The following is a 72,089-nucleotide window of genomic DNA, read 5'->3' on the forward strand; positions in this document are numbered from 1 at the left end:
TTGCCAGTTTATCCTGCACACTTGTATATGAGGGGGATTGATAGCCTCCAGTCAGTTCCACCTGGGAGTTCAAGGAGATCGGAGTGCTGTGCTGAATGCATTGAGTAACACCACGGATGCTGTCATGGAAGTGACTTGCAACTCCTTTGCTGTTTTGTGTTGATTTAAAAAAAAATGAGACGAGAGAAATGTTATAATATTGACATTATATTTGCATCAACAATGAAAAAATACATTTAAACATTGAGATACATTTAAAGATAAATCACAGTTTAGCCTAAACTGTTTCTTTCTATAGAGATCTGAGTACCAACACTCCAACAGCAGTGTGATAAAATAACCATCTATGAGCAAGGAGATTTTTGATGAATACGCAGTATTAAATCAGATTAATTAATATCTCCCCATTATGTATTTCTTAGAACTGAACCTGCCAATCAGGAAGCGTCTTCATTAAGATCCCAGACGAACTTCAGAGGCAGGTCTTTCATTCTCTGCCGGTACACCTCTTCAAAGTGATTGCTTTGAGCAACTGTCAAAGTGTTCTTCCAGTCTCCAACAGTGCCTGCATTTAAATTGAATAACATATTAGAACCATTCTTTATAAATGGAATCATTTCACAACTTACTTTCTCCCCAGTTTAGAATGGCCCAAAAAGTTCTCTCACACCACAGCAATTCTCCACACAGCTCAGGAGAGCTGAAGGTTCAGTGCGAGTCCTCTGATCCCACGACCAAGCCATTTCCTCTTTTACACACAGGAACTCAAGAGGATGTCAGAGTGCTACCAGTAACCAGTAGGACAAAGGCCAGCCCTGCAGGTGTCTGCTCTGAGCTCACTGAGCTCCTGGCCAGTAGGGACCGTTGAAGCGTGATGAGGAGAAACAGTCCCTGCCGGTTTTGCCTCCCTAACCAAAGGTACTGCCAGAGCCAAAGTGACACTCCCCTGTGAATACTGATATGCCAATGGTTTATAAATGTTTAGAAAAGATTATCCCCATTGTCATATGCTGTATGCTGTAAACTGATTGTAAAACGGCTGATGCACTGACATCACAGACATTATTAGTCCATTATTTCTGTCATCATAACATACTGACTGGCTCTGTTTTCACTCAACTAAAAACATGCATGCTGTTCTGTATGCATTAGTAATACAGTTGCTCATATCTAGCGCTTGTGTCTCACAGCAGGTGTCTTTTTAATTAGTGCAGTGTGTGGCGTCAATGCAATTGCTTGTTATTTAAAAAGGCAATACTGCAGTTTTACCCTTGCGAAGAAATTTTCCATTGTCTTTGAGAATGGCTTTCTCGGGCAGGAATTCATAATTTGCTTTCGGGTCATTTTTCATGTTTTTGAAAGTAGCTTTTTCCACAATCCTGTCGATGGCCGAATCCTGGAGGCGCTTTCCAAGGAAATGACACATCTTTAGTACAGCTCCCCTGAGATCCTGATAGGGAAAATAAAGGCTGTGTTCAATGTCATTATGCATAGTTGCAATGTACTTACTGTGTAAATCTGTGTGCACGCTATAACCATAACCATAACCCTGAGAAGAAAGTGCGTTTAAGTGATGGAGGTCTTTATAGGAAACATGACCCACTTCAGTGCAATGTCTTTATAAAGATGAAGAATATTCAGTCCAGTTACCTGGATCATTTCTTCATATGTTAAGAAGAGAAAATTTAACTGCTCCCTGTGGGTGTACCATCCTCTGACGTGGTCAAACCAAGAGCCTGCTACCACTGTGAGAAAGAGAATAAGGATCCGAGCAACTAATAAAACAGTTAAGAAAATAAATATTAGGAAAACGTAGATGAGGTAAGTGAGCCCTTTAATGAATACAGTTCTCCATATTATTGTTAAACTGTATCATGAATTAGTGAAGGGTTCTTGAATACGCAGTTTAATATTAATGCATCCTCCATAACAATATAACTGAAAAGAAAGTCAGCAAGCATTTAATAATTGTCTGTGTTTGTATGCTGTAGTTTGTGGGGATTCTTGTACTGTTTGAGAGATTTGTTTTGATTCCATTCCTTGATTATTAGGTGTGAAGATACATGCAAGTACAATGTGAAATACAGTATATCATTCATAAGTAATATAAACAGTGACGGCTGGTTTCTCAGACCCTGCTTACCACCAACCTGGACCGACCCAATGTAACCTTGGGTGAGGTAGTCCCAGATTAGTATGAATCAGGATTTACTGTTTCACTTGAGAAGGTACAGAGAAGGGCAACTAGGCTGATCTCAGGACGGAATGGCATGCACTATGAGGACAGGTTAAAATATTGACATCTCTCCAACTTAGAAAAGCTCTTTTCAAAATGACTTCTCTAGTGCACTGGGGTTTGAGATCTGTCCTCTAAATCAATGCAGGAAGAGCGCTAGGGCTCTGGACTCTTGGCTGGAGGGTTGTGGGTTCAATCCCAGGGAAGCGGACACTGCTGCAGTACACTTTACCTAGACTGATCCAGTAAAAACCCAACTGTATAAATGGGTAATTGTATGTAAAATAATAAAAAAAGTGATATCTGTATAATGTGAAATAATGTATAATGTGAAATAATGTGATATCTTGTAACAATTGCAAGTCGCCCTGGATAAGGGCGTCTGCTAAGAAATTAATAATAATAATAATAATAATAAATGAGATTGCTGTATTTGACTGTAACCCTTGCCCCCTCTTTACTCAGCCATCAGGCAACAATAATGGGTTTGTTCATACCTGTGCTCCCACACTGCACCTTCTTTTAAAAGAGGTTGATTTAGAGATTATTACACCTAAGTTACAGGACATTACAGTATAACATCAACCTGAAAAAAAAGAAAGATTACTTGATTACCTTGTTGTGGCAGTGTGACCCTGCCTTGTGCGTATTGTTTGTTTATATGTTGCATGTAGTGTGTTAAATGTTGGTGTATAGTCATTGGTACACGGGATATAAATGGGTCTGTGTAGTACGTGTGATAAAATGTATATTTGTATTCAGCCACGAGGGTTGCACATCACTTCACGTGCTGATTAAAATGTAATACTATGTGAGCACGGGGAAGGACACGTAATTAATCCATGTGCAGTTGTACTGCGATTCTAATTGAATGATTGATTAGCAATCAAGTCTTGGTACAACTGCATAAAAGACGCACATTGTCACTCAGTCGGGGTTGGGTGTACAGAGAGGAGGTACGGGGAGATAGAGAGGAGACAGAAGCGAAAAATAACAATTGCTATTCGTTCAGCACGGTACTTGTTTGTCCGTTTCGTCCATTTTGTGTTTGTTTACTGTTTTGTTTGGCCCTTGTGCCCGTTTGTTTTGTGTGTTTTATTCAACTCTTTTATTTTGAATTATTATTTAATAAAGAAACCGAGCACTTTCGGGTCTCGGTTTTAAACCGCAGCTGCTGTATGTCTCAGTTTCTGGTCTGTGACGTCACCACACCTCACCACTGCAAGCCATCCTGCCACAGTTGGTGTCCAGAAGTGGGACTACAGCGCCTCCAGGAGTCAGACTGGAGAGTTGTGTGTGAGGGAGAGAAAAAAAGAGAGTTCTGAGAAGAAAAAGGAAAAAAAAAGTTTTTGTGGAAAAAAAAGGAAAGAAAAGAAAATAATTGTTTTTTTGGGGAAAAAAAATATAATAAATAAAATAAGGAATAAGATGGGAAGAAGTGGGCGGAGGAAGCAACAGCAACAGCAGCGTGGGGCCGGTCGCAGGTCCCACTGCATCTCGACCACACTGGACGTCTGCCTCACCTGCTTGAAAGGTGAGGAGTGGTGCTTCGCTATTGGTGAGGTTGGGCACATATTATCTGACCAACCCCCTCCATGGCAGGAGAAGGAGGAGCCAGAGCGTCCAGCAAGGGTGAGGGAGGACCTGCATCCTCCAAAGAGGACGACTGCACTCTCCTCTGAGGGAGTCTGGGACTGGCTGGCGGAGCTGGGGAGGGATTATGAGGAAGCCCTCCCTGCAGTGATCAACCTCCTGTGGGCCTGAGATGGGCTTGCCCCTCCCACCTCCACTAGCAGAGGTGAATACCTGTTGGTTCCGTCTCCACCGCCGTGGGAGGACTGCTTGCCCCTCCCACCTCCACCAGCAGAGGGTGAATACCTGCTGGTTCCATCTCCACCTCCATCAGCAGAGGGTGAATACCTGCTGGTTCCACCTCCACCGTTATGGGAAGGACTCCTCCTGCCCTGCCTCGCTCTGCCCAAGGATGCCTGCCTCGCACCGCCCAAGGATGCCTGCCATGCATCGCCTGGGGCTGCCTGTGGCTCCGATCGCATGGGGTTGCCTGTGGCTCCGCATCGCCTGGAGAGCCACCAGTTACAGGGTACGAGGAAGAAGTGGAGCTCCCGCTGCCGCCTCCATGGCCAGGGGCTCCCCTCCCGACTTCGCCTCCAGAGGGTCCGCTGCTGCTGCTGTTGCCTCCCGAGGGTCTGCTGCTGCTGCTGCCGTCGCTTCCCGAGGGTCCGCTGCTGCTGCTGCCATCGCCTCCCGAGGGTCCGCTGCTGCTGCTGCCATCGCTTCCTGAGGGTCCACTGCTGCTGCCGTTGCCTCCCTGATCCAGATAAAAGTAAGCTAGATAACAAAATATATGGTTACAAAATCCAGATCACTTTGATCCAGATTAGAAGTTTTGAAAAGCCGGCCCTTGGTGATGAACACAATCAGGAGACCTTGCCTTACCTGATTTGAGATAGGTGACCAGAAACACGTCGCTGTCTCAGATCTCAAAGTCCTCCAGGGAGTCGATATACTCTGGTGTCACTGTGTCCTTTGGGAAGTTGTATCCCTTGTACTGAAACATGTAGGTTTCAGATAACTTTGCTGCAGTGTCTGCCATTGCTGGTTGTCAGGACGTGGTCATTTCTGTATATCAATTATATTAACATATTATACCCACCCCTCGTTAAATCATCCCTTGCTATACTGCGGATTTGGATATATCGCGGCCCTGGAGTTGCCTCCCCATTTTTACAGTCTAACTGCGCATGCCTTAGCTGCAATATACATAGGCCAATTAATTTAGAATTACTGTTCATTTTATTTCGTACTGCTCGTCAAACAATTAAAAACAAAGCATTAATATCGTGCTGCTGTCATATACACCCGCAAATCTACTTGCTGAAGCAGTTTTTATTTTAGCCATTGAGGTGTTCACTTGTGGCAGTAATGCACTAGCAAAAGTCACAGGGCAGCAATGTCCTATCCCTAGCAACAAGCTTCCTATGTTGGGAATGGATTTTTCAATGCAGTGAGTTTGTGCATTTGAGAAAGGTGAGGAAGACTCCTGAAATTAATTGGAAACTAATGTTGATGAGAAGCAATTACCCTCCGCAGTACAAATTAAAACAGTGTGCTGCTTTTTATATGAAAATTGAGAAAAAGCGGTTTCGTAGAAGATTTATATTGGACCCTGATGCCCCCGATAAAACGAGGGAGTGGTTGTACAGTATTTGTTACGTTCACCTATTTGTTTTTCTATGGGTTTCTCGCTATATTTTGGTCCTCGATATATAGCATATATATTGGACCTCAACACCCGCGATATAACAAGTGAGTGGTGTTCTTGCTAATTTATTTTTTCATTAAAATGGACATACATTGTAACAGGGCGAGGAGCCCTGTACGTATTTATGTTTATTTTTAGAACGGGGTCTCCCCCTCTGCCCCTGTGCAGTGTTATTTTGTATTATGATTTATTTATGACGGCGTAGCCGTGTGTTTTAGTTTGTTTAGTCACGTGGATGGGAAGCCTCATCCAGAGCAGTTTAATTAATAAAGTCGTGCAGATTGTGGCCGAGGGGTAATAGAATAATTACTAGCCAGTTAAACCCCTTGGCCACGATATAAAAGCCTGCAACTCACTCGAGGAGGGTGTATGACAGAGAGAGAGAGAGAGAGAAAATTAAATACAGGAACAGTGAAGGCTACTGCCCAGCCTGACCTGTATTGTTTTGTGTTGTTTTCGTAGTATTTTGTGTTCGAGATTTGTTCTGTTTAACCTTTTTATTTCACTCTGTGAGCAAGTCTTTTTGTTAAAACCTTTTATTTTATTTTTGTGTTATTTAAATAAAACGGCGCCGCTGCGTCTTTTATTTTGAATCTGCAGTGCTTGGTGTCAGCGTGTTTACCTTCCTGCTTCTGACCTGACATCACCGCCCAGCCACATATTTAAATGTAGTCAATGACATAAATAATACTGATAACACTTGAATTGTAGATCAGTGATTTCTGGAATAAATGTTCACTTAAAAATGTGTGCAGTTTGAAAAAACATGCTCTGAATGAACTGTATTTACTGCTGTACTGCCATAAGGGGTGCTGCAGGCAAAAGCAGTGGCGTTTGTATAAGAATGTTTGCTTTGTGCCTTTTTATTTTTAGCTTCTCCAGCTCTGCTGCTGTTACTGGGGGATCGTGTGTTTTGTCTTTTCCACTTTTTCTTAGTTTTTTAATTACTGTTAAGAACATGTTAGCATTGTTAAATTCTGCATCTTTTGCTGACTTCACCTTTCTCCAGTATGGCGTGTCATTCAAAAGGTGATTGCTACCAGCTTGTAGAGTTATATGCTGTATTATATGGTCCATCTTTATTCTTCATGGAGCCGACATAAAATTCCCAGAGGAGCGTTCAACTTGTACTTAGAAAGAACATTAAATGTAAGTTTACCTTTTTCATGAAGACAGTTTTGTAGGTTATTCACAGCCCATTTAGAAGCCTTTATTGTGTTTTTTTCCCCCTGTTTCGGTCAAGTTTGAGTTGATTTTATTTCGCTGTGCCATTTTTCTTTTAAAGACATTTGAATTACTGGTACTTTGTCTGGTTCAGGAAATTAAACTTAACTATTCAACAATTTTTCCATTAAAAAGTAGCACTTGATTTTGACATTTTTTAAAGCTAGTGGTTACTTATAGATATTAAGGGGGTTATTTTCAAAGGAGATCCGCTGGAGGATAGGCCTATATGCAAATTATTCTGACCGTTTTTTTTTTCTGCACCTCTGTTTTTCTCACCCATTGAGTATTTTCTAAATCTGCAGAAAACACAAGGTGAATCTCTCCGCTAGTTTGGTTCTGTAACAGGGTGAGGATCCCTGTACATGATTGTTTATTTATTTTTTGAACGCGGTCTCACCCTCCGCCGCTGTGTCTCATTCGTGTTATTTTGTATTTGTGTTTTATGATTTATGTGTTTATTATATAGGACGAGCGAGGTGCCGTCCTTCAGGGTCTTGTATTTGTTTTGTTGTATTATTATTATTATTATTATTATTATTATTATTATTATTATTATTATTATTATTATTATTATTGTTATTGTTATGGTTTATTTATTTATAAATATGACGGCAGAGCTGTGTTTTGTTATTATTAAAAACCTGGTGCAGAAGGTGGCCATCTCCCGAGTTAATTAATTGTTTAATTGTTGCTAATCGGGAGATGGTCACCTGTATATAAGCCTGCAGCTCGCTGCGCTCGGGTGGGTGTTCGGAGGAGTGAACGAGAGTGAGAGAGAAATAAATAAATAAATAAATAAATAAATAAATAATAATCAATGGTGATTATAAAAAACTATAGGAACAGTTTAGGTGATTGCCCAGCCTGACCTGTAGTAAGTTTTGAGTTTTGTGTTTTGTTTTAGTTTGAATATTTATTTTGCTCTGTGAGCACTGTTTTTGTTTAAATACAATTAATTTTGTGTTGAAATAAACGGTGCCGCAGCGCCTTTGCACCGCAATATTTTTGAGTTTGTTTTCTTCCTGAATCTGGCCTGACGTCACCACTTAGCCATCCTGTCACAGGTTAATTAGTTATTCAGACGCTTTCTTTTGGGCGGAATATATAAAGATCTAAGAATCTATTTTCCAAAGACCAAAGTTGTGGATACTTTAAAATTCCACTACTTTGCATCTGCTTTAGAATGGTCAACACATAGATCTGCTGCTTCAGAATGGTCAATATGTACACTGCTGTGCAAAAGTCTTAGACATGTTGCATTTTTCTACTCTACTTTCTGCATTATGAACATCAACAATTTACTCAAAGCCTCCACTAGTGTTTTCTACTATTACAGCAACCTTGACTTTGCATAAAGAAGGAAACACACTGAGTGAAATAGCTCACACCACTCGATTTTCAAGGTGTGGTATCAGAAGCATAATCAACAAGTACAGAGAAACATCATCTGTAATTGACAAACCAAGGACTGGAAGACACAAAAAGCTGTCTAACAAGGATGAGCAATACTTGAAGATAATATCCTTAAGGATTAGAAAGAAGACAAGCATTGAATTGACAACAGAACTGGCAGAAAGCTCAGGTGTCATTGTCCATCAAATCAACAGTATGAAGGCAGCAGTGTGGAGTAGTGGTTAGGGCTATGGACTCTTGACCGGAGGGTTGTGGGTTCAATCCCCAGTGGAGAACACTGCTGCTGTACCCTTGAGCAAGGTTCTTTACCTAGATTGCTCCAGTAAAAACCCAACTGTATAAATGGGTAATTGTATGTAAAAATAATGTGTAAAAAACAATGTAATTGTATGTAAAAATAATGTGATATCTTGTAACAATTGTAAGCCTCCCTGGATAGGGCGTCTGCTAAGAAATAAATAATAATTATAATAATAATAATGGACTGCATTATAAATACTCAGTAGCATTCAGACCTGAAGGAACACGCACTGGGATAAACAAACAGGCCTAGTTTTCTTTTAAGCTGCACCCACAGTAACTGTTATTGATTTTGTTACAGGAAATAACCTGTTTAATCCACTGCTAATACTTTGTACACATTTAATCTGTGAGTAATGTGTGAAAGATAATTCAATTTGTTACTGTGATGTAAAGTGATAAACCCAGAGCTCCAAGAACAGTGTACTACCCTATAAAGCAAATACATTTTGTCGCGACCACCCCCATATTAAAACATTAGACCATAACTTTATATTTTAACTGTTTTTTCCCCGATTTCATGTAAATTGTGTATTTTTTCCTTAACCACTAAAAAGTCCAGATTTAGCTAAATACATACCAATATCACAAATTCAACATTTAAAATCAGTCAGTTTTGTTTACACTTGGCAAGTCAACATTTAGCTAACATTTCTAACAATGTTGTTGAAGCTGACTGTAATGTTGTTGAAGCTGACACCCTGGGATCCTTCAAGAAGGTGCTTGATGAGATTCTGGGATCAATAAGCTACTAACAACCAAACGAGCAAGATGGGCTGAATGGCCTCCTCTCGTTTGTAAACTTTCTTATGTTCTTATGTTCTTAACAAATAAATCGACGAAAAAATACATGTAACTTAACTCTTTTTTTGTTTGTTTTGTTTAAACTTGGCGATTCAACAGTTACCTGACAGATACATCTGAAAAACATTATCGTTCAGCAATTGAATCTTAGGTTTTCACACAATAGCACATCGGGAGCAAAGCGAACGACACGAATACAGCACGAGTACAAAAAAATGTAGCTAGTCATGAAAAGAAAAGACTGTCTCCTTCTGTCACCACACACTAAAAAAAGGAAACAGTTTAGGGAATACCACTGGCTTGTTAAAGAGCTAATGTGATTATTATTATTGGTCAACATTATTAAAACAAAGAAGCATCATTTTACTAAAATTAAGGTGAAATAAAGAGAGATAGACATACCATCAATTTCCAATTGTTATGCTATTTATTGACATGTGGCGTCCTTCTTTTTATTGTCTTTAACCACGGACACTGGCATCATAAAGAACATTATATTTTTCGACTTTAATAATTAAATTCTCATTGGCGTCGATTTTTTTTTTATTTCTGTGGTAATGTCTGTGTGAGCAAGACACTGACAGTCTGACAGCCACTACCTTTGACCTTATTTCTGATTAGTCCATTGCGACGCAAACAGCACGTTGCAAAATACAAATAAAACAAATGTATTTCTATATTTGCTCGCTTCATTCATGCCGCTTGCTTCGCTTGCGTTGTGCATTACTCCATTTAAAGCAATAGTTTTAATTATTTTTGCTCGCGTCCAGTGTGCATAGCTCTTTTAACATGCAAGCCCACGCCCATTGACACGTTTGATTTGGCATTGTATGCTGCAGAGCTGTGCTTACACTCTGACTTTTAAGAATGTATTTGTTAACATTTATGCATTTGGCTTTTATTTTATTTACAGAACTGCCCCTTTAGGCATAGTCACACCCCCCTTAGTGACTCTCCACGGGCCCCCCAGTTTGCGCACCACTGCTATAAAGGACTATGTTTTTTTTAAAAGGGGACACTGCAGCCAAAATACAAAGGAACAGAAGTTAAGGGGTTGATTTCAATACTTTATTGTGACAAACATTTCGAAGGGCTGCAGGGCCTAAGGACCAGAGGCTGCTGAACTGCTGGGCTTCCACAAGAGGGCGCTGTCCTGAAAGGAAAGAAAATAGTAATAAGGAAAACGGGGCAAATAAATATTGTTGTGTAGTAGTTAGTAATATTTACCTTGTGTGTGAGTGCATCCTCTTCAGGTCTCCTGGATCCGCTGTGTGGGAAACCCTGGTGGCCAAAGGCAATACCTGTGGCAAAAGGTAACGGCAATACATGTGGCAAAAGGCAATACCTGTGGAAAGAGAAAAACAAACACCTGAGACGAGTACGGATCCTTGGTGAATACTTACCTGGAGAAGCATACTTGTCCTCAACGCTCCAAAAAAGCTCAGGACTGAGATTCATTTTACAAGCCCTCACCATAGGAATTCCCATTACTGTGGTCACCCTCACCCTCACCCTACTTTTTGTCATGTGTAGTACTTTTTTTTTTTACCTGGTGAAGGTGAGCTTCAGCAGGGCTAGACAGGGGAAAAGAAGAAGAGCTGAACTGTGTAATAAATAAAACTTACCTTCCAGCTCCTCTCTGCGAAGGCAAAAATTTGGCTACCACAACAAATCCAGAACACATTGCTCACTCTATATATACGGTGGTTTGCAGAAGTATTCACCCCCTACCAATAATGTCACATTTTGTTGAATTACAAATAATTTATGCATAGTTTTTTTCAAACAAACTTTTTTTTATTCAAAGCTGTAGTGGTTAAACTGAACACTGTTATATGAGGAGGAGGTTAAATGTCAGCAAAACCTGCAAAGAAAATGTACAAAATGAAATTTACTGGTTGCATAAGTATTCAGCCCCTTAAGTCAGTACTTGGTAGAAGCACCTTTTGCAGCAATTACTGCTATGAGTATTTTTGGATAGGTCTCTACTAGCTTTGCACAGTAGGATGGTGACATTTTAGTCCATTCTTCACAGGAAAATTGCTCCAATTCTGATAAGTTTGTTGGGGATCGTCGATGGACTGCAATCTTCAAGTCTCGTCATAAATTTTCGATTGGATTCAAGTCAGGACTTTTGACTGGGCCACTCAAGAACATTAATCCTCTTCTTGTTCAACCACTCCAATGTGGCTTTGGCTTTGTGGTCCAGGTCATTGTCCTGCTGAAATGTGAATTTCCTTCCCAGTTTCAGAGTCTTGGCTGACTCAAACAGGTTTTCCTCAAGGATTCGCCTGTACTTTTCACCATCCATTCTCCCCTTTATCCTGACAAGCTTCCCAGTCCCTGCTGAAGAGAAGCATCCCCATAACATGATGCTGCCACCACCATCCTTGACAGTTGGGATGGTGTTGACTGGGTGATGTGCAGTGTTGGGCTTGCGCCAGACGTAACGCTTGGAATTTAGACCAAAAAGTTCAATTTTTATTGCATCTGACCACAGAACCTTATGCCACATGTCTGCAGTATCATCTACATGCTTGTTCTCAAACTCCATACATACTTTAAGATGAGGCTTTTTGAGTAATGGCTTCTTTCTTGCCACCCGTCCAGCTTTGTGTAGGGATTGGCTTATTGTACAGGCCAGCTTTGTGTAGGGATTGGCTTATTGTTGATGTGTGAACACTGACTCCCATCTCAGACACAGAACTTTGCAGATCTCTCAAGGTCATTGTTGGCTTCAGAGTGACATCCCCAACCAGTTTCCTGCTTCCCCGGCTGCTCAGTTTGGGAGGGCGACCTGATCTGGGTAGTGTCTGGGTGGTATGATGCATCTTCCACTTCTTAATGATGGACTTCACTCTGCTGAGAGGGATAATCAGTGCCATTGAAATCCTTCTCCTGCTCTGTGCCTCTCTACCACTTTATCCCTGACTTGTTTCAAAAGCTCCTTGGTCATCATGGTTGCTTTGTTGGATCACTATGTGAGTTCCAGCTTAAAAGTCTTTATATACCTGAGGGAAATGATCTACAAGTTTAACCACTTTGAGTACACACAGGCTGACACCATTTCACTAATTGTGTGACCTTTCAAACACATCATTTGCACCTGAGCTGATTTAGGGCTGCAGTAGCAAAGGGGTTGAATACTTATGCAACTGAGATTAATCTGTTTTTCCTTGTAAGTCTTACTTATTTATATTCTATATGCATTTTCTTAACTTTATCAATGTGGAGTAGTTTGTCGTGGGGTACGCTCAGGTGCCAACAAAATGTGAAAACTTTGCAGGGTGAATACTTCTGCAAACCACTATATATATATATATATATATATATATATATATATATATATATATATATATATATATATATATATATATAATGTAAGGTATAAGCCACGACGGGCCATGTAGTTCTCATGATATATATCACGCCTGGGGTGGTTATAAGGCCCAAGGCGTTAGCCAAGGGCCTTTAACCACCACAGAAGTGGTATATATCATTGGAACCACATGGCCCGAAGTGGTTTATACAGCTTATAACACGGCTACCTGTCATTTGGGGGATGAAAAATAATAAAAATAATTAAAACACATTTTAAATTAAGACAAAACCAAAAACTTTTATTGTGTATCTGCAGTGTAATATAGTCCCAAATTTAATTTAACTGAATGTATTGTTCATTTATTAAAAATAAATTGCACATGTCCGTTTATTGTGAATTTCTGCATCGAAAGTGGCATCTCACTAGAAACTAGAGGACTGAGCACATGCTGATGATGGGCAGAGTTTCAAATGAGACTGAGGAAATAAGAGGAGCAGCTGCCATGGATGCTAAAGCTGTATCTTCAGTTGAGTTTGTGTCCTTGTTATATGCGAGGCACACATATTCAAGTCCATTTTCATCCTTTTGGATCTCAAAAGATGTTTTTGTTAGTTGTCGTGCCAGATTTAAGTTGGAGATCAAACCAGACTTTATGCACCAAACCGACCACGGTGTCAGGGGACAGTGCCTCACTTTCCCGCAGACGCTTAAAATCTTGGCCGGTAATTCGGGTGGTAGTGTCTGGACTTGTCTTTACCTTCTTTCTAAAAGTTTTCATGACTGACAGGAATACCTTCTTGTTGGTTTTAAACTTGCTGTCAGCAGAGATTATTTATTTAGTCCAGCTCAGTGTTATAAAACATTTATTTAGTCCAGCTCAGTGTTATAAAACTGGAGATTGAATACTGTTCCCAGTTGAAGTTTTTGCACTGTCATAAAATTCCCTTATGATGTTGAGATTTTTTTTATTTATTTCCTTAAAATTAATGTCCATATTTTTTTCTTTAAACTAGTCTTTAAGTACATTAACATCCCATGCTGTAGTTTTTTTTTTAGTGTTTTTTCAATTTTTGTTTTCTTCTGTTTCATTTAGCTATTCCTCATCTACTCTTATGTGTCAACTCTTGACAGCTGCTGGTGCACTTATTTTATTTGTATTTTTTTTCAGGTGGACTGCTGTCTTCACTCAAAGTTGGAGTTGTACCAGTTATTCCTTAAGGAATAGAAGGAAGACAAGCGTTGAATTGACAACAGAACTGGCACAGGTGTCGTTGTCCATCAAATCAACAGTATGAAGGTCACTCTTGAAATCAGGACTTAAAGGATGTGTTGCAGTAAGAATACCTCTGTTAAAAGGGAACAAGACTAAAAGGCTAAAATATGCACAAGAACACAGAAATTGGACTATGGAACAATGGTCAAAGGTGCTTTGGACTGTTGATGAATGGACAATGACACCTGTGCCTTCTGCCAGTTCTGTTATCAATTCAATGCCTGTCTTCTTTCTATTCCTTAAGGATATTATCTTCAAGTATTGCTCATCCTTGTTAGACAGCTTTTTGTGTCTTCCAGTCCTGGGTTTGTCAATTACAAATGATGTTTCTCTGTACTTGTTAATTATGCTTCTGATACCACACCTTGAAAATCAAATGATGCAAGATATTTTACTCAATGTTTTTCCTTGAAATAACAGAACCAGACCTGAATCAACTCAAACTTGACCGGAACGGGGGAAAAAAGACACAATAAAGGCTTCTAAATGGGATGTGAATATCCTACAAAACTGTCTCCAAGAAAAAGGTAGACTTACATTTAATGTTTTTTCTAAGTACAAGTTGAACGCGCCTTTGGGAATTTTATGTCACTTCGTGAGGAATAAAGATGGACCATATAATACAGCATATAACTCTAGAAGCTGGTAGCAATCACCTTTTGAATGACCCCACCATACAGGCGAAAGGTACATTTAACAATGTTAACATATTCTTAACAGTAATTAAAACTAAAAAAAGTGGAAAAGACAAAACACACTATCCCCCAGTAACAGCAGTAGAGCTGGAGAAGCTAAAAAAAGGCACAAAGCAAACATTCTTACACAAGCAAACATGCTTTTCCCATCAGCGCCCCCTTCTGGCAGTACAGCAGTAAATACAGTTCATTCAGAGCATTTTTCAAACTGCACACACTTTTAAGTGAACATTTATTCCAGAAATCACTGATCTACAATTTAATTCAAGTGTTATGAGTATTATTTATGTCATTGACTGCTTTAAATATGTATGTCCATTTTAATGAAAAAAATAAATTAGCAAGTACACCACCCACTGGATATATCGCGGGTGTCAGGGTCCAAATTTAAATACGTTGTATATCGAGGGCCACAATATAGCGAGAGACCCATAAAAAAACCAATAGGCTAACAAATACTATGCAACTTTTTTCATTTTTCATATAAAAAGCAGCACACAATTTTAATTCGTACTGTGGAGGGTAATTGCTTCTCACCAACTTAAGTCTCCAGTTAATTTCATGAGTCTTCCTCTCCTTTCTCAAATGCACAAACCTGCTGCATTGAAAGAATCCATTCCTAACATAGGAGGCTTGTTGCTAGGGAGCTGGCATCACTACCCTGTCACTTTTGCTAGTGCATTGCTGCCACACGTGAACACCTTGTTGGCTAAAATAAAAACTGTTTCAGCAAGTAGATATTTCATTTGCTTTGTGTTATTGTGCAATGCGTGTGTATATGATAACAGTACGATATTAATGCTTTGTTTATAATTGTTTGATGAGCAGTACAAAATAAAATTAACAGTAATTCTAAATTAATTGGCCTATGTATATTGCAGCTAAAGCATGCGCAGTTAGACTGTAAAAATGGGGAGCCAACTGCAGGACTGCCATATATCCGAATCCGCAGCATAGCCAAGGTCGATGTAATGAGGGGTGGGTGTAATATGTTAATATAATTGATATACAGAAATGACTTACTTCGTACACATTTTAATCAATAGGTATTATATTTATGAATATGTTTACTTTTCACTGGAACTATTTTCTTGTGAGTAGTGATATTAATGTTACTGGGGGAAAAAAAATGTAATGTAATCTTCCACTCCACAGTATGCATTATTATTGAGTTTTTAGTTATGGATTAAAGGGTTGAAAGTCAAATAATTTAGCCCTCTGTTCCATGTTTTTCTCAGTCATCTTAAAGAAAATATTCCTTGTGAAACATGTATATTTATTTTGCAGCTGTTAGATTTACCATGCTTCAAACAATTACATTAAAAACAGAAGAAACTTTTTCATGTCACAAGGAATGCTAGAGATAAATAGTTGTCCTCCTTTCACTTTTCCTAAAAGGATTTATTACAGATAGAAACAGCAAAGAACACTGGTGACCTAATGGGTACATATCTACGTGGACAAGTTCATTCATATTCATAAGCCTTTTGAATGTCAATTCGTTGATAATCAAATTAATTAACTTTGATTCAAAGTTCCCATTAACTGTACTTTACAGTATATAATCAACATTTTCCTAATACCTTCAAAAACATGGACAAAAACATGTGCAACTACTAAATACCCAGATTTTTAGCATTCAGGAATGTTTGTGAAAATCCAAATGAATGTAGCGGTGCAGTCAGACAGACAGGAGCCGCTCAAAACAAGAATGACACAAAAACAAGTTGAAATATAAAACAGAGTAAAACCTTTGATCTGTTCTGAAAACAGTCAGACCTTCACCCCCTTGTTCAAAGAGCAAAGTGTACCTTCAGTGACACACAGAAGGCACCCTCCTCCTGACAACCAGCAATGGCAGACACTGCAGCAAAGTCATCTGAAACCTACATGTTTCAGTACAAGGGATACAACTTCCCAAAGGACACAGTGACACCAGAGTATATCGACTCCCTGGAGGACTTTGAGATCCGAGACAGTGACGTGTTTCTGGTCACCTATCTCAAATCAGGTAAGGCAAGGTCTCCTGATTGTGTCCATCACCAAGGGACGGCTTTTCAAAACTTCAAATCTGGATCAAAGTGATCTGGATTTTGTAACCATATATGTTGTGATCTAGCTTACTTTTATCTGGATCATTTTCAGAAAATGTCACTGCTGGATTAAGTTTATCCAGATTACAAATAATTAAGATTATGACATTTTTTTTAAAAAGAATCTCGATCACAAAATATAGGATTACAAAATCCGGATCACTGTTACACAGATTACAAGTTTTGAAAAACCGTCCCCATGATATAAACAATCCTTTTACAAAAATGTACTGGGGGAGCCAAACTTTAAGTAATTTTACAGCTCTGGATAAAAGTTTTGCATCACCTAGAATTTTAGGATTGAGACATCATTTAAAAAAAAAAAAAACTATATGAATATAATTTAGATATTTTATTTCACATCAAGTAATCAAACAAACTACAAAATGATATCACAGAAGTCTACCGGATGCCATAATTGTAGTACATGTATTTCAGAGTTACATTTTTGTCAGTTTTTTCTTTAAGTACTGTATATGGAAAACTACAAAGCAGTATGTAATTCAGTATATTAACGTAACATTATTCAGCAGGTTTCATTTGACTTTATAAAGCACCATTTCTTAATTCTATAGGGTGATACAAAACGTTTGTCATGAGCTGTATACATGGTAAGTATGCAATAATATTTATTATTATTATTATTATTTATTTCTTAGCAGACGCCCTTATCCAGGGCGATTTACAATCGTAAGCAAATACATTTCAAGTGTTACAATACAAGTAATACAATAAGAGCAAGAAATACAATAACTTTTGTTCAAGCAAAGTACAAGTGTGACAAACCACAATTCAATAATACAGCAGATAATAGTGATAGTTACATCAGCATATGATTAAATAGTGATAGTTACATCAGGATGTGATTAAATACAAAGTACTACAGGTTAAACACTTGGCAGATTACAGTATTCTGAAGTACAGGATTAAATGCAGTAAAATAGGGGGCAGATAAGAGCAAAATAGAGCACATTTACATGAAGGGTGATAGTGTCCCAGGATACAAAACAGAGGAGTTCTACAGGTGCTCTTTGAAGAGGTGAGTCTTAAGGAGGCGCCGGAATGTGGTCAGGGACTGGGCAGTCCTGACATCTGTAGGAAGGTCATTCCACCACTGCGGAGCAAGGGTGGAGAAGGAGCGGGCTCTGGAGGCAGGGGAGCGAGCGGAGGTAGAGCTAGTCTTCTAGTGCAGGCGGAGCGGAGAGGTCGAGTGGGGGTGTAGGGAGAGATGAGGGTCTGGAGGTAGCTGGGTGCAGTCTGGTCAAGGCATCTGTAGGCTAGTACAAGAGTCTTGAACTGGATGCGAGCGGTGATCGGGAGCCAGTAGAGTGAGCGGAGTAGTGGAGTAGCGTGCGCGAAGCGAGGCAGAGAGAACACCAGGCGGGCAGCAGAGTTCTGGATGAGCTGGAGCGGACGGGTGGCGGACGCAGGGAGGCCGGCCAGGAGGGAGTTGCAGTAGTCTAGGCGGGAGAGTACCAGGGCCTGGACCAGGAGCTGGGTAGCATAGTTGGTGAGAAAGGGTCGGATTCTTCGGATGTTGCTCAGGAAGAATCGGCAAGTGCGTGCCAGAGTGGAGATGTGCTGGGAATAAGAGAGGCAGGGGTCCAGGGTGACTCCAAGGTTCTTAGCGGAGGAAGAGGGAGAGAGTGTGGTAGATTCCAGAGGAACAGAGATAGAGAGATCAGAGGAGGGGGAGGAGGAGGGAAAGAAAAGGAGGTCAGATTTAGAGAGGTTGAGTTTGAGGTGATGCGAGTGCATCCAGGAGGAAATAGCAGACAGACAGGTAGAGATACGGGAGGAGATGGTGGAGTCAGAGGTGGGGAAGGAGAGGAAAATCTGAGCATCATCAGCATAGAAATGGTATGAGAAACCATAGGATGCGATGAGGGGGCCCAGGGAGTGGGTGTAGAGAGAGAACAGGAGAGGACCCAAGACTGACCCTTGGGGGACTCCAGTTAAGAGAGGGTGAGGTGTGGAGGTTGCTCCACGCCAGGTTACCTGGTAAGTGCGGTTGGAGAGGTAGGAGGAGAACCAGGCCAGAGCAGTGCCAGAGATCCCCAGGTCAGCAAGAGATGATAGTAGAATAGAGTGATCAACAGTGTCAAAGGAAGCAGAGAGGTCGAGGAGAATAAGGACAGAGGAGAGAGAGGCAGCTCGGGCACACTTAAGTGAGTTGGTGACAGAAAGGAGGGCGGTTTCAGTGGAGTGAGCAGAGCGGAAGCCAGATTGGAGAGGGTCAATCAGAGAGTGGTTGGACAGGAAAGCAGAGAGCTGGCGGTGTACAGTCCGCTCGATGGTTTTGGAGAGGAAGGGTAGGAGGGAGACAGGACGGTAGGAGGGAGGTGGGGTCGAGGGTAGGTTTTTTGAGGAGGGGAGTGATAGAGGCTTTTTTGAAGGCAGAGGGAAAGATACCAGAAAGTAGAGAGGTGTTGAGGAGGGAGGAGATGAAGGGGAGTAGAGCAGGAGCAGCAGCTTGAAAGAGGTGAGTGGGGAGGGGGTCCAAGGCACACGTGGTGGGTTTGTGACCCTGGAGCAGGGAGGAGAGGTCAGAGTCTGAGAGGGGCAAGAAGGTGGAGAAGGAGGGTGAGTTAGTAGGGGATGTAGTGGGTGTAGGGGTTGGAGCGGGAGGGGGTGCGGGGGAGGGAGAGGTGTTAAAGAGTTTGCGGATATCTGAGATTTTAGAAGAGAAAAAGGAGGCAAAGTCATCAGGGAAGATAGAGGAGGAGGGAGGAGGAGGGGGAGGAGGGTTTAGGAGGGAGGAGAAGGTAGAGAATAGTTTACGTGGGTTGTTACTGAATAATATCTCAATTAACTCTTTCAAAAAAATGCTTTCCCCCAAAGAGTGTATCCAACATAACATTGCACCGCTTGCTTTCCACTAGGTACAGTTTGGACCCAGCAGATTATCATCCTGATCCATGAGGAAGAGGGCTCCAATGCAGCTGAATCAGAGGACTTTAATGCAGCTGAATCACAGGGTTCCAATGCAGCTCAGTCAGAGAGTTCCAATGCAACTCAGTCAGAGGGCTCCAATGCAGCTGAATCAGAAAGCTCCAATGCAGCTGAATCAGACACGAATATGAAGCGGATGCCCTGGCTCGAATATAATCTGGAGGGACAGGATTACAACATGCGCCCATCACCTCGTCTCTTTACATCCCACCTGACTTATAATTTAATGTCCAAAATGCTGAAGGAAAAAAAAACGAAAGTAAGGGTTGGTTTTAATTGTGCTTTATGTTCAGTTTGTTCCATCTTAGATTAGCTGCAAATTCTCAGTGAATACTTCAGATTCCATGCAAGTTATAGTCAGCTCCATGTTTTATCCAAGGCTATGTTTTCCATTGCAGGTGATTTATGTTGCAAGGAATCCTAAAGATGCAATGGTGTCACTCTTTCACTTTTCCAAAATTTGTACATGTATGGAAACCGCAAAGAACATTGGTGACCTCATGGAGAAATATTTAAGTGGACAAGGTAATCAAGTAATCTTTCTTTTTTTCATGTTGATGTTATACTGTAATGTCCTGTACTTTAGGTGTAACAATCTCTAAATCAACCTCTTTTAAAAAGAGGTGTGTTGTTATGGAGGATGCATTTATATTAAACTGCGTATTCAAGGACCCTTCACTAATTCTAAGGTTACATTGGGTCGGTCCAGGTAGGTGGTAAGCAGCGTCTGTGGAACCAGCTGTCACTGTTTATATTAGTTATGAATGATATATTTCACATTATACTTATTATTATTTATTATTATTTATTTCTTAGCTGACACTCTTATCCAGGGAGACTTACAATCGTTACAAGATATCGCATTATTTTTATATACAATTACCCATTTATACAGTTGGGTTTTTACTGGAGCAATCTAGGGCAGCAGTGTGGGGTAGTGGTTAGGGTTCTGGACTCTTGACTGCAGGGTCATGGGTTCAATCCCTTGTGGGGGACACTGCTGCTGTACCCTTGAGCAAGGTACTTTACCTAGATTGCTCCAGTAAAACCCCAACTGTATAAATGGGGAATTATATGTAAAAATAATGTGATATCTTGTAACAATAGTAAGTCGCCCTGGATAAGGGTGTCTGCTAAGAAATAAATAATAATAATAACTTGCTCAAGGGTACAGCAGCAGTGTCCCCCCTGGAGATTGAACACACGACCCTCCGGTCAAGCGTCCAGAGCCCTAACCACTACTCCACACCTAATAATCAAGGAATGGAATCAAAACAAATCTCTCAAACAGTACAAGAATCCCCACAAACTACAGCATACAAACACAGACAATAAATGCTTGCTGACTTTCTTTTCAGTTGTATTGTTATGGAGGATGCATTTATATTAAACTGTGTAATCAAGGACCCATCACTAATTCATGATACAGTTTAACAATAATATGGAGAACTGTATTCATTAAAGGGCTCACTTACCTCATCTGCATTTTCCTAATATTTAATTTCTTAACTGTTTTATTAGTTGCTCGGATCCTTATTCTCTTTCTCACAGTGGTAGCAGGCTCTTGGTTTGACCACATCAGAGGATGGTACACCCACAGGGAGCAGTTAAATTTTCTCTTCTTAACATATGAGGAAATGATCCAGGTAATTGGACTGAATATTCTACATCTTATAAAGACATTGCACTGAAGTTCATCTTAACATATCTGGATGATAAAGTGTTATACCATGTTACAAGATTTTATAAAATAGCATGTGATTCCTTAGTTAGTGGGTCATGTTTCCTATAAAGACCATCATCTCTTAAACTCACTTTCTTCTCAGGGTTATGGTTATGGTTATATCGGTTATGGTTATATCGTGCACACAGATTTACACAGTAAGTACATTGTAACTATGCATAATGACATTAAACACAGCCTTTATTTTCCCTATCAGGATCTCAGGGGAGCTGTACTAAAGATGTGTCACTTCCTTGGAAAGCGCCTCCAGGATTCGGCCATCGACAGGATTGTGGAAAAAGCTACTTTCAAAAACATGAAAAACGACCCGAAAGCAAATTATGAATTCCTGCCCGAGAAAGCCATTCTCAAAGACAATGGAAAATTTCTTCGCAAGGGTAAAACTGCAGTATTGCCTTTTTAAATAACAAGCAATTGCATTGACGCCACACACTGCACTACATAAAAAGACACCTGCTGTGAGACACAAGCGCTAGATATGAGCAACTGTATTACTAATGCATACAGAATAGCATGTATTTTTTTTGTGGAGTTACAACAGAGCCAGTCAGTATGTTATGATAGCAGAAATAATGGACTAATAATGTCTGTGATGTCAGTGCATCAGCCGTTTTTCAATCAGCATACAGCATATGACAATGGGGATAATCTTTTCTAAACATTTATAAACCATTGGCATATCAGTATTCCCAGGGGAGTGTCACATTGGCTCTGGCTGTCCCTTTGGTTAGGGAGGCAAAACCGTCAGGGTCTGTATCTCCTCATCACGCTTCAGCGGTCCCTACTGGCCAGGAGCCCAGTGAGCTCAGAGCGGAAACCTGCAGGGCTGGCCTTTGTCCTCCTGGTTACTGGTAGCGCTCTGATATCCTCTTGAGTTCCTGTGTGTAAAAGAGGAAACTGGCTTGGTTGTGGGATCAGAGGACTCCCACTGAACCTTCAGCTCTCCTGAGCTGTGTGGGGAATTGCTGTGGTGTGAGAAGTTTTTGGGCCATTCTAAAATGGGGAGAAAATTAGGTGTAAAATTATTACATTTATAAAGAATGGGTCTAATATGTTATTCAATTTAAATGCAGGCACTGTTGGAGACTGGAAGAACACTTTGACAGTTGCTCAAAGTGAGCACTTTGATGAGGTGTACCGGCAGAGAATGAAAGACCTGCCTCTGAAGTTTGTCTGGGATCTTAATGAAGATGCTTCCTGATTGGCAGGTTCAGTTCTAAGAAATACATAATGGGGAGATATTAATTAACCAGATATTAATACAGCGTCTTTGTCAAAAATCTCCTTGCTCATAGATGGTTATTTTATCACACTGCTGTTGGAGTGTTGGTACTCAGATCTGTATAGAAAGAAACACAGTTTAGGCTAAACTGTGATTTACCTTTAAATGTATCTCAATGTTTAAATGTATTTTTTCATTGTTGATGCAAATATAATGTCAATATTATAACATTTCTCTCGTCTCATTTTTTTTTTAAATCAACACAAAACAGCAAAGGAGTTGCAAGTCACTTTCATGACAGCATCCGTGGTGTTACTCAATGCATTCAGAACAGCACTCCAATCTCCTTGAGCTCCCAGGTGGAACTGACTGGAGACTATCAATCCCCCTCATATACAAGTGTGCAGGATAAACTGGCAAATTATTTGCATCACATAGAACTTTCGGATTGAGACATAATTAAAAAAAAAAAACTAATGAACATCATTTTAATATTTTATTTAACAGCATGCAATCAAAGAAAGTACAACCTGATATCACAAGTGTCTACCGGAAGCCTAATAGTAGTGGAGTATTTCATGTTAGAAAACTACAAAGCGGTGTGTTAACGTAACATTATTCAGCAGGTTTTGTTCGATCTTATGAAGCAAAATTGGTTAATTCTATAGGGTGATGCAAAACTTTTGGCCATAGCTGTACAATGCATTAGAGGTTAGTGGGCAAATCAAACACATATTAGAGTGATTTTAAAAGAGTGATCACAATGTTCAGTGTTAAGACACCAAGCTAAGAGCAGCAGGAGACAGAAGTTCTGAACCTGACAGTCTGGCAGCAACAACCAGTAAGACCAGTAGATTGACTGGGAATGATTTATTTTCATCGACTAACACTACATAAATGATAATGTTCTACATGCAAATGAACAACAAGCACACTGCATCATTGCTTATCTCTACAACATGGAACCAGCTTCAATAGCTGTCTAGAGTGTAAACAGCCCCATTTTTCTTGCAGGACAGTAAATGTGTATAAAGAATCTGGGGTAGTTTTTCTTGATGGACTCAGTCCGTCATTATTGTGTGGAAATGAGGGGAGAGCTCTCTCAAAACGATCACTATTTCACTTTCTGTTGAAGATCTGTTCTGGTTTGTTTTTATTCTTCTGTAAGGGCAGTACATGATTTATTAATATTTGTGTTTCTTTCTCTGTATTAAGGAGCACGCACAAGGATTTAAGAAAATGTTTTATTTTACTGATTCCAATAATCAAAAGTTACACGCATACTGCTTAAACATTATCATTAGACACAACAATGTAGCACCTGTTCATAAACAGAAATCAAGCAATGACCAATTACCTAACCCTCTAAACCCATTTGCATGCACACTTTAGATGCTGGCTTATCTCTGTGTGTCAACAGCATAAGACATTCTCTCCCTGATAGAAGCACAGACTGTCCACATAACAGCAAACAGCAACACAGCTGCATCTCAATCATAGTTTTGTACTTTTCATTAACTCTTTCTTTAGACTTCAACTTAATATATGCAGATATATCACAGACCGCACTATAAACCTACAAGCTACTGCTTCTTCCGAGTACAACACCAGTATCACCCCAGTGCTCTTGCTTGTCATGTGACCAATCACATAGGAAGTGACCATATATATATATATATATATATATATATATATATATATATATATATATATATATATATATATATATATATATATAGTGAGCAGCACAGAAGGGTCCCATTGTGACTGGAATGGAATAAGAACACATATTCAATGCAGTTAATAACCCAACATTGCAGCAACAGAACCCAGAACAATTGGAATGACTGCAAACATCATATATTAAGAGAAATGTAAAAAAAAAACGAAATGGTATTCTTGCAATAAATTATTTAAACAATCATCGGAAAGATTTCTTTATAACAATTCCAGCACACCAATGGCAGAGTTCACACTTCTCTTAATGGAAATTGACACTTTCTTCAAATGCTGTCTTTGAGCCAAGCAGGCAAGCATTGCAGGTCATGTGTTCTGATGAAGGCTAGTGGAACATCTGACATCTGTCTATGAAGCAACACAAGGACACATCTTCAACTGAAGCTTATTCATCAATACTACTTGTAAAGTCATAAGCCCTGAGCTGGGTATTATATGTACAGCTTTGACCAAGTTTTGCATCACCTAGAATTTTAGGATTGAGACATAATTAAAAAAAATAAATAAATTATATATATATGAACATAATTAAGATATTTTATTAACATCATATAATCAAACAAACTACACAATTAATTTGCAAAAGTCTACCGGAAGCCATAATAGTAATACAACAGTTTATTTCATGTGTTAGATTTTGAAATGTCACATTTTCAATTGTTGGCATTTTTTCGTTAAGTATATGGAAAACTACAAAGCGTGTGTAATTCAATATATTAACATAACATTATTCAGCAGGTTTCATTCAACTTTGTGAAGTAAAATTAGTTATATGGGGTAATGCAAAACGTTTGATCATAGCTGTAGAGTCTGGGGGGGTTATAAGATGCTGTGACAGAGATCGAATGATTCTTGGTGTTAGAGCTCCCTCTCGACCTGTGAAGGCACTGTGTAAAAGGAACAGAGTACCCTTAACTAAATGGCATGACAATTTATTCCTTTGGGTAGGTGGAAGTCGTTCATTTAGTAAAGGGGCGAAGCTACAGTACCCAAACTCAATGACCCAGGCGGTAAACGGCGTGGCATCTGAGGATTGGAGGAGCGGATGCGCTCGTTAACCTAGGGGTCATGAGCGAGGGTATAAATAGAGGACATAGTGTAAGTGATCTGTTCCTTTGTAAATGGTTAGATCAAACCTAGAAGGAGAATCCTGTGTTGCCAAAACGGGAGTGTTGTGTTTTAGTTTGTCTAAGTAAAAACTGTTTGTTATTTTAGACTGCTACTAAAGATCCGGAGCTGTCGCTATTCAGCCAGCATCAAACCTGGACACCAACACTTTCCCTTTGTTCAAGGAGAATTGTCTTGCACCACGAGCACTAATATAATTCACTGTTAATTGGGTTTGTGTTTTGTGTTTCGTGTGGGTGTAATAGAACTGAACTTTTTGGTTACGGGTCAAACCCGGGGATTACAATTACCGAGTGATACACGCCGCTGTATCACTCCATCATTATTATTTACAGGCGTTCGCCATAAGGCTCTGGACCTTGTTAAATAAATCAATAAACCCTTGCACCTGAAAGCCATTTTCTGTTTGTTTTGTATCCACTCTGCACTGCAGGCACTTATAATCAATCACCACTTTGCCACAGATGCATTTTCGTCTTCATATATACAGAGACAAGTAACGCTTGCATTCCTGATGCTCTTCCTCATTACTGCTCCTAACTGAAACAACAGGACCATCATCGACTCTGCAAGAGAGAGAGAGAGAGAGAGAATGGGTTACAAACACAAGGTGGTGAGAAAGTCAGAGGTGAGAAAGAGTTGCATTCGACTGTGATCTCAGTTCCTTCAATACTGAAAATTCTTAGTTGCCAAATGTAACCTGGTGGAGACTTGGCAAGACCTGGCAACCCCACACAGCTCAAGAGAGTGCCTTAACTGCTATGCAAAAGAGATGGGCTTGTCTATATTCATAGTTCTAAAGGTTTTAACCCCATCATAACAGAAATAATATATGTTTTTGAAAAGCCATGGTGAATCTACTGATCGTAGATGAATTTGAAAAGAAATGTCACCCCGCCCAGTGCACACATCTTTACCACATAATAATTAACCACAGTAAAACCATTGGGCATACCTGTAGCTGCTCTAGTGCTCACAGTATATCAAAGATCCACATTCCTCTCTGTTAATATTACAGAATTTCTAGATTTCAGTTTTACTTGCTTCCGTTTTACTTACAAATCTCTCTTCTTCTCCACCCCCCAAAAACAGTTTAAATTATTACGTTTTCTTTCTTTCTTTTTGAACGACAGAAATCACATTCTGTGTCCACAAAATTATCTTTTTAAACTGCTGCATACTTGCTATAACTTTAGGGCTGGAAAAACATCTTTCTGTCTATTACAAAGAGTGCTTGACAAGGTCTCAGGCGTTTATCTGCTTGGTTTATTCCCTCGTACACTTAACCAGCCATAAAGTTATATATTAAAGTTATTATAGGAGAGTGAAACCTTATTGAATTAGGTGCAATGCCATGCTGGTAAACAGGTATTAAAACACAGTGTGCACAAAGAGAACATGCAATATAATATGAAGGGGAGCATTGGGGAGTATGCTGTACAGTGCAAGGCTCACACAGTATTGGGGAGTATGCTGTACAGTGCAAGGCTCATACAGTATTGGGGAGTATGCTGTACAGTGCAAGGCTGGTACAGTATTGGGGAGTATGCTGTACAGTGCAAGGCTCATACATTATTGGGGAGTATGCTGTACAGTGCAAGGCTGGTACAGTATTGGGGAGTATGCTGTACAGTTCAAGGCTCACACAGTATTGGGGAATATGCTGTACAGTGCAAGGCTCACACAGTATTGGGGAGTATGCTGTACAGTGCAAGGCTCACACAGTATTGGGGAGTATGTTGTACAGTGCAAGGCTCACACAGTATTGGGGAGTATGTTGTACAGTGCAAGGCTCACACAGTATTGGGGAGTATGTTGTACAGTGGAAGGCTCACACAGTATTGGGGAGTATGTTGTACAGTGGAAGGCTCACACAGTATTGGGGAGTATGCTGTACAGTGCAAGGCTCACACAGTATTGGGGAGTATGTTGTACAGTGGAAGGCTCACACAGTATTGGGGAGTATGCTGTACAGTGCAAGGCTCACACAGTATTGGGGAGTATGCTGTACAGTGCAAGGCTGGTACAGTATTGGGGACTATGTTGTACAGTGCATGGCTTGAACAATATTGGTTAATATGTTATACAGTCCCTTCTTCTATACTGATACCCACACAGACAGACGACAGCCACACCTCCGCATCTCCTCCTTCACATCCAGGTTTCTCTTCCCTTCTAAACTGAACTGATTCCCTTCAAGCCTGAGAGAGATGGGATTAGAAATACACATAGTTTATTCCAGCAAGTGGTCATATCCAATACCCTGTATTGCATTATATCTAGTTTTATTTTATAAAAGGCAGAAGTGGAGTAGATTACACACAAACATGTTTTAGACCACTGGACCATCATAAGTGTAATTATATACCATCAAACAGGTGGCTTAAATATTAAATACTACTGGGACCACATCAATTAACTTATTATTAGAGTACCCTTCTGTAGTATCTCTAAAAAAACAATATCAATACACAATTCTTTGTATTAAAATATATACAAACCATAAATTGAACTAAATAGGACAGCTCTAAAATGGATAAAGTTCAGATGTTATAACATTATTTCAACAAACTACCATTGCTGGTAAATATCTGTGAATTGGGTGACTTGATATTACCTCCCCCTATAACTTAAAATGTGCTTCTGCTGCGAAACTGTATTTTGGTATCTGCTTTGAATTTAAATAAATATTGTCTACAAGTGCTGAAGCAAATTCTGAACTTAGCATGTTCTATAGGAAGGAAGCATGTCTTAAATATCATACACAGAAAACAATAGGAAATCAATGAATGATTATTGCATGCTGATCAAGTACACCAAGTTGTTTTTTACACAGTGTGGCGGAGTGTCCCGCCCCTATTTATTATTATTTGTATTTTTGTTTGCGGCGCGGGTAAAAGCGCCGCGTCTTTTATTATTATTATTTAAAAACCCCGTGAGGATGCATGGCTGATCAGCTACTGATTATTTAAATAGCTGACAGTCATGCATCCTTACCAAACGCGTGCAGACTCTGGCCGGGGGATAATAAGATAATTACCAACTAGTTAAATCCCTCGGCCAGAGTATATAAACCAGCAGCTCTCTGCACTTGGGGTGTTGGGGTGTTGGAGTAGAGAGTACGGGGAGCGGAGAGAAGGAATAACATTTAAAAAACAATTGCTAATACGTGCTGGATTATCCAGCACGGCACTTACTTGTTTGTTTATTTATTCGTTTGGTCCTCGTGCCCTTTTGTTTGTATTTTGTTTAAATCTTTTGTTTGTTTATTATTAAATACGCTGAGTGCTTTTGCACTCGGTTTCACCCGCCCATCCACTGTTTTGGAGTCAGTTACTTCCTGGTCCGTGACGTCATCCACCACACCACTGCGAGCCAGACTGCCACATATGGTGTCAGAAGTGGGATAAAACAAACGCCTCCAATAGCCGGACCAGGAAAGAAAAGCTCGTTTTTTTTGTTCGTTTTTTTTTTCAAAGTGTTTTTTGTGTGTTTTTTGGGGGGGAAAAAAAAAAATAAATAAATAAATATGGGAAGAAGCGGACGGAGGAAGCAGCAGCTACAGCAGCGTGGGGCCGGTCGCAGGTCCCACTGTAGCTCAACCATGCTGGACGTCTGCCCCACCTGCTTGAAAGGTGAGGAGTGGTGCTTCGCTGTTGGGGAGGTGGGTCACATAGCACCCGACCAACCCCCTCCATGGCAGGAGAAAGAGGAGCCAGAGCGTCCAGTGAGGGAGGACCTGCATCCTCCAAAGAGGACGAATGCACTCTCCTCTGAGGGAGTCTGGGACTGGCTGGTGGAGCCGGGGAGGGATTATGAGGAAGCCCTCCCTGCAGTGATCAACCTCCTGTGGGCAAGAGATGGGGAGCGCTGGGAGGCCTGGGAACAGCAACACCACCCAGCATCCCTCCCAGACATCGCAGCCATGGTGCTCAACTACCTGGCTGCGGATATGGGAGAGACCCTGCTGCTGCCATCTCCAGCACCAAAGGGAGAGGAGCCATCGCTACCGTCTCCACCAGCAGAGGGAGAGGAGCCATCGCTGCCGTCTCCAGCGCCAGAGGGAGAGGAGCCATCGCTGCCGTCTCCAGCGCCAGAGGGAGAGGAGCCATCGCTGCCGTCTCCAGCGCCAGAGGGAGAGGAGCCATCGCTGCCGTCTCCAGCGCCAGAGGGAGAGGAGCCATCGCTGCCGTCTCCAGCGCCAGAGGGAGAGGAGCCATCGCTGCCGTCTCCAGCGCCAGAGGGAGAGGAGCCATCGCTGCCGTCTCCAGCGCCAGAGGGAGAGGAGCCATCGCTACCGTCTCCAGCATCAGAGGGAGAGGAGCCATCGCTACCGTCTCCACCAGCAGAGGGAGAATGCCTGCTGGTTTCGCCTCCACAGCCTGAGGAGGAGGAGCCCGAACGTCCTACGCCCGAGTGGGAGGAGCCCGAACGTCCTACGCCCGAGTGGGAGGAGCCCGAACGTCCTACGCCCGAGTGGGAGGAGCCCGAACGGCCTACGCCCGAGTGGGAGGAGCCCGAACGGCCTACGCCCGAGTGGGAGGAGCCCGAACGTCCTACGCCCGAGTGGGGGGAGCCCGAACGTCCTACGCCCAAGAGGGGGGAGTCGGTGCGTCCACAGCCCAAGAGGGAGGAGTCGGTGCGTCCACAGCCCAAGAGGGAGGAGTCGGTGCGTCCACAGCCCAAAGAGGGGGGAGTCGGTGCGTCCATAGCCCAAGAGGTAGAAGTCTGCGCTTCCACAGCCTTAGGACCCAAGCTGCAGTCCCAAGAGCCAGAAGGGGAGGAGTTACAGGCTCAACCCCCTGAATTTTTCTGGGGGGGAGAAGGGCAGGATGCTGGTGTTCCCCAGCAGCCTCTATTTATGCTGCTGAAGGGAGCACGGCACACACCAGCCCAGCCGCCACAGCAGAGGGAGCCAGCACCGCCACAGCCTCCCTCTGAGTGGCCAGCATCCGCCCCATCGCCTCTGTCTCCACCACCACCAGGAGCAGAGCAGCAGGAGCTGCCTCTGTCTCCACCACCACCAGGAGCAGAGCAGCAGGAGCTGCTTCTGTCTCCACCATCACCAGGAGCAGAGCAGCAAGAGCTGCCTCTGCCTCCGCCACCTCCACCAGCAGAGGGTGAATGCCTGCTGGTTCCGCCTCCACCGTCGTGGGAGGACTGCTTGCCCCTCCCACCTCCACCAGCAGAGGGTGAATGCCTGCTGGTTCTGCCTCAACCGTCGTGGGAGGACTGCTTGCCCCTCCCACCTCCACCAGCAGAGGGTGAATGCCTGCTGGTTCCGCCTCCACCGTCGTGGGAGGACTGCTTGCCCCTCCCACCTCCACCAGCAGAGGGTGAATGCCTGCTGGTTCTGCCTCAACCGTCGTGGGAGGACTGCTTGCCCCTCCCACCTCCACCAGCAGAGGGTGAATACCTGCTGGTTCCGCCTCAGCCGCCGTGGGAGGACTGCTTGCCACTCCCAGCAGAGGGTGAATACCTGCTGGTTCCGTCTCAGCCGCTGTGGGAGGACTGCTTTCCCCTCCCACCTCCACCAGCAGAGGGTGAATACCTGCTGGTTTCACATCCACCGTCATGGGAAGGACTGCTCCTGCCCTGCCTCGCACCACCCAGGGATGCCTGCCTCGCATCGCCTGGGGCTGCCTGTTGTTCCGCATCACCTGGGGCTGCCTGTTGCTCCACATCGCCTGGAGAGCCACCAGCTACAGGGAACGAGGGAGAAGTGGAGCTCCCGCTGCCGCCTCCATGGCCAGGGGCTCCCCTCCCGAGTTCACCTCCCGAGGGTCCGCTGCCGTCGCCTCCCGAGGGTCCGCTGCCGTCGCCTCCCGAGGGTCCGCTGCCGTCGCCTCCCGAGGGTTCGCTGCCGTCGCCTGGGGTCGCCAGGGATCCTGCTTCGCCTGGGGTCGCCAGGGATCCTGCTTCGCCTGGGGTCACTACACTATGGCCGGAGCCCTACGGAGGGGAACGGACGGCCATGAAGAAAGGGGGAGAGGTCCGGAGACCAGCTCCCCCAGCCGCACTTTCGCGGTCGGAGATCATGTGGTTGGAGCCCCACGGAGGGGAGCTGCCGGCAATGAAGAACGGGGGGGAGGTCAGGAGACCAGCTCCCCCAGCCGCACTTTCGCGGCCGGAGATCATGTGGTCGGAGCCCCACGGAGGGGAACTGCCGGCCTTGAAGAAGGGGGGGGAGGTCAGGAGACCAGCTCCCCCAGCCGCACTTTCGCGGCAGGAGATTGTGTGGTCAGAGCCCCACGGAGGGGAACTGCTGGCCGTGAAGAGGAGGGGGAAGGTCAGGAGACCAGCTCCCCCAGCCGCATTTTCGCGGCAGGATAGAGTGTGGAGGGAGCCCCGGAAGAGGGAGCTGCCGGCCACGAAGAATTGGGGGGTGCCAGAAATTCCACCATGGCCACCCCCCAGATGCAACTTGCTTCCCCCTCTTCCAGGACATTGAGACTGAGGGGGGAGGTGGCCGTTGGGGCCATGTGTGCTGCGCACAAGGGGGGGCATGTGTGGCGGAGTGTCCCGCCCCTATTTATTATTATTTGTATTTTTGTTTGCGGCGCGGGTAAAAGCGCCGCGTCTTTTATTATTATTATTTAAAAACCCCGTGAGGATGCATGGCTGATCAGCTACTGATTATTTAAATAGCTGACAGTCATGCATCCTTACCAAACGCGTGCAGACTCTGGCCGGGGGATAATAAGATAATTACCAACTAGTTAAATCCCTCGGCCAGAGTATATAAACCAGCAGCTCTCTGCACTTGGGGTGTTGGGGTGTTGGAGTAGAGAGTACGGGGAGCGGAGAGAAGGAATAACATTTAAAAAACAATTGCTAATACGTGCTGGATTATCCAGCACGGCACTTACTTGTTTGTTTATTTATTCGTTTGGTCCTCGTGCCCTTTTGTTTGTATTTTGTTTAAATCTTTTGTTTGTTTATTATTAAATACGCTGAGTGCTTTTGCACTCGGTTTCACCCGCCCATCCACTGTTTTGGAGTCAGTTACTTCCTGGTCCGTGACGTCATCCACCACACCACTGCGAGCCAGACTGCCACACACAGACTTTAATTTTATACAATCAACTGCAGATTTTCATTTTCCTACCTACCATTGTACAAAGTACTCAGAATAAGCTGAAGTTCAACAATAAGAGAAAGAAGCACTGGTGTGTATTTGAATGTTTCAATGTTTGTAATGGATGAGTGGATTTAACCGTTTTGATGTGGTGACCTTCGTTTCTGCTGGTATTCACGTGACAACTTCATGGTAAATACTATTTATACAGGAGCACAGGGTAACTACAAACATGTTCTGCTTTAATAAGATAACCAATGGATGGAAACAGTGTATAATTAAAAGTGTTCCATAATAAAAACACAGAAAACTGTAATAAAACATAGGAAAGGATTGTAAAGCCCAGAGAGCTATGGTAAAACATATTGAAAAACATGGAAACCCATAAGAAACTATGAGGAATTGTCACAAAGACGGCCGGAGTGGGTGGCGTCAGACCAGATGCAGGAAATAAACAGACAGAGATTTGGGGTTTGGTGAAGCTGAGTGAATGCTTTCGCTCAGCATTTAATAACAGAACAGAAAATAAAAGGTTTGAACAGACAAAAACACTGGACACGGCACTTGCGCCAAAATAAATAGACAAACAAAACGTACTAAACACTTAACAAACGGTGCACGGAGAGACAAACAAACACGGTGAGTACAAACACTTATAATTATTATTATCACTTATTTTAACTCCTTTCTCTCTCCCGTTCTCCACTCTCGAACACCCAACCCCGACTGCAAGAAATGTGCGTCTATATATACTATTGTGCTGGGATTCAATTATTAATTAATTATTCACTTGAATCCCAGCACGTGAATTAATTCTGTGCAACCCCGTGCTCGCATATTACATTTAACCAGCACGTGAAGTGATTTGTGCCCTCCTCGTGCCTAAATACAAATCTACCTTTTTAAATCACACGTGAAACACAGACCCGTTTATATCCCGTGTACCAATCTATACACCAACATTAACACACGCACGCAACATACAACATATAACACACAAATGCACACAGGGGCGGGGCGCATTGCCACAGGAATGCAGAAATATGGTATGGTAGGGCTGAAGCCCTGCACATGTAAATAATAGGCTTTTGTATTTTTGTTTCTTTTTAATTGTGTATTTAAAGTTTGGATTAAATATGGCAGGGCTGAGGCTAGAATCCCCTCCCTAATAGGATAAGTGTGGAATGTGGCCAGTCCTAACTCGGTTAATTGATTGCCAGTTTGGGGATGCCACCTGTAAAAAAGAGGAGCCAGACCGGGTTGGAGGGCGGGTTAGTTTAGAGAAGGGACTGGGAGCAGCAGGTTTTGATCCCTGTATCTGCACTGTGATAGCTCGGCTTGGGTGTGGTTTATATTTTTGATGTGTTTGTTTCAATCTTTAGTTTTGTTTTAGTTTAATAAAAGTGTGAGTCTTCTGTCTCTGTTATTCACTATTCATAGGAAAACTGCAACATTACCGTGCTGAACTTTCAGAAGGGATATCACCGGCTTTTTATAGTGTGTATGTAACTGGAATACGTTGTTCTACCAGCAGAGCTCTTAGTGATAAACAGTGATACAAATACTCACTTGAAAATCTCCAGGCTGGTATACTTTAGCATGATCTGGATGAAGCTGGCAACAGAGCTGTCTGTGAAAAAGTTATTGCTCAGGTCCAGACGCACCAATGAGCTGCTGAACTCATCAAGGCCAGAGGAGAGGGAGTCAACACAGCTGTCTGTGAGGTGTGAGTCATTCAGCCTAGGAAGTTGGAGAGAATCGCTTGGTTCAAACATTTCCTTTGACATTACTTAAAATTCAAAACAAGCAAATATATCCGGCTGTGTGAAGTGGACAATCCGGCTATATAAGAAGCTGTTCTTCTGACTGGACGTATGAACACAGACCCACTGCTTTTTATTCCAATTGTTATCCCTAAAGCATTCCAAATGCTTCACTATTGATGTCTATTGATTTGTCATTTATAACACAATTAACACATTTCTTAACACGCCATTTGTCATAGAAATGGTCTGATTTCTTAGGCATAAATACTGGGATGCTTCCAGTAATATAAAATTATGCTTAGCTGTGCCACTGTCTAAAACCTAAAATGAATTATCATCATGACAGACATACAGTGGGTCCCATAAATCTGGTATGAAAGGCATGATATTGCCTTGGATAAAGGTACCTGCTAAATAAACTAATAATAATAATAATAATAATAATAATAATAATAATAATAATAATAATAGAATTCAGATTGCTGTGTATCCACCGGATTTAACAGGAAATAGCCTGTGATACCTGACCTGTAGGACACCCTGCATATTGACTACCACTATATAGTGTTATTATTTAAATGATCTTTAATACGAATTTGTTTGTAAATTCATGACACATATTGCATATATATATAACACCAGACAGAAGGATATCTACATCATCATATGGAAGGAAACGTAAATGGAGGGAGACACATATGGATCACATTAGTTTACTGTAAAGCTACGTCTTAGTTGGTGCTTATCTTGGCGAGAGCCGAGTTCAAATCAGCATGAAGTTTTAACATCTACTCTCGTGTAATGGAAATCTTTTATATATATATATATATATATATTCAAAAACATTAAGTAAAATCAATTTACTCAAGAGACTGGAGATCAATGGTTGATGTTTCCAAAACTCCACACAGTCCTTTTAGGAAATTGTTGCTAAGTTGAGAGTTCTGGAGTGATATTTTTTCAAAGTTATACTTTGGAATAATCAAAGCGCAGATGTTCAAAACGAAATCTTCGGGGAGATCGCCGTTGATTGAAAAGCTAAAAGAAAAAGACAGTTGCCCAAGTTTATAAACTCATTCTGTTCAGTGCCCATGGTTTATTGAAATACTGTCTGGATTACTGGCCCAACAGAACTACGACCCTTTCTGTAGGAAGGGTTACCTCTCCAATGAGCTGTGCTGTCAATGCCAGTTCACACCATTAATATGCATAATCCCACAATCTCCCCGTACATCCGTTTGTGATCTAACCATGTTGGATAAACAGATACATTGTTACTGTGTTTGAAGTCTGATACAAAATGCCGCCAAAATGTATTGTAAGGGACTTTAATAACATTCAAATTAATGTTTCGTGACTCTCTTTACCCCAAACCACCGCTGGAAATCATTATTAAACTTGTGTCATTTTGTATTTATTTAAATGAACTGCGCAAGACTGACTTCTTCAAGCTGATTCTACAATATAACTAGGGACGGTAATATGTTACAGTTTCTACACCTTTCATCACTGTTAAAAAAAAAACAATACAATGACTAAATCTACATAAAACCCTGTTTAATATACATACATAAACTGTGTTTTAATAAAACAACGACTTTTACACTCAGGCTGGGGCTCACTGCAGTGCACATCTTTGATCTGTGCATGTGTAAGCACATTCTTTTTATGTGTAAACAAACTAAGACACATTCTACTGCATGGTAAGAAGGTTGATTAGTTAGTCCAATAGTTAGTCACACGCAAAGACCCATTATTATTATTTATTTCTTAGCCGACACCCTTATCCAGGGCAACTTACAATTGTTACAAGATATCACATTATTTTTACCCATTTATACAGTTGGTTTTTTACTGGAGCAATCTAGGTAAAGTACCTTGCTCAAGGGTACAGCAGCAGTGTCCCCCACCTGGGATTTAACTCACAATCCTGCGGTCAAGAGTCCAGAGCCCTAACCACTACTTCACACTGCTGCCTCGATTAAGGTAAGTGTGAACACCACAGGTTGTTTTTAGTGTGCATTTAAAACTGAAAAACGGTATAACTATTACAATATTGGATTCTTGCATGACTGTAACTGCACACGCTGTGCCCTACTATTCTTAAAAACAATAGGGATATTTTACACACAACTTTACATGAACATTCTTACCTCTCAATGACATTGACATCAGCTATAAGATCACGATGCCAGTATGTTTGACAGAACAAGTTCAGTTGTTTTTTTTTCAGGGCTATATCCAGATACAAGCAATTCTTGTCGGGGTGTGTAGAGAGCATCTGACAGAAGTTCTGTACTGTGGTATTGGTGAGGTTACTGGCTTCCATGCTGTAGAGAATGACTGTGGTTAACAACGGCTATATTTACAATGAAAATAGAGGCAGCACACTGTGACTGTAATGCTGTTATTCCTGAAAAATCTTTGACTCCTTTTTCATTTTGAGACGGGTTTACAACAAACTGCTAAGTGTTGTGCCAGTGGGTGTCATTGTATGGTAATTAAGGAGGGCAGATGCTAATATTTTGAATATCACACATCATAAGAACATACCAACAATTAAACACACATTGCATTAAAGGGTACATAAGGGCCTTTTTATTTTATTGTGTTACATATTCCCATGTGTTGTTAAAACTGTTTGCGTAAGATGTGTGTATTTATTTATTTATTTATTTATTTATTTATTATTTTTTTATTTTTTTACATTTTGACCACTTTTTTAAACTTTTAAATTGCATTCCCTGCTTCAAGATAGCTTCACATGTACCTGCATGGACCTCTCAAAACTACATTTCCCACCATCCTCTTGCTCACTGGTAAATCCATCTCAGTTACATATGTGAGCAGGAGGATGATGGGAAATGTAGTTCTGAGAGGTCCATGCGGGTACACACCTTATGTAAACAGTTGTAGCAACACATGGTAACATGTAACACAATCAAATAAAAAGGTCCGTATGTACCCTTTAAAAATGGTGTTTACAATGTAAAGATTTTAAAATATTACAGAAACGTTCCAATATTTACTACCAAGTCGTGGCCATCTGGGTAGATGTAACTGGAGCGTTCTACTGGTCATCTTTGTTTTCTTTATATCTTCAAGTATGGTTAAATGTAATTATTTGTTAACAGTTTGTATTATGATTCCTTCACAATTCAAAATAGATTATGTAATGTGTTGTGCTAAAGTTGTGCCACCATGCTACCGCTACTACTAATTCAACTGAAGTGTATTTATTTTTAACCTCGTAAGTTAATTTCGAGGGCTCAGAACCAGAGGGGAGTGAGTGACATTTTCATAATTTTACAGGAGAAAAATAAGATTGATTGTTTGTGTTCAATTGCTATTTATCAGTACATTACCCTGAACAAAATTAAAGGGTTTAAAACATTTTTCAATTTTAAACTTTACAAAGTAAGAATAGCACCAGAATGTTTGCTTAAAAGTTAGATATGCCACAATAACACATTGAAATTAATACCCATTATAGATAAAAGTGTGGTTTTCTTCACAAGTTCTATCCCAGACTTGTTTTTCTTCAATTTAAAATAGAAATGTTCACAAGTTGTTGTTTTTTTACAGTTTACATGGTCTGGTTATTATTCTGTAGTGAATTAATTGCTTAAATCCTTAATTTAACTGAGTCAAATATCCACAGAAGTTAGACATTGTTTTACACAAAAGCTTTATTTTACTGCTTTTTTCATCCATTTTGACCTATCTGTTGTCACATGGCCATCCCACAATGCAACACAGTGCCAGGAGGTCGTAAGTGTGCTACTTACACCCTCCTGGCACTAAGTTAAACTAGATTTTGCAGTTGTGTCTGTATTACTTTCTTACTTTATTCACTGCAGTTTGAGATTTCAGTTAGGTCCTTTTGGCACTAGACAGAGCCCACCAAGAGCTTTCATTTGATATATAATATGCCATTTTGACAAAAATGTCACTTATGCCCCTCTGGTTCTGAGCCCTCGATATGTGCATCATTTTTATTTATTTGTTGGTTACTCAGCATTGCGACCATCACTACAGTGTTACATGAACTTCATAAACATGTGTCTGGTAAAAGATGTACAATTCTTAACTTTGAATCAATTAATTTTTAAAGAAAGGATATAAATTTTAATTATTATAAGATAAGTATTTATATGAAAGTGTTTTTCATTCAATGTTATGATCTTAAGGACCGTAAGCTAAGGGTTTATTGATTGATCATTTATATTTTATATGTATAAAAATCTACAGTATATACAGATTAACTTGCAAAGGGATTACAGGAGATAAGGAAGTGTATTTCTGTTTCTTGAATTTGATGCATTTTGACCCAGGACACAATGTTAATCATACTGAATTGGCCTACCCCGTCCACAGTTTCACTCACATTTCCAAAACCTAGAAAAGTATAGTACAATGACAAGACAAATAAATCATAATTCTAGAAAAAGAACGTTCTGTTCTGTGTGTCAACAGTCGTGGTAAATGTAGCCAATGTGTATGATTGGTAAGCCCAGGATGTCTGCTGCCTGTGCCAGTGCTCAGAATCTTAAAATATTAAAATCTGTCTGTGAACTTCAATGCATTTTCAGGATGTTTGTGTAAATGTGTTTATTGATGTTTTAATGTGTGTATGTGCAGTTATTTTCTTAAATGCAACTGAAAAAATACAACCTTTAAAAACACTTACGAAAAACATCTGCATTTCTGAAGAACCTCCACAAGGACTTTGACTTCCTCTTCCCCCAAGATGCACAACAGAAGATCAAGACTTCTCACTTCGCCACATTGCTCGATGCAATATTTTATTACAGTGCAGTCATGTTTATTTAAATAGCCTGCAATGAGTGCCAAATGATCTGTGTACTGGTATTCCATTACCTTCCTAACAAACTCCTCATCCTGAATCTCAAACAAGCAATGCAGCAATACAAGAACATAGGAATCATAAGACGATGATGTCATGGCTTTGTTCATCCAATTTTCCAACTGTGTTCTTAATACAGAAATAGGTAGTACTATACTGTCTGGAATCAAGGCCTGTGTGTTCTTATTTGCAAGTCCGAACATGAAGCAAACTACATTAAAAAAACAACTATTATCCAGTGCCTCACAGAGCAAGTTATTCCTTTCTTCATCAGACATGCCTGAAACACAAAACATGGCAGCCAATAGCTCTTGGATACTCAAATGCAGAAAATGGTAAGCAGACCTACAGCTGAGGTTCTGCTTAAATAGTATTTTATCGAGAAATGCAGAGGCATCTTGAATATGATTGGAAAAAAGCTTTTCCAGTTCTTCTTCCTGAAATAAAAATTGATGTTTCCTGACTCCTGCCAAAGCCAGCGAGCCAAGCTTGTGAATGGTATCTGACGGACATTTGTTGCCATGGTATTTTAGTAGGATTCTTACAAATTGAACAAACACCTGGGTTATTGTTTTCAAGTTCCTTGTAATTTCTTCTCCACGTTCAATGCTGTCTTTTATTACTTCACAAACAATCCAACAGACAACTGGAACAAAACACAGGGTCAACACAGACTCATTTTCTTTGATGTAGTTCAGGGCTTGTGCAGCTTGCTCCTTGTCTGGAAAATAATTAAACACATATTCCTGTATTTCATCTGCTGAAAACCCCAGTATTTCTGCACAGCGTTGCAGAGTCACACTTTCTTCAAGGGTTCCTAAAGATGCTGGCCTCGTTGTGATTAACAGGGTCGATTCTGAGAAAATTTTCCTTTTAAGTAGCCGGCTTACTGTGATTGCAACTGGCTGCTTTGAACATTCACCTTTACCCAGGCCAGAGTCATCTTGATCTAAAGGAAACTTCCACTCATCAAAACCATCCATCAAGAAAAGGATTTTTTCTGGGCGAGCTAGTATCTCATCAAGATTTAAATTGCTGTGGCGGTCGGAGATCAATTCGATCAAGCTAACATTACAACTGATTGTATTGAGCTCTCTAAAGTTAAAATGAAAAACATAATCAAACTTGCCCTGGAAGATGTTGTTTGATGCCCAGTCAAACATAATTTTGTTAACTGTGAATGTTTTTCCAATTCCTGCAGGTCCTTGGAGTGCAATAGTTGATGGTATTTCTCCGTTTTCATCTGAAGCAAATACATCTTCTACCTGAAGGCATAGGTCTTCATCGTTTTTATATGTCTCTCTTAACTTCAGATGCCCCATTGATTGCAGCTCGTATTCTCTTTCCTGTAAATTGGGATGTCTTTTGAGAATGAGCAGCTTTGTGAATCTCTTATCGAAATCCACCCATTCCCCGGGCAAGGAATTGTAGTCTTTTGTTTTTCCATATTTTTTCTTGACTTCTTTTTTGTAACTTTCTTGACAAACTGCAAAATTGCAAAAGTGTTACTAAATATTCCATATTGTTACAAAAAAAAAACAACAACATCAATAGCACTCACTGATGGGTATCCCCACCCCAAAATCTACCTGCATCTAACATGAAGTATCCCATTTTTACCAAAGAGGTAATGATAAGGCATGTTTGTTTAATATGGCAAACCGTGGTAAATGTAATGTTTAATGCAATTAATTGGAATCTCAGCTCATTGAATTGAATGGAAATGCAAGGGCTGGACACAGATTGAGGAAGAATGTCTGATCATTCAACTGAAGAGCCAGCTCTATAGTGGAGATAAGTATGAGTCTTGTCCTGATGTCAGAATTATTAACTCATCAGCCACTAGGAGGAGATCCATTTCAATTACCATGAGAAAAGCCTGTGAAAACTACCATTTGCTATAAGAATTTACAATATAAAGGACTGTCTAATTTAAAGGCATACCTGCTCAATTTTCTAATGTTCTACATTAAGAACATGAAGGCAGTATAACCAGCTGAAGATATGTGGTGGATACCTCTCTATGGTTTCAATGTGAAACATTTTTAAACCCGATACAGTTTGCTGACTGTCAGCATGACAAACTGCAACTCTTACTGGAACACTAATACTATCACTATTTACCTCCAGGCTTTTAATCTGCAAGTTGCTGTGAAAAACATTTCAATATCTTTATCTTGACTTTGGCACTGCTTTATCTGGGCCTTGTGAAACATGTTACTATAGCAACCACTAATCACAAACAAACAAGGGAAACCGCACTTCTGTGCTTGTTTGTAATCACTACAAAGTCCACTTGCACTGTTATAATGTTAATTATGTTTTGAATTGTTGTTACATTTTGTTTTCACAGTATGAATAGGGTATCGTTGTATTAGTCGGAACAGCATTCAAACACTTTACATGCACAAGGTTTTTCAATACTTTTTCAAATACTGTATTCTGGATACCACCAAGTACACTTAATATGGGGAAGTAATGGATTTCTAGGATGTTATAATACAAGTTTTTGACATTTTTACTGATTTAGGGGAGTTTATTTTGTAGCAGTTTCTTTCCAGTGTAATTGATAGTATTCTATATAAATTTATTGTTAGCATCAAAGTGTAAACTTTTCATTATATTTATCAAAATACATCCGTTCCACTTATATGAATGCAAGCCTAATGATTTTACAAAAATACAGCGGTTTTAAATATATGTAACGTAACAATAACATGGTAGAATACTTACCTGTTGTTCTGTTCTTTGGGTGGATCTCTTCCAGTACTAAAAGATAACACACAAAAAAATCTGATTCAGAATGAAGAATTATAACTTCATATTCTCTGTGGTGTTGACCACTCCAGGTTCGCACAGGTTCGTTTGCCCTTTAAAAACGTTGTCCCAACACAAATAGGTGGATAAGCGCATTTACGCACACTTTTATTCAGTTTACCCGTGCAAAACACACAATATACAAATACACAATAGTACACACAGTACCTTTCTTTTGACTGCTTGGTAGCAGGGTATACTGCTTCTTGCAACTCAACAGCCCTGATTGAATTAGCTGTGGGGTTTATATTCCCTACAGAAACAGGTATAGGCAGCTATAATCACCAACTGCCAAAACAATTAATAATTAAGCAATACAATTAACACATATTTGCACGTATATGGAGAATAATAGATGGGCTTCAGAAATGCATTCTGTATGGCCACATAAGGCATAAACATAAAGAAGGGCACCCACCACTTCTTTGAGCGGATGGAAATTCTATAGTAGCTAATGTTTTGGTCCATTCTATCAACTCCACCCATGTACTTGTTGTAGTATCGAATTACCTGTGGCTCATCAACTTCAATCACCTTCTCAGCCCGAGAGTAGCGCTTTGCCTTTCCAATAGGCATTACTGGCTGACAATTAGATGCCATCGTGACCACGCTGTTATCATTCCATCGTGTTACTATCACAGGATTGGTAGAATTGGTGAGTATTCAGACACCACAGCTTATAACCAAACTTGATTGGTTTGCTCTTCATGAACAGTTTAGCTGAGTGCTTCCCATAACAGGGAATCATGGCTTCATCTATACACAGATTTTGTTCAATCTGGAAGGCCTTGAGGAATCTCTCATTCATCATTTCATAGAATGGCCTTATCTTGCCAAGCTTGTCTTCAACAGGTAGTCTGCTGTTACCAGCAAGGTGCAAATATCTGAGGATCTCTTCGAATCTATCACGTTTCATCAACTGTGAGACTGCAACATATTACATACATCTTCACTCTGTTATATTACCACAGAAAAAAACTTGTATGCATCTGTGCCTGGCGTTCCAGTATATGGGACGCTAAAAAAACAATGTTCAGTTTAGACAATATGCAAAAAAAAATTATAAAATGATTATGTACAGCTACGGCACACCCTAACCAACATAAATACATGAAAAAAATAAGAATGAAAGATAATGGCTAAATAGATTTGCATCAATATCTCTAAGCTATCGCTTCTTTGTGTTTTTTGCTCAATTTGAAAGATTGCATTTGGTGCCTAGGGAAGAAAAAACCTGGCAGGCAAATAATAAAAGCAGGACTAATAGAGCTATAAGAGGGGAATATTTTACAGGTTTCATTATTTCATTTCAGTGAACACACACCCGAGGAGATGCACATTTTCACCCCGTCCCATATATGGGACGCTAGGCATTAATGGGTTAAGATAAATCAATAAGGTTTGCCATGATGTATTCTGGGAACAGAAAACCAGCTTGCAGGAGAGAGTGTGGGTACACAGCAAACCTTTTAAAAAAATCACTAACAACCGTATTCACTTACAAAAGTACTTTTATATAAATTGTACTGTCATTTAAATTTAATTTCAGCGTTACTGTAATTTCAATACAAACTTTGTTTTTTTTTGCTGGTCCCGAGAAATTCATATTAATGAGAGTTGAATGTGTATATATAAATCAATGCCATATAAAGTATAAGACACTATAACTATATAACTCTGCACATTTGGATTAACAGATACAATCTGTGTAGCCTTTTGCGTGTTTCCACCTTAAATACTGTACATACCTGTCTCAGCTTTCTCCTGAAGCTGGTCAGCGAGATCTCTCTTCTTGATATGAATAAGGGCATCTTTTACCACATTTATGGTGTGGTCACTATAGTGGTCAATCAGAAGACTGACAATATCCGTGACTTGTGCATGTTCCAACTTGCCTCTGGGGATGTGTTGACATGAATACTTCTTTTCAATGCTTTCAAGAGAAAATTTAAATCTTTTCAATTCTTCACCAATCAGCTCGTCTAATATACTGATCAGAACCTCTCCTTTGTCTCCCATTGCCACAGACCATTGGAGGCATCAAACCCCTGGAAGCAAGAACAATAGCCAAGTTAAGAAGCAACAATAATAGATTCTGATTTTAGCATAGAAAACGTATGGTTATTGTTTACCTGGCACATCATGTGGCAAAGTCTTAATTTAAATGCAGCTAGCTGAGAACAAATTAAAAGTACCAATTCCACTACAAACACTATTACCAGGTATCTGATGTTTCAATGAAATACCTGAGACGACTCAAAACAAATAAATCACTGTTAAAAAAAATGCTGGTGTAGTGTAGACACCTATTACAGAAGACACTGTGATACACATGCGGAATGCAGAGTAAAAGGGTGTGTGGGCTAATTACCTGAGAATGGAGACAAGAGCTGGAGGAGGAATGGACTATGAGGCAATTGAGGAGGACAAGAAACAGTGGAGCATATATTTAGGAAATGCAATACATATACCCAGGAAAGAAACATATTAAACAGAACAGTAAGGGAAATAGAATTTGACGTAACAACAGCAAATGATATTTTGAAGATGGAAGGGAGAGATAAACAAATAGAGAAAGAAAAAGGTATAGTCACATTTATAGAAAGGAAATGGGAGATTAATATAAGAGAACTACAATAGATACATACATATAAAGGTAGAGGGCGCTCATCATCTCTATTAAAATGCGCCAACAAACCCTATAAAGAAGATGAGCTGGAGGAGTAGAGCAGACAGACAGATAGATAATCGAGGCTACGGTAGTCCGCTTGTGATGCCCCGTTGATGGAGGTAGTGTAATTGTTTTCCGCTTTTGTTTCGGCCCGAACTATTTTGAGTAGTTAGCTTAAAGCATGGTATACGCTGTTATGCAGTCTGGGGTTGTAACCAACCCGTACATGCTATGTGAAGAGCTTCAGATAACGTGGTATCTAACACGACTTACGGGCATTTGTAAATAAATTGCACTTTATTTGGGAGACCGTGGGTGGAGTTGAGCTTATAAACTTGTTGTCTCGAGTCGGTTGTGTGTGTGTCTGGATTCCCGAATCATTGCGCGCCTGTTCTTACGGAGAAAACGTGCACGTTTACATTACTAGAAGGGGATTGATGATGATTACATTGTTTTGTTACATGAACCTGAGTAACGCGGTGCTTACCATAATACTGTATTAGGTTCAAATAGAAAAACACACTGTCACTGAATGATAATACTGGTGACAAGTTTATTGAAGAGTAGTTTGCTTTGCTGTGTTTTTTTTTTTTTGTGAAACAATTTGTACTTGGTTTGAATTTACGTTTTTATTATTGACATGTATTTGAAGTGTGACACTGGTTTAGTGAGAGTTTATTTATATGTATTTATTTAATATGTAATGGTTTTGTAGTGTAATAATTGTTTCACTACTATTCTGACCCCATGCGTTGTGGCCAATTAGAACTTATCAGTGCTAAACTCTATATTTAACTATCTTGTTTCTGCTAATTGTTACTCCTTTGTGCTAAACTCTAATATTTAACTATCTTGTTGCAGCTAATGTAGGACTCTGTATTATATCCTATATGTAACTATTCCATTGCTGTCATTGTTACTTCCTTATACTAAACTCTATTTTAACTGTCACTACTGTTAATTTTTACACCATTGTCACTAATTGTGACTCCCCCTCCTGAATTATATTTAATTACACCATTGCTGCTAATAGAATATTTGATTAATTGCACTTTATATAAGAATTCTAGTTTGTTGGCCGAGTCATTTGTTTGGTTGTTAATGGTCGCTGTTCTGAATAACTTGCCATTATTTAACTGAACATGGCTGTAAAAGTTTCCTTCTGATCTGTTTCTTTGTACTGTGTTAGCATCTACCTTTCTTGTTTATGGAATAGACTTGCCTGCTATTTACAAGTTTTGTACATTTGATGCATAGACTATAACCATTAACTGATTGGTGAAGGGATTTAATTATAAATAAATTGTTACAGTTTTACCTCTTGGTGGTCTCTCGTTCTTGCCCAGTATAGTATTTTGCCCGATATAACGACCCTGTGTACATTTTAGGTGATTTAGTAAAAAATAAATTGTGAAGACGCAATACCTTCAGTGGTGTAGTCAGGGCTACAGGAATATCGAATCCTGATCCCCATACATTCATTCATTGTGCGCATGTGCAGAGCTATCTTTTCCAGTGGCTTTTCTGCTGACTTTGTAAAAAAGGGTTCATGGCGATCAGCCATCGATCAGCAGGTCCTGAGAAACAGGCAATGAACTACATGCATATATTTTTAATAATGCATCAAAAATACATATAGCACTAAATCGACAAGGCAGCAATACACATTATTAGTATTTTAATTGTAATATCTGTGCTTTCTAAAACGTCTAGAGCTGGCAAGCCAAACACATGCTAGGTCTTTAATGATGAGTGCACATATCTTTGTGATTCTGTAATTGATTGATATTTAAGGTATTTTTTCTTCAGTTGCTTGTACTCTGTGATGGCAAAGCTGGCCTAAACGTCAGAGTGCTCCTTTTATTTAAATATATATATATATATTTTTTTTATGTAACAATTAATAAAATAGTGCCCTTTACATCGTGAGTTACGCTTTTCTTCTGTTTTATATGCATTTACAGCAGGCATTTATAAACTTTTATTGTTATTTAATGTAATATCTGCAATTTCTAAATAAATGCCCAGGTCTGGCAAGCCTATAAAACACATGCTTATATAAATACATGCTCTTCATGATGAGTACACACAGCTCTGTAAATTTGCCATAACACTGCTTACAATGTTTGGAATCCCTTATATTAGTATGCCATGGTAAAACATTTTGTCAAAGAGAAACATCGTTATGTGTGTATTTCCAGCAAGCATTTCTAAACACTGCATAGCCCATAATGTGACTTGTGTATTAAAAATCCAAGGGAAAACCATTTCTCACGGCTGGATATGCTGTATTGGGCATCATCATGATTGTAATCAGGCTGTTAATATATACTGTGACAGAGTACGAGGAGGAGAAAGGGAAAATGTAGTCCCAAAGTTTAAATGGAGAAGACAGGACTATGTTTCCCAGAAGTCTTTACAGGCCTAATGAGATGCACCTGCCAAGCAGGTTGGTATTTAAACAGGCCTGAATGAGGTATGAAGGTTTGCCTTCCTCTGTGTGAGAGGCCCATGTAAAGAAACCCGGAAAAGGTATTTAATACTTGTATTGTCCGATTAGTAGCTAGAGCTGTTCAAAGCTGAGCTAGCGTTCCTTGCTGGAGTTAGGCTTTTGTTTTGTTTATGTTTTGTGTTGAACACGGTGGTCCTTTGTAAAAGGACACTGCTGAAAATAAATGTACAGGCACCTCCCTGTTTTAAATTGTTCATTTTTACACCAGAAGACAGTGAAAATACCTGAAATAGTAACAAATTCATCAACACAGTGGGCGGGTTGTCACTGTTTACTCTAGCAATCAAATAATGATTAGGTCTGGGTTCTGAATTTATATAATAATGTATACGTCTGTTCAGAGACAATTCTGCAGAGTTTTACTCCTATTAATCAATTTAAGACAACAGAAACCCAAGCTTCACTCTAGGAAGCCCTTATTTAATAATTACTTTATTAACAACCCAGTTTTCTACAAAATGTATCATTTAGCTGAATGATTCCAATAACTAACCCCATTGAAAGAAGTACTTATTTGTATTTACTTCTGTTGTCAGAAATAAACAGGGTTTCACAGAAATGCAGCTAATTTCACATTTCAATGCATACATATTCAACACATGAATATAACCTTTATGGCAACTTAAAAGGAAGCTACACAAAGGAAAATGTAGAAATAAACTATTTAGTACATTTTAATAAGGTCATTTTTTAATACTGGTGGCAGTCATTTACAATGATAGCAATATAGAATTCACAAACTCTGCAGCAAGTAACAGGTTTCATAGTCTGACATTTATTTTTCATTGAGGCAGCACAAGTTACTAGTCCAGTGAATTCACAGCATTACAAAGCTACCCTTCATTTAAGTATGTTGTAAGTTCTGAATGTACTTTTGGGAGTCAAAGTCTAGTTACAATAAAAGGTGTGCATTCTCACACAGCCACTGCTGTCTTTAAGCCTGGCAGCTTTTCCCATGTAAACACTGATGATAAAACATCTAAAGAGCTCCCAGCCAATACCTTCATCTATGGAATGATTTACAGAAAATAGAAGGAATCTGGATTGTAACTCATATGTGTGACTAGTTGTGTCTTGAACTGTAAGCAAGTCTCTGAAATTCGCATACAGACACAGCACTAGCACAAAAACACGAGCATAGAAAGACATTGAGATCTGTTTGAAGATATGTTTAAAACTATTGATTCCTACCTGGAGAATGCTATATCCAGAAGAGTGGTCCAGTTATATTCACAAAATAAAAATAACAAAGCGTTCAGTGGAGCTCCTAGCAGGGCCTTCCTGTGGGTAATATCTCTACATCTCTGCAAAAACAGGAAACATCTTCAGAACTTCCTGTTTTTAACACGTCTTTATGCAGAACTCTCCAGACAGAAGGATTTTATAGTTTGGCTTTTGCAAGCTATCATTGTGATGGGTCAGGTTTGTTCAATAGTGCAGTATGGGTCATGATGTATTGTGAAATGAACACAACAATAAATCTGCTGTATGTTTTGGAATAATGTGTTAACAGGAAGTGCTTTGACCGGTGACGTCAGAGTGAATGAGGGGAGGAACGCAGTTTGTGGGGAGACAGGTTCAGTCTTGTTACAACTTAGCTGCGCATTGATCCTTCCATTTGTTTTGTTTAAATAAACTTGCCATGTTCTTGTAAGGTGGTTTGCTTGCCTTTCAACCCAGCCTGGTCTGTATTTCTTTCGAACCCTCTTACAGTAAGTATTTACCCCCCTTGGACGTTTTCACAGTTTGTTATGTTACAACCTGAAATCTTGATGCATTTAAATGGGATTTTTTAGGTAAGTTTCTTTTTGCTTTAATGAAGTAAATGTGAAGCACACTACAAACTCATTGTTGGAATCCAGCACTATTTGGTCCAGCTCACTGCTTGATGACACGACTGTTGCATTTTTCATAATGCTGAGATAAGACCTCATCACATTCATTTCTCGTTCCTTGTCTTCCAGCCATTCTGTTAACATTGCGTTTTGGAATGGTGACTGTTCCTTTCCACTTAGTATGTCTACCAGTACACCTTCCTGTTCCCCGCCACCTCGTATGGAGGGTAGCGCTCGTGCTAAAGATTTCTGGAACAGCAGTTTGTACTCTGAACACTTCTTTGAATGTTCTCATTTTGTTATTTCTTAGGAAACTGGATGGCAACCGAGTCTTCATCATGTCATTGCATTACATATCATGCTCATTGAATTCTTCTAGGACTTGCTGTGAATGACGCACTAACCCTGTGCTGATTTGCTGCACCAATTGAGCTGCTTGGGAGTCCAGTTTATTTAATGGGTAAAGCCAGACTCTCATAGGCACAGCATTTTCTCCATTTTCCCCAAGCAACTGTGGGAGGGTGGTAAATGTTTTAATTGCATCCTCAAAACTGACAGGATTGTTTTCAAGAGGAAAATCACCGTAGAATTTACAGCTAAACCCTTCAGTGCTTTTCCTGTCTGTGTATGTCATTTTTAGATCCTTCCTGTTTATGGAAACCTTCAGGCTGCCCTGAATATATTGCTCATTTTCTTCAGCAGAGTGGGACTTTATGGTAAAGGAATACTGCAGCTACCAGTCTTCGCTCTAACCAAGGAGTTTAAGTGCACCAAGGTCCGACTGGAAATGACATTAGTAGAGTCAAGCGACAAATGTGTAAGGGAGGCAGCACCTGTGTTGAAAACTAGAAGAAAGTGGGTGGCAAAGAAAGCTGTGGATGATGCAAAGGCTGCCCTTCGAATTGGTGATGTCATGGGGCAAGTTCAGCATGGAAGAGGGGGTCTTGGTGGTCTCAGTTCAGCTCCTCCTACATGGCACAATGCAGCCCCAGCTCAACGGGGGAAGCTGGTAGTCAACGAGGTGCAAAAGCAGGAGGAGAGGATGAGGTGTAAAAGCCATTTCCCAGGCCAAGCAGGGAGAATGGATGAGATGGGAGAGTGAGTTTCCTTATCAAGGCAACATATGATGTTCTCCCATCACCACAGAACCTAAACCTCTGGGTAGGAGAGGATCCCTCATGTCCTTTGTGTTCATCACCTGCAACATTAAGGCAAATTTTGACAGGATGTAAGGTGGCTCTTAGCCAAGGACGGTTTACTTGGCGCCATGACCAGGTGCTGCAATGTTTGGCCTTAGCATTGGAAGACAAGCGTAACATGACACCAGTTCCATCAAAACATTACACACAAAAGACAATATTCCTCCATCCAGGAGAGCAACCACCAAGAAAAGGTGTCAAAACCAATCCTCGCCCAGGACAACTGGAAGCTGCTAGAGACTGGAAAATGCTGGCAGATGTTGGTCAACGGCTTATTTTTCCACCTGAGATTGCCACCACTAACCTTCGACCAGATATTGTCTTGTGGTCTGGATCAGCACGCCTTGTTCACCTGGTAGAGTTAACAGTGCCATGGGAGGATGCTGTAGATGAGGCGTATGAGAGGAAGAAACTGCGGTATGCTCAACTAGTCACTGAAGCGGAACAGCAAGGATGGAGAGTCTGGGTTTACCCAGTGGAGGTGGGTTGTCGAGGATTTGTGGCACACTCTACAACCTGGTTTCTCAGAGACGTCGGATTCAGTGGCCAAGAGTTGCATCACACAGTGAAGAACTTATCTGAAGCAGCAGAGAGGAGCAGCAGCAACTGGCTGTGGTTGAGACGGAAAGATTCTGGCTGGGGATCTCAAGCACAATAGAAAGGAAAGCTGATGTACGGGTAAGTAAGCTGGGCTGAGTTGAGTGGGGAATGGAAGGTGGTGATCCTGGGACGCCAGAATCACCGCTGAGCCCTCTTGAGGTGTCGTGGGCTAGTCGATGAAACACCGAGGATGGAAGGTGCCCACTTGAAGACCCCAGAGATGTACCCTACTTAGCTCAATCCAGACGGTTGTCATGCTGATGCGCTGGGGAGACCGCACTTTGGTTGATCCCCGGAGCCTGTATCGCAGCCGTTGTGTCTGCTGATGCGCTAGGGAGGCAATAAGCTGATCCCTGGAGCCAGAATTACACTTCAGCCATCAACACCAGATAGAAGGATATCTACATCATCATATGGAAGGAAGCGCAAACTGATGGAGAAACATATGCGTCACAGCAGTTTACTGTAAAGCTACGTCTTAGTTGGTGCTTATCTTGGCGAGAGCCAAGTTCAAATCAGCATGAAGTTTTAACATCTACTCTCGTGTAATGGAAATCTCATTTTCTTCAGAAGAAACCTGCTTGTCAAACACAAAAAAAGCCTGGGCGCCATATAGAACAGCTGTAACAACATGAGTTGCTGGACCTTCTTTAAATACATTGGGATAAGTTACATTGCTGTACCCTAAATGATTCATGGTGAGCTGCTCAAAGCGAGTGGTTGTAAGATACTGCAGGTAAACCCGGGATTGCCTTTTAGAAGTCTTCTTGTCATTTAAATATTTTGCAGATCCTTTTAACTGTGACCAAACCACTGAAAAAGCTTGCTGCCAGTGATGCTTCAACATTCAAAGCAGATGTTTTGTCCTCTAAAGAGTCTGATGCAATAATCTGGAAATCTGTATAAGGTTTTGGACGAACATCAATGTCTTTTTGCAGCTCCTCGAAGTTCCACAAAGTAACGCCTGTAGGGAATAAAAAAAAAAACCAGTACACCATGAATTTAAAATCCAATCTTCTTTAGCAATCTATCATTCTCATCCATCGACAAGATTTTCTCATTTTCAGAAGCATTGTAGGCTGTAAAATGCTCTAAAAAACAATGCTCATCCAGTTTGAAGGATACTAAAGAGTAAAACACTCAAAAGAGGCCATTCCACCTTGCTACACACAGCGTGGGGTTCCCTTCACTTGTGCTTCAATTCACTGCTGTATGAAATCTGAACTACATCTCTGGGAATGTATGCTGGCACATTGACTTACAGACTGCAGGGGGTGTCTAGCTGTATGTAATTGCAGATAGATAACTCATTATCATTATACAGTGTAAGAGCTTTAATTGCCCTTTCATTGGCCATGAAAGGTCACTTTACCTGGAACGAGGGAGTCGCTGCGGCAGTCGTACAGCATTCCTAATTGGAAAGGTCGGCCGAGAGTCGCCAACTCTATGCTGCTGTCTGCGGCAGTCATGGTCCTACTGGGCTGACTGCTTGAAGATAAACTGCAATTGAGATTGATAGAAAAACAGTATTACATGTTTTGTTATTTCTCTCATGTAACCACTTGATTAATAATGACACAATAAAACACAAACTTGAGTGATGCACATGGGTAAATGCAGCTGCCAGTTACTCTCTGTAGTGTAGCAGATGAGCCCATATTTCAGATGACTTGAGCACTTTGATTAAAGCATGAAACTGAGCTGAAATGAAGTTCAGACTACGCTGATCATTTTCAGATGTTGGTTCGTCTCAGATATTGACCTTGAAGGTCATTTTCATGGTCAAAGAGGTCAAACAAGGTCAAAACAGATATGTTTGAATAAGAGATGAACATTAATGTATACTTGTATGTATAGAAAGTTTATGTGATAATGTTGATATGGAGACACTTCATTTTGTTCACCTGTGATGTGAAGTAGATAAGTGTTCCAAATGGTAACGTGAGACCCCAAATCATATAAAATTAACTGAAATGAAATGCAACAACAATGTTTTTTCTTTAATGAAACATTACCATGGTTACAGGTAATAATGTGACACAAATGTACCTGCAAACGTGGTTTCAAAGCGTAGGATAGTTTAGACAAATACATAAGGAATTGAGTAATAACAACTGAATGTGAATATAAATATGCATTTATTTCACACAATATATAATAATAGTGTAATATTGGCACTAAACAACCAATGTTTAATACAACATTTTCCAATGCTTTTTTGGAATTATTTATTTTTGTACAATACTCACTACGGGTATGTTTTGAACTTTTTTAAACATTATAGCAAAATAACTTGACAATCCTTTATGGTATGTGAAGGAAATAACAATTTGTAATATATATTTTTAAATATTAAAGTTTATTTCAAAAGGATTTATATAAATGTAACATTTTATTCTCTGAGAGGATTACAGGCTGCAGTTTCACAGGACAAAGCACTCGATGCTTTCAGACATTCTGTCTTGGAGGACCCCCACAGAAAGACCAAGCAAACAATTGTTTATACTTCCATTCGGTGTTCTACTTCAAGGAAAATAAGCCCTGTCAGATCACACACTTTGGTAAACAAAAGGGACTGATTATAATTAAAACAGATGTTCTTTTCATTCTTATGCAGACTCTGCAAGTATAACAAATGGGCTATCAATATTCAAATAGTGACAGTTAAACTGCTTATCTGGTGAGATCAGCAGACACAGCCCATCAAAAGGAAAAATGTACAATTTGATTGAAATAAGAGTAACACAGCGCCCTCTTGTGGAAGATGGACGTTGTTTTCAACTGATACAGTAAAGTGGTTCATATTGAACCTAGAATACAGAGATTTCACAATCACTGAAAACAAAAATATTCTTGTGCACTCTTTAATAACATTGTGACTGTGTGATATAAGAAGTACTATTCGATTTATCAACAATTAAATTAATTTACCTGCTATAAAACTATGAAGTTTAAAAAACAATTGTTTAAACTTCAAGATTAGAACGCATTGACATATATTTAGTATGTGAATATAGGGAATGTCTTAAACGTAACTAACATTCTCAATAAATAATACAATATTTGTTGTCTTGTTTTGTTTAAGAACCTGTGTTTCGGATTACTTCTCTGCTCTTTCCTTAAACAGTCTGTTGTGCCTGGAAGTCTACTGAATTGAAAGCAACTTCAACTGGAACATTTCAAGTAAAAATAGCTTTATTTCTGCAACTAAACCATAGTTTATTGAAACTGGAGCTAACATCAACTGGGTTTAATAGCAAGTCTGAGGTAATTGCTTTGGTAATTGTAAGATTGCTATAAATATTATAACTTTAAATTTTTCAAAACTTCAAAACTGTGTCTACAAAATTGACTTCGGAAGGTCAAAGAACATTGCATTCATTCAACTTTATTTCCAGAAAGGATCAGATTGAGAGACAACATTCATTTAGTGATTTGTTGTTGCATCACAGAATCCTGTTTGAATTTTCCCCTTACGAGAGTCAGGTAAATATACAGTTTATTTAATTTAACAATGCATACAATTAGGAAATGAATTGGGTAAATGGTTCATTTATTATTTGTTTATTTAGCAGACGCCTTTATCCAAGGCGACTTACAGAGACTAGGGTGTGTGAACTATGCATCAGCTGCAGAGTCACTTACAACTACGTCTCACCCGAAAGACGGAGCACAAGGAGGTTAAGTGACTTGCTCAGGGTCACACAATGAGTCAGTAGCTGAGGTGGGATTTGAACCAGGGACCTCCTGGTTACAAGCCCTTTTCTTTAACCACTGGACCACACAGCCTCCTACTGATGAAATGTGTTGAATATACTTTGAATGCAGGTTCTGACAATGCTCATGATATTTTTATAACTTTTTGCTTACGATTGTAAGTCGCCCTGGATAAGGGCGTCTGCTAAGAAATAAATAATAATAATAATAATAATAATAATAATAATAATAATAATAATAAATAAGACTTGTCTTTATTTTGCTTTGTCTGATACTTCTAGCTAGGCTTGCTACTATTTGATTTATTTTTTTGCCAAATCGACAATTAATATCAACGTTTATTTTTGAAAAAATGGTTTTCTTTTTTTTCGATCTTTATTTTTCAATTCAAGCAGAGCATGGGTGAAATTGTCCTTTATGCTTAAAAAAAAAAGAAAATGCCATTGAGAAACGTCTCATTTAGAAAACCCCTTTACCATATCCAACATGCAACAAAACCATGGTTACCAACCAACATTCTAATTGAAATAACGTTTGGTCACAGCGAAGCTGTACCTTGTAAAGCTAAAGTTCCTACACAAATTGAAAAATTGTCTCAAATAAACCGTAGGAAACGCAGCATATAAAGTGTATTACACAGACTTTTATAACATACATTTACAATTAAAAATAATATGTACAGAACAAAATATTAGATAGCTGAACAGAACTAACTTGCACTTATTATTCTGAGCTCTGTCCTGCTTGTGCTTCAGCACAGCTGGACTCACTGGCGGCAAGGCAGACAGGCCCGCTTCGTCCTGCCGCGGAGACTTCAGCCCTCGATCAGGGTATTGTGCACAATACTCATTAAGTGTTTTCCTCTTGCGCCCCATTTTCAAATCAAAGTAGTAACTGTTACCGTATATACCTATAATAGCAAAAGCTTACCTACAACTTAACCCACTAATTTCAAAGTAGGCGCTTTGAATGACGGGCGCTGTAGCTGGCAATGAAAGTGCACAGTCGGTCTTGATGATTGATTGGCAGTCATTTAAACCAATGAGAGCATTCCAGTGCTGCTTCAGCCAATGAGATATGTCAGGACAGGATGAAATGACTGTAAATCTACAATAGCCTATTAAGGAACCACTAAGTTGACTGACAGCGACATCTAGCCATTCAGAGCAGAACGGAGATGGGACAGACGTCAAGTATTAAAACTACACAGACGAGATGATTTCTTAAATTATTATTTTTGGTAAGAAAAAAAAAGTAGCGAGTGGTTTTACCGACGTGTATCCCATATAAATGTATTTCAGTCGAACTCATATGCTTTGGGAATTCAATGTTTAACAAGCTTTACCAATTAAAATTGAAAAGTAGCAAACCTAGTTATAGCACTGATATAGTGCATATTTTGAATTAAAATGGTATATTAAATTGTTCTCCCATAATTTAATTAAATTTTTCTCCCATAATTTAATATAATTGACAGCAGTGTGGAGTAGTGGTTAGGGCTCTGGACTCTTGACCGGAGGGTCGTGGGTTCAATCCCAGGTGGGGGACACTGCTGCTGTACCCTTGAGCAAGGTACTTTACCTAGATTGCTCCAGTAAAAACCCAACTGTATAAATGGGTAAAAATAATGTGATATCTTGTAACAATTGTAAGTCGCCCTGGATAAGGGTGTCGGCTAAGAAATAAATAAATAATAATAATAATAATAATAATAATAATAATAATAATAATAATAATAATAATAATAATAATAATAATAATTAGATTGAGACAGATTCATAATTAAGAGGAAACTATTATTTGCAAGACAGGTTATAACATTTTTACAACTATTCATTAAGATTTTAAATCCAGGAAAAGCAATTTAACTGAACTCGCCTTTTGTGTTCGGTTTGAATTAAAAATAAGGAGCTGTTTTTGTTTTTTTACATCAAGTTACGGGAGGAAAAACTAAAGTGATCTGGTTTCACAATCAATGCTTTTCCAAGAGTTTAATTAAGAAATGGAGTTGGTGCAATATAACTTTAAAAGGGACATCACGTGAACAAAAATAAGAAATCAAACGAAGAGCCCTAAAAATACCTCATAGGTAAATTCCCTTCTACATTATTATATTATATTTTATGCAAGTGCCATCTTTTCAATAGTTCCTGGTTTTAGATATTAATTTATATGTAATGCTTATTAGGATAAACTGTCAAAACAGATATGGTTTGTCAAACATTATTAATAAGCACTTTATTGACGAATATATAGATTGTGTGTTTTTAGCATTACAGTGGTATGAGATGCTGGGTTGAGTTAACAAACCATGCAGGCCCAAAAACAACCAACAAAACAAACAAACAAACACAGCAAAGCCGCTGGTGTTAAAAATATCCCTGTAGCAGGGTGAGGTCTGTGCTGGCTATCTGACACATGCATGATTCTGCAGGGAGTGGTGACACGGAGAGGTTGGGTGAGGGTGTGTTGTCTCTCCCTCTGAGTGGGATTGGGGAGTAGTTCAACCTATAAAATGATGCTCTGCTATTCACTCTGTCCTGCCCATATAGATGAATCATGGTGACGCTGGGTTTTAACAAGCTGATGTAAAAACAATCCGAAGAAAAGAACATCAGGTGGAGCTGGAGAATGAAAAGCAAGTATGGCTGTGGACAGCAGCCTTCCAGAAATCTATTTAATTAAATAGTTGTTACGTGTACTAGGTCAGCTGAGGAAAGCTTGGGCAACCCCAATAGTATACACAGTGAGTAGCAGAGCAAAGGCTGAAGACCCAAACCTTATGCATAGCGGTGGTGGGGGATGCTACGGATATGCTGGGTTGAGCTAAATGCCCCAAAACACTGACCTTCAGTTCTCCTGATGTGTTTTGGGAATTGCTGCGGTGAGGGAGCATAATTGGGAAGAAAATCAGGGAGAAAATAATTTTGGCATTTAAAAAAAAAAAAAAAAAAAAAACACCCGCAGCTTTAATTAATCCATCCATCCATCCATTATCATTAACTGCTTACTCCTTTACAGGGTCGCGGTGAGCCAGACCCTGACCCGGCATACACTGGGCGCAAGGCGAGACTACACCCTGGACGGGTCGCCACTCCATCGCAGGGCACCACACACACACACACAGAGGGCAATTTAGAGTGACCAATCAACCTGGACAGCATGTCTTTGGACTGTGGGAGGAAACCCACGTGAACACGGGGAGAACATGCAAACTCCACACAGACAGGACCCTAGGCCGGATTCGAACCTAGGACCCTGGCGCTGTGAGGCAGCAGCGCTAACCACTACGCCACCGTGCCACCCGCTTTAATTAATGATTACTTAAAATAGTGATTTTTAATTATAATAGTAATAATCATCTCAAAATTAGTCCATTCCTAGAAGCTGGTATTGCCTTTTATACCATTAATGCCAAGAAACGGAAGTGGTCATTACAACTAGGAACAGACAGAATGATGACAGCCAATATGCAGTCAAATACAGCAACCAATGCAATTCGGAGATATAAAACATAAATGGAAAATATGAAATAGCCATAATTAAACATTGTGCATTGTAAACCCTTATAAACTTTTTCTACAGTAGATGTGCACAGTATTGTTGTAGCTTTCTCACATTTCCCATGTTTATACTAAGCATTTGTCATGGTTTACCAAGTTTTTAAATGCCCTTTAACACACCTTTCTGTCACCTCTCAATGTCCTTACCCACTGACAGCCACTGGGGCAGTAGTGAGATGCATTCTGGTTGTAGTGATTTCGGAATGATTGTTTCTGGGCCCTTGTGACAGATATAGAATGATTCTTGGTGTTAGATCTCCCTCCAGACCTGTGAGGGCACTGTATAAAAGGAACACAGTACCCTTAACTAAATGGCATGACAATTGATTCCTTAGGCTAGGTAGAAGTCGGTCATTTAGGAAGGTGGGAAACGGCGTGGTATCCGAGGATTGGAGGAGCGGATGCATTCGTTAACCTAGGGGTCATGAGCAAGGGTATAAATAGGGGTTGTAGTGTAAGTGATCTGTTCCTTGGTAAATGGTTAGTGTTTCAAACCTACAAGGAGTCGGTGTTGCAGTGTCGTGAACCGTGAGTTTTGTCTTGTGTTTGTTAACTGTTGTCTGTTTTTTAATAGACTACCAGTAGCACGATCCGGAGCTGTAGCGAAAGCCAGCATAAACCCGGACATCACTTTCACCCCTGTATTTCACAGAGAACTGTAATACACTACTTGCACTTATTCACTATCACTAAGAACTGTGTTTGTGTTTAGTGTTGGTGTGTAAAACTGGACTTTTGGGTACGGGTCAAACCCAGGGATTTACAAATACCGCGTGACACATGCTGCTGTATCACTGCATCATTATTATTTACAGGTGTTCGCCATAAGGCTCTGGACATTTGTTCAATAAACACCCTTGCACCTGGAATTCATTGTTTGTCTGTTTTGTATCCACTCTGCACTGCATGCACCTGTATTCTTCATCGTAGTGAAGTGCTTTTTCTCAGAGCACGTAACAACGTGTCGGCGAGGTAGAGGTATTATCCTTTCTTGTAGGTAAGCGCTAGGTTGAACTTTTGTAGTTTGAGCATCATGCATTGCAAACTTGCTGGAGCTTTGTGTATTGGCTTGTTCAGGATTGTGACTAGTGGTTAGTGATCCGTTTCTATTGTCACAGGTTTTTCCTAGATGTAGTCGTAAAACTTGAAACATGCAAAAAACAGTGCCAGGAGTTCCTTTTCTATTTGATCATAGCGAGTCTCAGTCTGTGTTAGTTTGTGAGAAGCATAGGCCAACTGGCTTACCTTCCTGAAGCAATACTTCTCAATACTTGGCATACTGTCTACAGCTCTAGTAATGCACTCAAGATACCCCCCCCCCAATAATGTGGGCCCATGTCCCTCCCCTGGTTAGCCTCATCATCCCAGTCAGATCCCTCATTCTCTGATTCGATGCTAACTGGTGTTTGATGTGGTTACCTGCTAATGGTGATCAGTTCTTCAGGCAACTCTGGGACAAAAGTGCAAGGTTGCATAAGATTTTGATTCAATGTGCATTCTTCACCACCACCTTCTGGTTTCACGACATATACTGGTAAGTCTCCCAGCTTCCTCAAGTTTCTGCTTGCCTCGCTGACTCTTATTAGCTATCAAGACTCTGTCCCTAGGCTGAAGGTGGAGCTCCCTTGCCTTCTCATCATATTTTTGCTTCTGGCGGGCTTTAGCTTTGCTGGAGTGAAGGGCTGCTTGGTGGTATGCCCCTTTTAGTGAGTTCTGGAGCTGGGCTACATAGTCTTCATAATCCTGGTCTTCCTCCGATGGCATAACGTCTAGTATGAGATCCATAGGCAAGCTTGGCTGTCTTCCGAACATGAGTACTGAGTGGACTCATGCTTTGTGCAATTGTAGGCATGTGTTAGTGCCTCGACATGATTCTTCAAATCCACCTTTTGCTCTGGGTTCAGTGTGCACAACATATTCATGAGGGTACGGTTGAACCGTTCAGTGGTCCCATTCCCTTGTGGGTGGTACAGCATGGTTCTATTGCGCTCTAACCCCATCACTTTGCACAACTGATGAATGAGGTTGCTTTCTAAGCTCCTGCCTTGGTCTGCATGTATTCTCTCTGGGATCCCTTAATGAGAGATATACTTTAAATTTGTCTGCCACTTTGAAGCTAAAACTCCAGCTTGTGGGTGGGATACCTTCTCTCTGCTGGGGACAAGCGGCAGGCAGCGTAAGAGAACACTCTCTCCTTCCCCTCTTTGACCTGCCTGAGAATGGCTCCCAGACCCTCCCGTGATGCATCAGTCTGGAGGAGGAATGGCAAATTGTAGTCAGAATAGCCAAGTATGTCGTGGACAGTTTCTCTTTCAGAGCTCAGAAGGCTTTTTTACAGACCTCAGTCTATTCAAAAGCTTGTGGACTGTTTGTGGATTTCAGGGCCTTCTTTGTCCTCTTTTGATTCTTCCCAGTGAGTTTAAACAAGGGGGGAGGCAAACTGAGATTAACCACGAATGAATTGCCAGTGGTACCCGGTGAACCACAAGAACTGCAACTCTTCTTTACGGTTGGTGGGGGTCTTCCAGTCCCTCACCTGTCGCACTTTTACAGGGTCAGTCACTATCCCTGTAGAGGCCCATTGGAGTTGTGAAGCCTTTTGGCGATCATACTACCTCCACCTGCCAGTATCCTGACGTGAGATCCAGGGTGGTGGAGTATCTTGCATCACCCAATGCATCTAGAGCTTCCTCAATATGGGGCAGAGGAAAATCATCTCTCACCATTTTGGAGTTCAACTGCCTTTAGTCTATACCAATGACAATTGAAAAGGCATAAACAAGTACGATGGCCTACTAATACAATTATAGTTTAGTAGGGACATACGTTAGCTAAATATTCTACACAAATATTGTATACATATATTTATATCTACAGTTGGTACAGCAAAGACAATGGGATCTCTGTCAATGTATCTGTCTATGACCTGGGCTACTCCAACACCTTTAGTGGCAAATTCTTGTGGTAACAACCCATCAACCAAGCCAGCTGTCAATATGTAGACATCTGCCTGTATGAAGAATAAAAAAAAAATATTAATTAATAATACTAAAAACATATAAAATAAAGTCCTGAAATTAATGGACAATTTTGGTCTCTGTCCACCATTTGCTCACTGGTGCCAGTTGTTACCCAGCTTTGTGTTTTTGATGAAGTCTGTGTGAGTTTCTCTTTTTTGGCAAAAGTCTTTATAGTTATGCACACATTCCATATCACTTTCCTGCCAATACAAAAAAGATACAATATTTGTTCATGCCACAAATTGCAACATTGTATCTTATCTTGAGCACAACTGGATATCCTATCGATTTGGAATTTCCCCAAGTTATTTCTTGTGCTACGCCCTGTACATGAGGAAATATTTAATCAGCGATACACATGGTGTATATAAGTCGGAGAGAACAGCTCCTTGGATGTTCTGCTCTTCCAGTGAGAATGAGAAAGATTGTGCTGCAGCTACTGTTCCTGTGCTGTCTGTCCGTCGGACAGGCACAGCATGAAGAACCTCAGGGGACCAAGATTGAGACGGAACAGCAAGCATACATACTACATCAGGACTGCTTTCAACAAAGTATCTACAGAGAGCTGGGGAGCCTGAAGAACAGGGTGGACCAGCTGGAGAAGGAGCGAGATGGTACTGTTAACATTTTATTGAACAAAGACCCAGTGAGCAGCAAAAAACAAAAAGACAATCGTATTGAGTTTCTGGTACCATTTTAAAAGTTTACTATGGTATACTCTGGCAAAAGCATAGCCAGATGTAGTGATTTTGTTTTATAGAGCACCTTCGGAACATGCTTTCCAATGAGTAATGTTACAATAAGGGGCTATAGTAAAAGTACAGTATACTAGGTATGTTAAAACAGAGCATTATAAAAGTACAGCATAATAGTCATGTTTCAACATGGGGTTATAGCAACATACAATAGAAGAGACATGTGTGGGGTATGAAGTATGAAGCCTTCATGTGGGGTTTAAAGCACCTTCGAAGTAAAATCGGTTCTTTGTCCATCTGTTTCCCAGCCTTGCCAAAGATTGCCTTCTCTGCTGCCTTAGTGGAATCTGGTAGTTGGATTATAGGACCATTCAACACTGACACCAACCTGGTGTACAAAAAGGTCTTCACCAACATCGGCAACTGTTATAACCCTAGTACAGGTACAGTATGTCACAGATAAATAATAGATCTTTTATGACAGTGGTTCCCAACCCTGGTCCTTGCGGACCCCTGTGTCTGCTGGTTTTTGTTTCAACTGAGTTGTCGTTACTTAATTGAACACTTATCTGAACTATTTCCACCTATAAAAGCTGAAAACAATTGAAAAGGTCTAAATAAGCCTATCATTAGTTAAATTTATGGGTTCAACTAAGTACTTGAGTGCTCAGCAGGGTTGGGATCCACTGCTTTGACACAATAGCCATGCATGTACTACCAGCCCAAGCTAAATTGTCCGTTTAGCAGTAGCTCCGAAAACGGTCACATACAGAGGAGTTACTTTCTTTAAAGAAAATAAAAAATAAACATTTGTTCTCAAGGTGGTTAGAGGTAAAGGAACAGCCACAAACACTTAGCTGTAGAAATCCATGCAAGACAGATGATAAAACATATTTATATCTCCATTTGACACTGTCTGTACACAGAGCATTGTATGCTTTCAAAATATTATAGAGCATGCCATTCTGTAATACTGTGTTAGGGCACTGTATATCAAGCCTTATTAATCATCATTTGATGGTGCCCAGTCATTAATGTATAATTAAGTTATGATATTTATGGTGAATGATTACACTGTAATTTAGCATTTTGGCACTGTAATGCACAATAGGAGCTCCATCTGTCTATCCACTCCATACACAGAGAAGGACAGAAATCAATGAATTAGCACAGTCATACTATTCACCGCTTCATGTATTGTGTTGGTCTGCCCACCACAGGTATCTTCACAGTCATGGTGAAGGGTGTCTACTACTTCAGATTCTCGGCTTACAATGACGGGACACCCAACACCAACGCGGCCATGTTTAAGAACAGCGAAAGGATTGTGTCCATCTGGGACACAGTCGGAGAGGACAACGAGGACAGCGCCAGCAACGGGGCTGTCCTGGAACTGCAAGTAGGGGACAGTGTCTACATCAGTCTCCATGCCCAAAGAGTTGTCTACGATGACATCAACCACTACAACACCTTCAGCGGATTCCTGCTCTTCGCCATGTGAAGACACCTGCCGTGCAGACTAAATCGTATCGGATAACTCCGATATTCAAGAACACAGGGTGTCTCCAGCAGCTGTGAGATGTATTACTTTTAAAGGGGTTATATAATGTATACAGGAAAATATTAAAGGGATGCTGAGGAGTATTTCATAACAAAGTTAAATATTAACATTAACCACTGTATTCCCTTATTACTATTAAGATTTTTGTGCAGTTTGTTTGCTTTATTGCCTTCTGGAGCGTAACTTTTAATGATTAAGAAATATAAAAATGTCCAACGCATGGAGAGGTGTCATTCAAGTTGTTCAGTGATGTCACACGAGGACAGACCGCAGAGTCTGCAGTGAACAACTTCAATGACACCTCGTCAGAAATGCATCAGACATTTTTATATTTCTTAATCATGAAACGTTACACTCCACAACGTGATAAAACAAGCAGATACACAAAATCTTTATACTAATAAGGAAATACAGTGGTTACTGTTAATATTTCACTATTTAATATAGTGCCTTTCACAATACAATTTCAGCAAAGCGCTTAAGTAGTAGTGTATGGCTATCTCAATTCATAAAATAAACATGCTTCTGCCTCAAGAATACAAATTAAATTAAAACAAAGCAATCAACAAACACTGTCTGTCTTTTTTGTCTAATAAAAGTCACCACTTCTTTACACAAAGTGTTGTGGGGACACATGGTACAAAATACTACTGGTTGAAATTCTGAGTACGACAAGTTATTTACAGAACGATTCGGGGTGGCTATTTTATTGCCCATGTTCCTTTTTACTTATTAAATATCTTGGTAATTATGATTTCCATTACACGAGAGTAGATGTTAAAACTTCATGCTGATTTGAACTCGGCTCTCGCCAAGATAAGCACCAACTAAGACGTAGCTTTACAGTAAACTAATGTGATCCATCTGTGTCTCCATCCATTTGCGCTTCCTTCCATATGATGATGTAGATATCCTTCTGTCTGGTGTTGATGGCTGAAGTGTAATGCTGGCTCCAGGGATCAGCTTATTTTGCCTCCCTAGCGCATCAGCACACACAACGGCTGCGATGCTGGCTCCGGGGATCAACCACAGTGCGGTCTCCCCAGCGCATCAGCATGACAACCGTCTGGATTGAGCTAAGTAGGGTACATCTCTGGGGTCTTCAAGTGGGCACCTTCCATCCTCGGTGTTTCGTCGACTAGCCCACGACACCTCAAGAGGGCTCGACGGTGATTCTGGCATCCCAGAATCACCCCCCTCCGTCCCCCACTCAACTCAGCCCAGCTTACTTACCTGTACATCAGCGTTTCTTTCTTTCTATTGTGCTTGAGATCCCCAGCCAGAATCTTTCCGTCTCAACCACAGCCAGTTGCTGCTCCTCTCTGCTGCTTCAGATAAGTTCTTCACTGTGCGACGCAACTCTTGGCCGCTGAATTCGACATCTTTGAGAAACCGGGTTGTAGAGAGTGCCACAAATCCTCGACAACCCACCTCCACTGGGTAAACCCGGACTCTCCATCCTCGCTGTATATCTAAATAGATTATTGCTCTGTTCTTTTATAAAAATATGCAAAAGATTTTAATAACCAAGACGTATCACATATATAACAGTAGGTTTCCAAAGGCAGTTTTGAATCCATACAATGGCAGTAACATTCCACAAATGTGTGGAGTTCCTGATCAAGTTTAACATAAGTAAGTGATAGCTTTTAATTTGATCAGAAAACAAATCTGATTTATTCTTCCTTAGTAAAGCCACACATTTGCTTAATTCATGTCTTAACTAAACCTAATCTAAAATGCGTAAAGGTGTGATCTAATTCAGACTGTCAGAAGATGCTTTCTCATTATTATTTTTGATTGGTGCTAAATGAAATGTGATTGAAAAGAATTGAAAAGGCAGATCTCATCTTACAATTAACAAGGGATTAACAAGTTGCTGTCTGTTTTAAGTGATGACCGTCAGTTTAAAACATGATAAAGGGAAACACGAATATCTGCACAGATATCGCACAGTGGTTTGTGATTTTCATCTGATCCCTTCAATTTTAAAGTCAGATTTAATGTCATTATCATTCTTCCAAGACTTCACTTTGAAAACTGAAGTTACTTTACTGGTAGTGGTTTATTAAGTATCCACATCAACAGTGGAAACCCCGCTTCTGCTTAAAACTGAAGATGTTTTAACCTGTTTTGTCTTCTGATTATCCAGAGCTGGTGCATGATATTTAGCAATACATTCATCCATTGTCTAATATTTGGCATGAGTGAAGTACAAAATACAACCCCTGTAGTCCTTCCACTCAATTCAGTGATGTGATGTAAAATTACTCTCTCCCAATAAGCAAACTCTATTACTGACCCATGTGAACGAATCAAGTGATCTGCTTGGGAGGTATGACTAAGTGAATATTACCGATATTTCCCTTTGAATGAATACTAAAAAAAAAGGTTTTGACTATGACATCGCGACCCCCTGAAATCGTTCTGCAACCCACTTGGGGGTCACGACCCACAATTTGAGAACCGCTGATCTAATCTCCCAGCTTGACTTGTGCTGCCATGTTGAGAACTCATCCACAGGTTTAGTGATCTGCATTGTGTCTGGCCATGACTTCAGGTTTAACAAGCCTGTGTTACAATACTGCTGTATTGCCTTTGAAAAATGACAAGCTCTATTCAGTCAGCTGCTGTAATTTCTTGTGTCCAAAGGTGGGAACTCATTGCTTGTCTTTAGCCCAGGCCCAGTGCTAGGTCAAGTAGTGCCCTAGGTAGCATTTGCCCTTTAAAGTATAACAAGTAGGTTCTTAAAGGGATAATAGAGAAGCAGCATCTGCAACATCAGCATGGTTAACAAAATCTATTGACAGTCGGGTTGCCACCCGGCCCCATAAATCCGGAACACTTTGATACAGGAGTGGATTTTGAAGTTGCCCTTATACAGAAAGAAATGAACACATAAACTAAGTACTAAACCTTTGCTAAATTGATTATGTTGCTTAATTAGCCTGGTGCTGCAAGACAGTACAACAGTATTTAAACAAATAAAAAAAAATCTGTGCCATTTTCAATATTTAATTATTTCATTAATATTTTTTTTGAATGTTTTCTTTATATTTCATTAATTAATAATAATTTGCCTTCTCTCTCGATCAAATCAATAACACTGATCAGGTGTTCACTATTCCTGCCACAGATCAGTGAACAGCTGATCAGTGTTTTTATTTGATCTAGAGAGTTGGTGCAAATTATATATATATATATATATATATATATATATATATATATATATATATATATATATATATATATATATTACAAATGAACAGAATGTCAACTTTTAAATATTGGTAACGGGAAAAATTATATTTGTATATATTCAGAATGCATCTTATTGTTTAGTATTCTGTAACAATGTGTATTATCATGATGCCTGTGGATAATTAACAAACAATAGCAATTTAGGAGTAACTGTTCTTGGAAATTGACTCCACTTTAATATTTCCTGGCTAAACAAAGATTGCCAATATCAGCATCTCTTTATCATTATTCACTTAGGTTTTAATGGAAACAGAACACAATAAGCCAGTTAGGCTACACCCATACATTAGTAGTTAATAACAAAGCCTTCTGGGTAATGTACACATTCGCCTGTACAATAGAGGAAGGATAAGCTCTGATATTAGTGCTGTATCTGCAGCATTACTGGAAGCTGTGTCCACAAACTGGTTGGAATTTAAAGCTCCATTCTTATGGTACTGGATTAAAATAGTGAAAATTGTTCATGTTTTGGGGGCACCTGTCTGTCAGTGTGTCTGTGTGAGTGTGTGTTTTACATATTACATTTACATATTTGGTGTACAGTTCACACAATTTCTCTCCATATTTAAATCCTGGACTCATACAGTACGTTTACATAACAAAGCTTGTTCCTAAAATGGAATCAGAAAACTGATTTTCTTAAAACTTCACTTTTCTGTGTTTACATGATTAACGGTAGAAAATCCAATTAGAATTCAACTGTGTACATGGATTGAAGTTTTCGGAAAACGCAGGATATTTTCGCAGTCAAAGTACTGTAGTAGTCTAAGTAAGATTTGAACAGACCGGACATTTCTGCGATAGAACGGAGACCAATCCAATAACTCAAGTGCTTTATCGAAGTTTCAGGTCTTAAATTCAAAGATTACTATCCTATACCTCTATTCAGATTCCCCAAAATGTGCAATCAGCCTTTCCAACAGCTGATCCTGTTTTATATTACCAGTTTCTTTTGCATACATTATTTTAAATTCTCACATAGTTTTAAAGCTGGAAAACATTTGCTGCTTCAGTATGGGCTATTAACAAACACATACAGACTTTAACAAATGGATTACTTTATCCCTAACTAGACAAATGGATGTATGCAGACTGACTACAGATTATTATTATTTTCTGTTTTCTAAAACCACGTGCAGGAATGAAGGTCAAAGTTTTTAGGTGTTGTTTTACGAAAATTGACTTTCGGAATATTCTGATACATTTTCTGAAAACTGTGTTTACATGACTTTTGATATCGGAATTCATGTTCAGAAAACTTAATTTTCCAAAAGTTATTGGCATTCTTAAGCTCATGTAAAATGCACTGATGGACTTGGTATATAACACATTTGTTCCCTCTTAGAAATATAATACATGTAGATTAAAACTGAGCAAGGATTATTGGTTCTACTAATTGCAAAATACCACTAAGGGAATGCAAAATATCACTTATGAGGCTATAGACTGAAGATTTGTTCTTCAATTGTTGAAAATGTCCTCAACAGTACTTAACAACATAAATAGTAAAACAATACTTGTGATTACTAGTAAGCAGACTCAGTCTTTATCCACAATGATGACCATTCTGCAACATGCTATATATATTTTATATATATATATATATATATATATATATATATATATATATATATATATATATATATATATATAAAATATTTGAGGTGTTAAAATTTGCATCAGTGGCACACTTAGCTTTTATCAAGATTCGATTACAAATTGGGTGAATCGATGCATCAAATTAGAACCCAGTTTGTAGTAGTCAGCTGCTGCTGGTTTGGATTAAAACCTTGTGTGTGAGACTGCGCCTCTTTCAGTGCTAGTACGGTAGGCCATTTTGATTTGGTGGGAAAAATACACCCTGTAAGAGAATAGACCGATCTTAAGTGACACTAGGAGAAACCTGTGCTTTTGATTGAATGTTAGTATTCCCTTGTGTGATTGGATTATTGGATTTTATGCCTTGTCCCCCACCCCCCCAATCTACTTAACCAAAGTGTTTCAAACAACCTTTCTTTATGTGGCACCCAGCCTATAGGGCTATTGATTTGACTACACCACCCCTCAATTATACCAGGAGTAAGGGGAGCTCCGAGTTACCAGATCTCCTATATTGTGATCCCCGCTTGAGTCCCTTCCAATTAAATGAAAGAATAAAGCAATGGAAACTGTACGTATAACTATAAAATTTTGACTTGCGTATAGTATACAAATTATTTAGAATGAAGTTTTGATTTCGGCAGCCAAGATATGAAAAGGAATAGGACTCCATTCAAAATGATCAATCGCTCCTGATTAAGTCTAGCAGGCTGAAGAAGACTGGTATGGTTGAATGCCTGGAAGTTTAATCATTATTTTAATGTTCAAACAGTCAATAAGAGACTAAACATTATACCCAAGAAATGGTGACATTTGTACTAAACAGAGAAAGTAAACTAGTATACCTATCAATACTTACTTTAAGAAGCGTAAGCAACATGTTTATTATTTGGGACTGTTACCCGTAGATTTATTCCAGTGCAGTACACATTGTTGTGTATTGCCTGGAGTTGTTGTTTGGTCACCAGACCAGGATATATAATTATTAAAAACCTGTTTCACTGGATTATAATTCTCTGTTTGTTCATGGCGCACTGCATCACTTCTGTACCTGTACACAATCAGCCACTTTGCCACAACAACTAATAAAGAAAAAGAAATGTGCCATTAATTACATAAGGAGGATCTCTTGTTTCCCTGCAACAATAGCTGCTGCTTTCTGCTAAACTAACAAAACTACAGACCCATTGACCCATGTAAATTAGAATTATCATTAACAACCATGAGACTGAATTGTTATCACTCGCATTTGATTTATGTCTGGCACAAGGCAATAAAGGCACTAATATTTTAACAAGCCTCATACCTTGACTACCCTGGCTGTTGTGAAAGAGTGAGCATGGCTTTCCCCCACGTCTTTAAAACCAGCCCTGCACTTATCATCTCTGTTTCTAAACTGACTCTTAACCAGTTTGTGGGCGAGGGCAACCTGGAATGGATTTCAGAAACATGCTGGATGAGTTGCTGGGGTTCTTCTGAAGCAATCATGAGCAGAGTGGAGAAGGACAGCATATTGAACTGGAACATTGTGACGGTGTACACCGCGCCCCTGGGAGTTTTAGGTGGAGCATTATTGTATGTGTATTTGTAGTGGTGCACAGGGTGTGTGTATGTGTGGGAAATATAGAGGTGGCAGGGAAGGAGATAAAATCCTCCCTGTAAAAACACGTGGGAATGTGGCTAGAGCCGTGTAATAAGTGATTAAATAATTAAGACTCCAGCCACAGGTGTATCAATAGGGTTATCACGATTGATATGGGGCTGGTGTGTTCAGAGGCGGAATGAGAGTTGGCAGGTAAAACAAAGTAAAGCTTAGAAATAACAATTCACACAGGTAACATGAGCAACATAACAGTTAGGTACATGCTGTGCATGTAGCTCAGCATATAGCAACGAAACCAGATGCTGGGTTCAGCACCCCTGACTCTGAAAGCACAAAGTAGGCAATGCGTGGCTGAGGTGAAATAGAAATGACTAAAATGAAGTTACAAACAGAAATTAATTATTTTTAGACATTAGACAGAAGAATGAGAAAGCCAATGCTACTCACAGCCTCATTGTGCAAGGCATATGCAGTGTTTAATTTTAGCATGTGTAGATGGTGACAAGAATGACAGAGAACCTTGCTTAAGCAAACCACAGTATTTAAAACAGAAATGATAAAAGACCATCAGTACAAAACATGTCTGGTGGTGGTGGCCCTGATGAAAAAAAAACAGTGAGTTGAGATCATAGATAACAGACAACACAACCATACAAATGCATATTGTACACTTTATAACAATGAAGTTAAATACATACAGAGCCATGCTGACGTGGCTGTAGCTCAGAGATGTGGCTGATTGAACAGACCCACATGAGCACTAATCATGGACTTCCTGTGTACCTTAGGTAAGGTAACTTAGCACTGCTGGTAACTGGGGTCTGCGTAACCCACTGCTGCTTATTCAAATACATCTGATTGTTTTTACAGTATGAACAGGGAACACATGAAAGACAGTAGATAAGAATCATTACCGACTTCCATTCACAACACAACAGATTAGGTTTTCAAAGCTGTTATCAAGTTCTTTTGAAAGGAAAGAATACCATTTACAATTCTAAACAACTTACAAGATGGACATTCAGTCCTGGGCCTCTCTCGAACACACTGCAGAATTGCTTGACACTGAATGCTTATAGAGGGCTAAATTGAGTACATACATTTTCTAACTTGACACAAATTGCTTTACAGTATGAACAGGAAACACATGACAAACAGGAAATAAGAATTACAGGGCTATATATATATATATATATATATATATATATATATATATATATATATATATATATATATATATATACACACACATACACACACACTCACACACACCCAGAGCTGCCTCGCTATAACGCGGGTCTCGGGGGACACACAATATGAGTGTTATAACTGAAGAGCGTTAGAAACAGGGGAGGGAGTGGGGGGCGCCGTGGGACACATAACACACATCTAACTAAAATACAAAATAAAATAACTCCCTGTCTATAATGCACATATAGTGAAGCAAAAATGTAACTTTCTGTGAATTAACCATGCATACAGCACCATGTAATCCACGCTACATTTTTTACCAAAAAATAAAATATATGGATCATTTTAATTAGCAGCTTATATAAATATAAATAGCCTGGCTAAATGGCGGTCCAGAGTTCAGTTTGAAGCGACAGAGAAGCAAACCAAGTGCGAGAAGGAGAGCAGGTCGGGCGTGTGGAAGAGGCAATGGGCTTGCCCCAGGTTCGGCTGCTGGAGCGGGGCTGAAGCAAAGCTGAAGTGTCTTGTCTCCCAGAGAAAGCCGCAGCTACTCTCACATCAAAAAAGTAAATACATTAGGAAAGATAACCATGTAATAGGCCTAATATTTAGGGAGAGACAGAAACAGAAGTTAGACTGAGAAGTTGTTATATCCAAGGCGCATTATAACCGAGAGCCTTATAGCGAGGGAGCACTGTATTACTTTCATTTATAGCACAACAGATTTGGTTCTGAAAGCCTTTATTAAGTTCTTTTGAAAGAAAAGAATACCATTTACAATTCTAAACAACTTACAAGCTGGACATTCAGTCCTGGGCCTCTCTCAAGCACACTGGCAATTGTGCAGAATTGCTTGATAATGAATGTTTATTAAAGGGGCTAAGTTGAGCCTACCAAACTACACACAATGTTTCTAACCTGACACACACTGTATATAACATGATAGACCTGGAATGATTCAAGATGTAATTTTTCTAGTTTCCATTTCTTTTCCCAGGCCTATGCTATGAATTTACATTAGATTACCATTGCTACCATACCAAACTTTAGTCTTAACTGCTGCATATGTTACAGTGTCTTCATCAGGTGCAGAGCTGGGTTTCTT

General features: G+C 40.0%; 3 protein-coding genes, 1 long non-coding RNA gene and 1 pseudogene across 6 annotated transcripts in view; 2 read left to right on the forward strand and 3 right to left on the reverse strand.

Moving 5' to 3' along the window:
* Window positions 1-398: 398 nt before the first annotated feature.
* On the reverse strand, window positions 399-4,850 carry LOC117432812 (amine sulfotransferase-like; annotated as a pseudogene).
* Window positions 4,851-16,359: 11,509 nt separating this feature from the next.
* LOC117962792 (amine sulfotransferase-like) lies at window positions 16,360-22,796 on the forward strand. Of its 2 annotated transcripts, none has more exons than XM_059016392.1 (6): window positions 16,360-16,564; window positions 19,529-19,857; window positions 19,997-20,123; window positions 21,120-21,244; window positions 21,539-21,719; window positions 22,416-22,796. In XM_059016392.1, exons 1-6 carry the CDS (start codon window positions 16,408-16,410, stop codon window positions 22,541-22,543), a joined length of 1,047 nt encoding a protein of 348 aa, XP_058872375.1. In that variant the 5' UTR covers window positions 16,360-16,407; the 3' UTR covers window positions 22,544-22,796. The 2 variants fall into 2 exon arrangements, with proteins under 2 accessions (XP_058872375.1, XP_058872376.1); XM_059016393.1 differs by having other exon boundaries at window positions 21,150-21,244.
* Window positions 22,797-23,794: 998 nt separating this feature from the next.
* LOC117965721 (NACHT, LRR and PYD domains-containing protein 3-like) lies at window positions 23,795-48,650 on the reverse strand. 2 transcript variants are annotated; one of them, XM_059016390.1, is made up of 9 exons: window positions 48,332-48,650; window positions 43,706-44,005; window positions 41,874-41,909; window positions 38,964-40,626; window positions 36,427-36,603; window positions 35,138-35,311; window positions 34,077-34,247; window positions 27,544-27,630; window positions 23,795-25,995 (listed from the first exon to the last, which is right to left on the reverse strand). In XM_059016390.1, the coding sequence occupies exons 2-9, from the start codon at window positions 43,974-43,976 to the stop codon at window positions 25,908-25,910; spliced, it is 2,667 nt and encodes an 888-aa protein (XP_058872373.1). In that variant the 5' UTR covers window positions 43,977-44,005; window positions 48,332-48,650; the 3' UTR covers window positions 23,795-25,907. The 2 variants fall into 2 exon arrangements, with proteins under 2 accessions (XP_058872373.1, XP_058872374.1); XM_059016391.1 differs by lacking the exon at window positions 35,138-35,311.
* Window positions 48,651-61,269: 12,619 nt separating this feature from the next.
* Window positions 61,270-63,675, forward strand: LOC131723066 (complement C1q-like protein 3). Its single transcript, XM_059016396.1, has 3 exons — window positions 61,270-61,688; window positions 62,078-62,212; window positions 62,990-63,675. Exons 1-3 carry the CDS (start codon window positions 61,433-61,435, stop codon window positions 63,268-63,270), a joined length of 672 nt encoding a protein of 223 aa, XP_058872379.1. The 5' UTR covers window positions 61,270-61,432; the 3' UTR covers window positions 63,271-63,675.
* A 7,744-nt stretch (window positions 63,676-71,419) lies between these two features.
* Window positions 71,420-72,089, reverse strand: part of LOC117432960 (uncharacterized) — a 2,454-nt gene continuing 1,784 nt past the window's right edge. Inside the window, exon 3 of the long non-coding RNA XR_009320125.1 lies at window positions 71,420-72,089. This exon is cut by the window's right edge and continues 670 nt beyond it. This is a non-coding gene — a long non-coding RNA (uncharacterized LOC117432960).

This window comes from Acipenser ruthenus, chromosome 53 (assembly GCF_902713425.1).
Source record: "Acipenser ruthenus chromosome 53, fAciRut3.2 maternal haplotype, whole genome shotgun sequence".
Lineage (NCBI taxonomy): Eukaryota > Metazoa > Chordata > Actinopteri > Acipenseriformes > Acipenseridae > Acipenser > Acipenser ruthenus.

What these genes read in the sequence shown, in the direction of transcription:
- LOC117962792 (XM_059016392.1), top strand. Translation starts at nt 16,408, where the DNA reads ATGGCAGACACTGCAGCAAAGTCATCTGAAACCTACATGTTTCAGTAC. An exon ending in TGAAGGAAAAAAAAACGAAA is followed by an intron (nt 19,858 to 19,996) that starts GTAAGGGTTGGT and finishes TTTCCATTGCAG; the next exon opens with GTGATTTATGTTGCAAGGAA. An exon ending in CATATGAGGAAATGATCCAG is followed by an intron (nt 21,245 to 21,538) that starts GTAATTGGACTG and finishes TTTCCCTATCAG; the next exon opens with GATCTCAGGGGAGCTGTACT.
- LOC131723066 (XM_059016396.1), top strand. Translation starts at nt 61,433, where the DNA reads ATGGTGTATATAAGTCGGAGAGAACAGCTCCTTGGATGTTCTGCTCTT. An exon ending in GCTGGAGAAGGAGCGAGATG is followed by an intron (nt 61,689 to 62,077) that starts GTACTGTTAACA and finishes TCTGTTTCCCAG; the next exon opens with CCTTGCCAAAGATTGCCTTC. An exon ending in CTGTTATAACCCTAGTACAG is followed by an intron (nt 62,213 to 62,989) that starts GTACAGTATGTC and finishes TGCCCACCACAG; the next exon opens with GTATCTTCACAGTCATGGTG.
- LOC117965721 (XM_059016390.1), bottom strand. Translation starts at nt 43,976, where the DNA reads ATGGGAGACAAAGGAGAGGTTCTGATCAGTATATTAGACGAGCTGATT. An exon ending in TCAGGAGAAAGCTGAGACAG is followed by an intron (nt 41,910 to 43,705) that starts GTATGTACAGTA and finishes GTTATCTTTTAG; the next exon opens with TACTGGAAGAGATCCACCCA. An exon ending in CAGAAATGCAGATGTTTTTC is followed by an intron (nt 36,604 to 38,963) that starts GTAAGTGTTTTT and finishes CATTCTCTACAG; the next exon opens with CATGGAAGCCAGTAACCTCA.